At 36.8% G+C, this 71,535-nt stretch overlaps 6 protein-coding genes, 1 long non-coding RNA gene and 1 other non-coding gene across 11 annotated transcripts in view; 4 read left to right on the top strand and 4 right to left on the bottom strand.

Moving 5' to 3' along the window:
* Positions 1-25,670: 25,670 nt before the first annotated feature.
* On the bottom strand, positions 25,671-26,570 carry LOC130981129 (uncharacterized). Its single transcript, XM_057904751.1, has one exon. The coding sequence runs from the start codon at positions 26,568-26,570 to the stop codon at positions 25,671-25,673; it is 900 nt and encodes a 299-aa protein (XP_057760734.1).
* Positions 26,571-31,249: 4,679 nt separating this feature from the next.
* On the top strand, positions 31,250-31,357 carry LOC130984126 (small nucleolar RNA R71). Its single transcript, XR_009088079.1, has one exon. It is a non-coding gene; the product is annotated as a small nucleolar RNA R71 (small nucleolar RNA).
* A 3,186-nt stretch (positions 31,358-34,543) lies between these two features.
* On the bottom strand, positions 34,544-40,229 carry LOC130983072 (uncharacterized). 2 transcript variants are annotated; one of them, XR_009087248.1, is made up of 3 exons: positions 37,637-40,229; positions 37,420-37,548; positions 34,544-35,156 (listed from the first exon to the last, which is right to left on the bottom strand). It is a non-coding gene; the product is annotated as an uncharacterized LOC130983072 (long non-coding RNA). The 2 variants fall into 2 exon arrangements; XR_009087247.1 differs by lacking the exon at positions 34,544-35,156 and adding an exon at positions 35,868-36,016.
* A 455-nt stretch (positions 40,230-40,684) lies between these two features.
* LOC130981128 (uncharacterized) lies at positions 40,685-56,037 on the bottom strand. Its single transcript, XM_057904750.1, has 7 exons — positions 55,907-56,037; positions 55,577-55,761; positions 51,627-51,885; positions 50,316-50,830; positions 50,163-50,243; positions 49,935-50,082; positions 40,685-41,301 (listed from the first exon to the last, which is right to left on the bottom strand). Exons 1-7 carry the CDS (start codon positions 56,035-56,037, stop codon positions 41,298-41,300), a joined length of 1,323 nt encoding a protein of 440 aa, XP_057760733.1. The 3' UTR covers positions 40,685-41,297.
* Positions 56,038-59,301: 3,264 nt separating this feature from the next.
* LOC130981127 (F-box/kelch-repeat protein At3g23880-like) lies at positions 59,302-59,886 on the top strand. The gene has a single exon (XM_057904749.1). The coding sequence runs from the start codon at positions 59,302-59,304 to the stop codon at positions 59,884-59,886; it is 585 nt and encodes a 194-aa protein (XP_057760732.1).
* Positions 59,887-59,934: 48 nt separating this feature from the next.
* Positions 59,935-60,369, top strand: LOC130981126 (uncharacterized). Its single transcript, XM_057904748.1, has one exon. It carries the CDS (start codon positions 59,935-59,937, stop codon positions 60,367-60,369), a length of 435 nt encoding a protein of 144 aa, XP_057760731.1.
* Positions 60,370-61,264: 895 nt separating this feature from the next.
* Positions 61,265-63,164, top strand: LOC130981125 (pentatricopeptide repeat-containing protein At5g39350-like). The gene is made up of 4 exons (XM_057904747.1): positions 61,265-61,575; positions 62,087-62,420; positions 62,478-62,626; positions 63,002-63,164. The coding sequence occupies exons 1-4, from the start codon at positions 61,265-61,267 to the stop codon at positions 63,162-63,164; spliced, it is 957 nt and encodes a 318-aa protein (XP_057760730.1).
* Positions 63,165-68,608: 5,444 nt separating this feature from the next.
* The window catches only part of LOC130979185 (ARM REPEAT PROTEIN INTERACTING WITH ABF2-like), a 4,232-nt gene continuing 1,305 nt past the window's right edge, over positions 68,609-71,535 (bottom strand). Inside the window, exons 3-11 of one of the 3 annotated variants that reach the window (XM_057902556.1) lie at positions 71,315-71,415; positions 70,869-70,991; positions 70,552-70,699; positions 70,122-70,212; positions 69,748-69,790; positions 69,384-69,464; positions 69,152-69,291; positions 68,944-69,015; positions 68,609-68,841 (exon numbers count right to left, since the gene is read on the bottom strand). In XM_057902556.1, coding sequence (XP_057758539.1) covers positions 68,809-68,841; positions 68,944-69,015; positions 69,152-69,291; positions 69,384-69,464; positions 69,748-69,790; positions 70,122-70,212; positions 70,552-70,598 — 507 coding nt within the window. In that variant the 5' untranslated portion in view covers positions 70,599-70,699; positions 70,869-70,991; positions 71,315-71,415 and the 3' untranslated portion in view covers positions 68,609-68,808. Of the gene's footprint in view, positions 69,016-69,151; positions 69,292-69,383; positions 69,603-69,747; positions 69,791-70,121; positions 70,213-70,551; positions 70,700-70,868; positions 70,992-71,314; positions 71,416-71,535 lie in introns of all 3 variants that reach the window. The other 2 variants (XM_057902555.1, XR_009086540.1) reach the window with 2 other exon arrangements.

Below are 71,535 nucleotides of genomic sequence, written 5' to 3'. Positions count from 1 at the left end.
TCATGAAGAAATGATGGAACCAAAAAGCTGTCAAGTCTGACCTCTTCGCACTTAATTGACCATAACTTGAGCTACAGAGGTCCAAATGATGCGGTTCCAGTTGGTTTGGAAAGCTAACATCCGGGGCTTCGAAATGATATAAATTTTGCCATACGTTGCTTCGCGTTCAGGGGCGCGCACGCGCACTTTGCGTGCGCGCGCCGATTCTGTCCGTGGCCCACTTTAATGAAATCGTCCCTAGCGGTTTTAGGAGCCTTGTGGGCCCAATCCAACTCATTTCTAATGTTATTTAAGTCAAGTATTGAAGGGGAATCAATATACTTTAGATACTTTAGATACTTTAGATACTTTTGATCATTAGCTTAGTTTTAGGAGTTAGAGTTAGTTTTAGAGAGAGAAGCTCTCACTTCTCTCTAGGATTAGGAATTAGGGTTAGATTAGGATCTCATAATTCTAGGTTTAATTCAAGTCTCCTTCTACTTCTACCTTCAAGTGGTGATTGCTACACTTTGGTTCTTCTTTCTATCCCTATCCTCTTGTTGTAATTTCTCTTATTTTGTTTCTAGGTTTTGTAATTGAGATATTCTTGTTCTTTTGTTTTCTTTTAATAATGCAATTTGAGATAATTCATGTGATTGTGATGTTGTTGATTGTTGTTTTGTTAATTCTTTGTAATTGTTGGTTGTTGATTCCTTTTATTCTTACAAATAAAAATGCTTTCTTTCATTACCCTCCAAGTGTTTGATGAAATGCTTGAGAGGATGTTAGAGTAGGATTTTATGTTCTTGGCTTGAGAAGGTAACTTAGGATTTCTTGAGTCACTAGTGTCCAATTGATTGCTAGTTGATAGCCATTAACTCTAGCCTTCATTAATCCAATTAGTGGAAAGCTAGGACTTATGGACTAGGATTAATATAACTCACTTGACTTTCCTTTGTTAATTGATTTGAGGATGACTAAGTGGGATTAATCCTTGCAACTACCATACTTGTGGCTAGTGATAATGATGAAGACCCTTGACAACCAAATCTTGCCAAGACCATTTTGTTAATAAAGTTTTCTTACCATTTACTATTCATGTTTCTCATCTAAAACCCCAAAATAACTCACAACCAATAACAAGACACTTTATTGTAAATCCTAGGGAGAACGACCCGAGGTTTAAATACTTCGGTTTATAGATTTTAGGGGTTTGTACTTGTGACAAACAAATTTTTGTATGAGAGGATTATTGTTGGTTTAGAGACTATACTTCGACGAGATTTCATTTGTAAAATTCTAAACCGTCAAAAATCCAATCATCAAAATGGCGCCGTTGCCGGGGATTTGCAATGGTGTTATGTTATTGGTTATTGTACATTTGTGAATATTGTGAATAGGTTTATCTTTTGTTTGCTTCTTAATTTTTGTTAGTTTTATTTTGTTCTCTCACTATGAATTCTCACTTTGGCTTTGAGTTTGGTTCCAATTGTGTTGTAGGAAATGTGAACTTTAATGGCAACATGTACCATGGATGGAACCATCAAAGATGGGAGGAGCCTCAAGGAATTGATCATTCCTATTGGCAACAACCTCCGGATACTTATAGGTATAATTTCCATCCTAATGCATGTCAATTTAACGGCTATGATGATTCCTTTTGTGACACTCAACAAGCACCATCATATGCCTATAAATCTTATCCTCAACATGAACCTCAACCATACTCACAAGCCCTCTCACATCAAGCACCTTCCTATAATCCATATCCATCATATGACCAACCATCCACACCATATTTTATGACCATTATGAGCAAGAACCTTTAGAACCACCACAACCCTATCTAGATTACTACCAAGAGCCACCTCAATACGCACAATCTCCACAACCTTACCAAGAGGAACCACCTTCCTACCATGAACCCTCTCTCCAAAATAATGATCCTTCCTATTCACCCCAAGCCCCACTAGATGATCCTCTCACTTTGTTACTTCAAGGACAAGAAGCTATGAAGCAGGATACACTTGAGTTTGTGACCAACTTGACCAAGGTAGTGTCCACCTTAGCCTACCAATGCTTGAACACTCAAGGTACTTCCATGACCCCATGTGCAAAGTCAAAAGAAGAGCAAAGCATGAAGGAGAAATTGGAAAATTCGGTGGAAAAGGAGGAGTCGGACTTTGTGTTGGAACAATTGGAGGAGCCTATGATCATTGAAGAAAAGGAAGAAGTGGTTGAAGATTTAGGAGATGTTGAAAGTCCATGGGAATATAGCATCATGGAGCATCTTCCCAAGAAGCTTAATATTGATGTTGAGGAGGGTGCGCAACCTCCAAGGCATGTCATAGTTGAAGACTTGGAAGAAGCTTATCAAGAGATGGATTCAATCATGGATGAATTCCTATCTACAATCGAATCCTCTCCCATTGGACATGAAGTTGAAGCTATAGAAGAGTGTGCACAACCTCCCAAGAATAACAAAAATGGCATGGTATATATTGAAATTGAAGAATATGAAGAGGTTGATCAAGAGATGAACTCATTCATCAATGAATTCCTATCCAAAGTTGAATCACCTCCCATTAAACAAGATGAAGCTCTTGAAGACAACACCAAGCCACGTAACAAAGGGGATGAGGTTGAAATCGAAGAAGCTTGTGAAGAGGTGGAAATAACTAAAGAAGAGCCTAAAGAAGTAGACCTTGCATTGTCTAAGTGTGGGGAGGTCTCCCTTCCCAAGTCACCATCCAAAACAACATTCAAGTGGGTAAAATTCTTATCCCTAAGCTTTACTTTCTCACTTGAATATGGTTTAATTGAAAATGATGGTCAACTTAGAGCTCTTTGTGGAGTCAAAAGTATAAGAGAGTTGTGTAGTGGTTGGAAACGTCATTTTAAGCTCATAATGGTTGCAAGTCCAAAATTCAAGAGCAATGGTTGGTATAGAACAAAATTGCATGGGTCTAGGAAGTTGTTTGGAAGCCTCTTTGAGAATTCCAAGGCCACACCACCCGGATGGAATAATGATGATCAAATTAAGGACGGGTGTCAAAACAAAGTGTGGGATCCCGGATCGCACAATGAAAATCAAATTTGGGAGCTCATGGTTTGTGGAGAACTCCATCAAAGCTTGAAGATATTGAAATTGAAGAATGGAGCTTATTGGAGATTCAAGCATTGGTGGAAGTTCCAAGATGAGTACAAGCACAAGCCACCTTGAGAAGAGCTCTCCATAAGTCCAACTTAAGGACTTAAACTAAAAGTGCTAGGTGGGAGACACCCCACCATGGTAAACTCTTTCCATCCTCTTTTAGTTTTGTTTAATAAGTGATTTGAGTTGCCATTGTAGGTAGATTTTCATTTCATATTGATTTGTTGGTAAAGATTGGTTGTTAGTATGTTGTATTCATTAGTAGTAGATGAATAAATCCTAAAATCAAATTGCATTTATGTGAATTGTTTGATATGTGATTGAATAAAGAAGAGTTTTGGACGTTATAGGGAGCTCTTGGGCATTTTTTTCTGCTTTCTGGGCAAAAAAAAATGGCGCAAAAAAATTTCTAAGAGAGAAAAAAAAAAAGAGGCCATCGGCGCGTAAGCACGCTGTGCGCGCGCGCGCACATTGCACTTCTGCAACTTCTGGTACAAAAACCAGAGAGTTGTGCGCGCGTTGTGCCAGCATTGTGCTGGGAGCACAAGCTCATCCACGCGTAAGCGCGCTGTGCGCGCGCGCGCGGATCGTCCCTGCTGCATCCACGCGTGAGCGCGCTGTGCGCGCGCGCGCGGATTGTCCCAACCTCATCCACGTATAAGCGCGCTGCGCGCGCGCGCGCGGATTCGCTCCCTGCTTTTCCCCTTCCTCCTTTCTCCTTCTTTCCTCTTCTCTTCTTCTTTCTTTCTCATTTTTTTCTTCTTCCTCTCTTGAAAGATTTTTTTTCTTTTCTCTTTTAATATAAAAAAAAAAAGAAAAAAATTTTTAATAATAAAAAAAATTAAATAAATAAAAAATATAATAAATAAATAAATAAAATACTAAAAAAAATATAAAAAAATAATAAAAAAAAATTTTAAAAAAAAAATTTTAAAAAAATTTTTTTTTCTCTTCTTCCATTTTTCTTTGTCTATTACATTTGCATACTTTTATTCTTTGCATTTCAATTTTGTTTCTATAATTTGTTCTCATTTTATTTTCTAAATTTCTCATTTTAATAATGGTGTTGAATTCTCTCACTCAATTGTTGAGAATTTCTTGCATTTGTTTTGGTGCTTCATGACTTGTGTTACATTAATTGTAATATTTGTCAATACACAAGGTTAGTGCTTTAGTCCTTCCTAATTCACTATCCTTTGTTTTTGTACTTCTTCATCATTGAATTAGGATAGAATCAAATGCTTTCATGCATATCACTAATCTTGTTTGTATCAATTCTTATTTGATCTTGATGCTCAATATACTCTCCATGCTTTAACTTTACTCTTGCATCAAGTATTAGTTGATATGCCATTTGCTTATATTGTTTCCTCACTCACATGTTGTAGCTACCATGTAGTGGAGAACCATATTCTTATTTGGCATTAGCCCCCGCCTATGTTCTATTTACTTTGATATCTTTGTTGTAGGCTTAATTTTCTTTCTTTTTCTCTCCTTTTAGGTTGGCCACCAAGAAGGGGGAAAGGAAAAGCTTTTAAATGGGGCAACAAACAAGTCATCCGCACAACTTTTTGAGGAACTCATCAATTGTAGCAACCCATCCACCTTGCTCTTCTTCGCATGCACCGAGGACGGTGCAATCTTCAAGTGTGGGGAGGTCGTTCGACCGATCTCCATGGGTAATAATTTCCTTTTTCAACACCAATGTTAGCTAGCTATTGCATTGCATGATAGGTTGCATGTTAAGTTAGAATTTATACATATTTTACCACTTCTCTCCTATTAGGACTACTTGGTTAGGGTGATGATTTCTTTTCCAAGAAACTATTTTAGGGCACCCTACCAATTTGAAAAAGAAAAATTTTTGTTGAACTCGCTTGAAAGAATTTATTTTGGAACATGGTTTTTGAGCTAAGAACACAAGCAAGTGAGATTTGAGCCTAATAGTGTGGTTACATCTTATAACCACTTATTTTTCCTTCTTGTGTGCATTATTCTCTTCCTATGATTGTAATCTTTGATTTGTTTGATTCTTTATGTCCATTATTTTGTGTATTCATGCATTTATATGATTGAGGCCATCATTTCATTAGCTCACTTACCTAAATGGCCCTACCTTTTATCTTCCTTTGTTAGCCAAATTTGAGCCTACAATTAACCCACTTTGTTCTTAATTTAGCACATTACAAGCCTTAAAGCGAAAAACAATAAAAGTCTTTATTTGGATCTTTGATTAGCTTGGGCTAGTGTATGTGAGTATCATTCAAGTGTGGGAACTTTGGGACATTGGTTGGGATAAAAAGGTGTTTGTGTTTTGTATTTTTATATTGGGAAATTGGGTACATACTCATGTATTGATTAAATGTATAGACCTTATGCATTGATGTTCTTATGTATATTTTGAAAGAAAAAAAAATGAAAAGAAAAAGAAATAAAAGTGAAAAAGAAAAAAAAAGAAAAGAAAAAGAAAAGAAAAAAATAGAAAAGAAAGAAAAAGAAAAAAAACAATAAAAAGGGGACAAAATGCCCCAAAGTGAAGCTCAAACAATAAAGAATCAATGCATATGGAATGTGAATCAAAAAAAGAAATGCATGAGTATGTGAAAAAGTGAGGAATGGGTAGTTAGGTTAGTACTTAATTGTATTAGGTCATTATATAGGTTATGTGGGGAAGTCTAAGCCTATCAAAGATTCAAACTTCAAGCTCACTTGACCAAATATGCATCCTACCTTAACCCTAGCCCCATTACAACCTAAAGAAAAGACCTCATGATAATTGTATGCATGCATTGAATAATTGTTGATTGTTAGATGAAAAACAAATCTTGGAAAGCATGATTAGGGGAGAATTGAGTGAATCAATCCCAAACACCGAGCGACTAGAGTGCAAACACTCCCGGTGAGGGTTCGATGCTCAATTCCTTGATTCCCGGCTTTCATGAGCGTTCTTTCTTGCAAGTCTACTTGAACTTCATTTCATACTTAAATTGGTAGGATTAATGAATCGTCATATGACCTTAGCCCTACCCGTTTATACATGCTCTTGGAGGATTGATTTATTTTTTTAACCAAGTAGTTAAAACCATTTTGCATTTAGTTGCATATAGTTTAGGTTTCATATAGCTCATTTACATAGAATAGATGTTAATCCCCTTTGCTTTCTCTTGGCTTAAGCATGAGGACATGCTTGGTTTAAGTGTGGGGAGGTTGACAAACCCCAATTTGACGGTTTATCTTGTATTGAATTTAGGGGATTTTATCACCTTTTACCCACATTTATTCAATGAAATAGCATGGTTTTGTATATTCTCCTTTAATTGTGCTTAAGAGTGAAAACATGCTTTTTAGGTCTTAAAATAGATAAATATAATTTACCTTGATTCCATTAGATGCCTTGATATGTTTGTTAAGTGACTTCAGATTTAGGAGGCAAAGATTGGATCAAGGGAATGAAGAAAAAGCATGTAAAGTTGGAGAACTCATGAAGAAATGATGGAACCAAAAAGCTGTCAAGTCTGACATCTTCGCACTTAATTGACCATAACTTGAGCTACAGAGGTCCAAATGATGCGGTTCCAGTTGGGTTGGAAAGCTAACATCCGGGGCTTCGAAATGATATAAATTTTGCCATACGTTGCTTCGCGTTCAGGGGCGCGCACGCGCACTTTGCGCGCGCGCGCCGATTCTGTCCGTGGCCCACTTTAATGAAATCGTCCCTAGCGGTTTTAGGAGCCTTGTGGGCCCAATCCAACTCATTTCTGATGCTATTTAAGTCAAGTATTGAAGGGGAATCAATATACTTTAGATACTTTAGATACTTTTGATCATTAGCTTAGTTTTAGGAGTTAGAGTTAGTTTTAGAGAGAGAAGCTCTCACTTCTCTCTAGGATTAGGAATTAGGGTTAGATTAGGATCTCATAATTCTAGGTTTAATTCAAGTCTCCTTCTACTTCTACCTTCAAGTGGTGATTGCTACACTTTGGTTCTTCTTTCTATCCCTATCCTCTTGTTGTAATTTCTCTTATTTTGTTTCTAGGTTTTGTAATTGAGATATTCTTGTTCTTTGTTTTCTTTAATAATGCAATTTGAGATAATTCATGTGATTGTGATGTTGTTGATTGTTGTTTTGTTAATTCTTTGTAATTGTTGGTTGTTGATTCCTTTTATTCTTACAAATAAAAATGCTTTCTTTCATTACCCTCCAAGTGTTTGATGAAATGCTTGAGAGGATGTTAGAGTAGGATTTTATGTTCTTGGCTTGAGAAGGTAACTTAGGATTTCTTGAGTCACTAGTGTCCAATTGATTGCTAGTTGATAGCCATTAACTCTAGCCTTCATTAATCCAATTAGTGGAAAGCTAGGACTTATGGACTAGGATTAATATAACTCACTTGACTTTCCTTTGTTAATTGATTTGAGGATGACTAAGTGGGATTAATCCTTGCAACTACCATACTTGTGGCTAGTGATAATGATGAAGACCCTTGACAACCAAATCTTGCCAAGACCATTTTGTTAATAAAATTTTCTTACCATTTACTATTCATGTTTCTCATCTAAAACCCCAAAATAACTCACAACCAATAACAAGACACTTTATTGTAAATCCTAGGGAGAACGACCCGAGGTTTAAATACTTCGGTTTATAGATTTTAGGGGTTTGTACTTGTGACAAACAAATTTTTGTATGAGAGGATTATTGTTGGTTTAGAGACTATACTTCGACGAGATTTCATTTGTAAAATTCTAAACCGTCAAAAATCCAATCATCAATGCTCTGTCACAGCATAGGCTAATCATCTGTCGGTTCTCAATCAGGCGCGGAATAGAATCCAGTGATTCTTTTGCGTCTGTCACTAACGCCCCGCCTTCAGGAGTTTGAAGCACGTCACAGTCATTCAATCATTGAATCCTACTCAGAATACCACAGACAAGGTTAGACCTTCCGGATTCTCTTGAATGCCGCCATCAGTTCTTGCCTATACCACGAAGACTCTAATCTCACGGAATGGCTGGCTTGTTTGTCAGACGAGCACTCGGTTGTCAGGCGATCAACCATGCATCGTGCAATCAGAAATCCAAGAGATATTCACTAAGCCTTGAACACTTGTAGAACAAGAGTGGTTGTCAGTCACCTTGTTCATAAGTGAGAATGATGATGAGTGTCACTGATCATCACATTCATCAAGTTGAAGAACAAGTGATATCTTGGACAAAGAACAAGCGGAATTGAATAGAAGAACAATAGTAATTGCATTAATACTCGAGGTACAGCAGAGCTCCACACCTTAATCTATGGTGTGTAGAAACTCCACCGTTGAAAATACATAAGAACAAGGTCTAGGCATGGCCGAATGGCCAGCCTCCCCCAAAGAGGGTTTAATCATCAAAGCATGATCAAAAGATGAAAATACAATAGTTAAAGGTCCTACTTATAGAAAACTAGTAACCTAGGGTGTACAGAGATGAGTAAATGACATAAAAATCCACTTCCGGGCCCACTTGGTGTGTGCTTGGGCTGAGCAATGAAGCATTTTCGTGTAGAGACTCTTCTTGGAGTTAAACGCCAGCTTTTATGCCAGTTTGGGCGTTTAACTCCCAATTAGGTGCCAGTTCCGGCGTTTAACGCTGGAATTTCTGTAGGTGACTTTGAACGCCGGTTTGGGCCATCAAATCTTGGGCAAAGTATGGACTATCATATATTGCTGAAAAGCCCAGGATGTCTACTTTCCAACGCCGTTGAGAGCGCGCCAATTGGGCTTCTGTAGCTCCAGAAAATCCACTTCGAGTGCAGGGAGGTCAGAATCCAACAGCATCTGCAGTCCTTTTCAGTCTCTGAATCAGATTTTTGCTCAGGTCCCTCAATTTCAGCCAGAAAATACCTGAAATCACAGAAAAACACACAAACTCATAGTAAAGTCCAGAAAAGTGAATTTTAACTAAAAACTAATAAAAATATACTAAGAACTCAACTAAAACTACTAAAAACATACTAAAAACAATGCCAAAAAGCGTACATATTATCCGCTCATCACAACACCAAACTTAAATTGTTGCTTGTCCCCAAGCAACTGAAAATCAAATAAGATAAAAAGAAGAGAATATACTATAGACTCCAAATTATCAATGAAACTAAGCTCCAAATTAGATGAGCGGGACTAGTAGCTTTTTGCCTCCGAACAGTTTTGGCATCTCACTCTATCCTTTGAAATTCAGAATGATTGGCTTCTTTAGGAACTCAGAATCCAGATAGTGTTATTGATTCTCCTAGTTAAGTATGATGATTCTTGAACACAGCTACTTTATGAGTCTTGGCCGTGGCCCAAAGCACTCTGTCTTCCAGTATTACCACCGGATACATACATGCCACAGACACATAATTGGGTGAACCTTTTCAGATTGTGACTCAGCTTTGCTAGAGTCCCCAATTAGAGGTGTCCAGGGTTCTTAAGCACACTCTTATTGCCTTGGATCACAACTTTATTTCTTTCTTTTTCTTTTTCTCCCCTTTTTTTTCGTTTTTTTTTTTACTGCCTTTTCTTGCTTTAAGAATCATTTTTATGATTTTTCAGATCCTCAGTAACATGTCTCCTTTTTCATCATTCTTTCAAGAGCCAACAATTTTAACATTCATGAACCACAAATTCAAAAGACATATGCATTGTTTAAGCATACATTCAGAAAACAAAAAGTATTGTCACCACATCAATCTAATTAAGCTAGTTTTAAAGATGAATTTGAAATCCTGTACTTCTTGTTCTTTTGTGATAAAAACAGTTTTCATTTAAGAAAGGTGATGGATTCATATAACTTTAAGGCATAGACACTAAGACACTAATGATCATAAGACACAAACATAGATAAACATAAGCATGAAAATTTCGAAAAACAGAAGAATAAAGAACAAGGAAATCAAGGAACGGGTCCACCTTAGTGATGGCGGCTCTTCCTTCCTCTTGAAGGTCCTATGGAGTGCTTGAGCTCCTCAATGTCTCTTCCTTGCCTTTGTTGCTCCTCTCTCATGATTCTTTGATCTTCTCTAATTTCATGGAGGAGAATGGAGTGTTCTTGGTGCTCCACCCTTAGTTGTCCCATCTTGGAACTCAATTCTCCTAGGGAGGTGTTGATTTGCTCCCAATAGTCTTGTGGAGGAAAGTGCATCCCTTGAGGTATCTCAGGGATCTCATGATGAGAGGGGTCTCTTGTTTGCTCCATCTTTTTCTTAGTGATGGGCTTGAGGTCATGCCTTCTCAGTTGAACCGGCTTTAGATGCCATAAATGGTTATGGAAAAACAAAAAGCAATGCTTTTACCACACCAAACTTAAAAGGTTTGCTCGTCCTCGAGCAAAAGAAGAAAGAAGAGAGTAGAAGTAGAAGGAATGAGGAAGAAGGGAATGGCTTTGTGTTCGGCCAAAGAGAGGGGGAGAAGTGGTGTTTATGGGGGTGTTGAGGTGATTGGTGAATGGGTGAAGAAGAGAGAGAGTGGTGGGGTTGGTGGGGATCCTGTGGGGTCCACAGATCCTGTGGTGTCAAGGAAAAGTCATCCCTGCACCAAATGGCATTCAAAATCACGTTTTGAGCCATTTCTGGCGTTAAACGCCGGGCTGGTGCCCATTCCTGGCGTTTAACGCCAGGTTCTTGCCCTTTTCTGGCGTTTAACGCCAGTCTGGTGCCCCTTTCTGGCGTTAAACGCCCAGAATGGTGCCAGACTGGGCGTTAAACGCCCAACTGCTACCCTCACTGGCGTTTAAACGCCAGTGAGTTCTTCCTCCAAGGTGTGTTATTTTTCTTCCTGTTTTTCATTCTGTTTTTTGCTTTTTCAATTGATTTTGTGACTTCTTATGATCATCAACCTACAAAAAAACATAAAATAACAAAAGAGAATAGATAAAATATAACATTGGGTTGCCTCCCAACAAGCGCTTCTTTAATGTCAGTAGCTTGACAGAGGGCTCTCATGGAGCCTCACAGATACTCAGAGCAATGTTGGAACCCCCCAACACCAAACTTAGAGTTTGAATGTGGGGGTTCAACACCAAACTTAGAGTTTGGTTGTGGCCTCCCAACACCAAACTTAGAGTTTGACTGTGGGGGCTCTGTTTGACTCTGATTTGAGAGAAGCTCTTCATGCTTCCTCTCCATGGTGATAGAGGGATATCCTTGAGCCTTAAACACATAGGATTCTTCATTCACTTGAATGATCAGTTCACCTCTATCAATCATCAATCACAGCTCTTGCTGTGGCTAGGAAGGGTCTGCCAAGGATGATGTTTTCATCCATGCACTTCCCAGTCTCTAGGACTATGAAATCAGTAGGGATGTAATGGTCTTCAATATTAACCAAAACATTCTCTACAAGTCCATAAGCTTGTTTTCTTGAGTTGTCTGCCATCTCTAGAGAGATTCTTGCAGCTTGTACCTCAAAGATCCCTAGCTTCTCCATCACTGAGAGAGGCATGAGGTTTACACTTGACCCTAAGTCACACAGAGCCTTCTTGAAGGTCATGGTGCCTATGGTACAAGGTATGGAAAACTTCCCAGGATCTTGTCTCTTTTGAGGTAATTTCTGCCTAGACAAGTCATCCAGTTCTTTGGTGAGCAAGGGAGGTTCATTCTCCCAAGTCTTATTTCCAAATAACTTGTCATTTAGCTTCATGATTGCTCCAAGGTATTTAGCAACTTGCTCTTCAGTGACATACTCATCCTCTTCAGAGGAAGAATACTCATCAGAGCTCATGAAAGGCAGAAGTAAGTCCAATGGAATCTCTATGGTCTCATTTTGAGCCTCAGATTCCCATGGTTCCTCATTAGGGAACTCTGTTGAGGCTAGTGCACGCCCATTGAGGCCTTCCTCAGTGGCGTCCACTTCCTCTTCATTCTCTCCAAATTCGGCCATATTGATGGCCTTGCACTCTCCTTTTGGATTTTCTTCTGTATTGCTTGGGAGAGTACTTGGAGGGAGTTCAGTAACTTTCTTGCTCAGCTGTCCCACTTGTGCCTCCAAATTTCTAATGGAGGATCTTGTTTCATTCATGAAACTTTGAGTGGTTTTGATTTGATCAGAGACCATGGTTGCTAAGTCAGAGGGTTTCTGCTTAGAATTCTCTGTCTGTTGCTGAGAAGATGATGGAAAAGGCTTGCCATTGCTAAACCTGTTTCTTCCACCATTATTGTTGTTGAAACCTTGTTGAGGTCTCTCTTGATTCTTCCATGAGAAATTTGGGTGATTTCTCCATGAAGAATTATAGGTGTTTCCATAGGGTTCTCCTAGGTAATTCACCTCTTCTATTGAAGGGTTCTCAGGATCATAAGCTTCTTCCTCAGATGAAGCTTCCTTAGTACTGCTTGGTGCATTTTGCATTCCAGACAGACTTTGAGAAATCATATTGACTTGTTGAGTCAATATTTTGTTCTGAGCCAATATGGCATTTAGAGTATCAATCTCAAGAACTCCTTTTTTCTGACTAGTCCCATTGTTCACAGGATTCCTTTCAGAAGTGTACATGAATTGGTTATTTGCAACCATTTCAATTAGCTCTTGAGCCTCTGTAGGCGTCTTCTTCAGATGAAGAGATCCTCCAGCAGAGCTATCCAAAGACATCTTGGACAGTTCAGAGAGACCATCATAGAAAATACCTATGATGCTCCATTCAGAAAGCATGTCTGAGGGACACTTTCTGATCAATTGTTTGTATCTTTCCCAAGCTTCATAGAGGAATTCTCCATCCTTTTGTCTGAAGGTTTGGACTTCCACTCTAAGCTTACTCAATTTTTGAGGTGGAAAGAACTTTGCCAAGAAGGCATTGACTAGCTTTTCCCAAGAGTCTAGGCTTTCTTTAGGTTGTGAGTCCAACCATGTCCTAGCTCTGTCTCTTACAGCAAAAGGGAATAGCATAAGTCTATAGACTTCAGGGTCTACCCCATTAGTCTTAACAGTGTTACAGATTTGCAAGAATTCAGCTAAGAACTGATGAGGATCTTCCAATGGAAGTCCATGGAACTTGCAATTCTGTTGCATTAGAGAAACTAATTGAGGCTTAAGCTCAAAGTTGTTTGCTCCAATGGCAGGGATAGAGATGCTTCTCCCATAGAAATCGGGAGTAGGTGCAGTAAAGTCACCCAGCACCTTCCTTGCATTGTTGGCATTGTTGTTGTTTTCGGCTGCCATGTCTTCTTCTTCTTTGAAGAATTCGGTCAGGTCCTCTAAAGAGAGTTGTTCTTTGGCTTCTTTTAGCTTTCTCTTCAAGGTTCTTTCGGGTTCAGGGTCAGCTTCAACAAGAATGCCTTTGTCTTTGTTCCTGCTCATATGAAAGAGAAGAAAACAAGAAAATGCGGAATCCTCTATGTCACAGTATAGAGATTCCTTGAGGTGTCAGAGGAAAAGAAAAATGGAAGACAGAGGTAGAAAATTCGAACTTATCAAAGAAGATGGAGTTCGAATTTTGCATTAAGGAATAGTGTTAGTCCATAAATGGAAGGATGTGAGAAGAAGGGAAGTAATTTTCGAAAATTTAAGTAAAAGATTTTGAAAACATTTTGAAAAACACTTAATTGATTTTCGAAAATAAGAGTGGGAAAGAAATCAAGTGATTTTTGAAAAAGATTTTGAAATTAGAAATTAAAAAGATTTGATTGAAAACTTATTTTGAAAAAGGTGTGATTAAAAAGATATGATTTGAAAACAATTTTAAAAGATATGATTTGAAAACAATTTGAAAAGATATGATTTTAAAAATTAATAACTTGCCTAACAAGAAAAGATATGATTCAAACATAAAACCTTCCTCAACAGAAAAGGCAAAAATTGTTCAATCAAATCATTAATTGTTAGTAAGTATCTTTGAAAAAGGAAAGAAATTGATTTTGAAAACATTTGATTGAAAAGATATGATTTGAAAAAGATTTGATTTTGAAAAACTTTGAAAACTTGAAAAAAAATTGATTTTGAAAACAAAATCTTCCCCCTTTGCCATCCTGGCGTTAAACGCCCAGAATGGTGCACATTCTGGCGTTTAACGCCCAAAACTATACCCTTTTGGGCGTTAAACGCCCAGCCAGGCACCCTGGCTGGCGTTTAAACGCCAGTCTGTCTTCTTCACTGGGCATTTTTGAATGCCCAGCTTTTTCTGTGTGATTCCTCTGCAGTATGTTCTGAATCTTCAATTCTCTGTATTTTTGACTTGAAAAGACACAAATTAAAACTATTTTTGGATTTTTAATAATGAGGAATAATCATAATGCAACTAAAATCAAATAACAATGCATGCAAGACACCAAACTTAGCAGTTTGTATACTACTGACACTAACAAGATGAGAATGCATATGAGAAACAACAAAACACTCAAGTCAATAGAATTCAAAGATCAAAACAAGGAAATCATCAAGAACAACTTGAAGATTAATGAAGACACATGCATGGATGCAAAAACCTGCAATTGACACCAAACTTAAGATGAGACTCTAGACTCAAAAAATTTTTTGGATTTCATGATTTTGTAATTTTTTTTTTTCGAAAATTATGTAGAAAAATAAAATAAAGGTATCAAAATTCTTAATGAGAATTCCAGGAATCATGCAATGTTAGTCTAAAGCTTTAGTCTAAAGGAATTAGACATGGCCGGCCAAGCTTCAGCAGGACATTGCATTCAAGAGCTAAATTGATGAGGATCAATCAGCTTTGGTGATGATAAGAACATCACCTTGAAACACTAGAATTCATTCTTAAGAACTCTGAAAAAAAAATACCTAATCTAAGCAACAAGATGAACCGTCAGTTGTCCATACACAAGAACAATCCCCGGCAACGGCGCCAAAAACTTGGTGCACGAAATTGTGATCAATACTTTTCAAAACATAAACAATCCCTAGTAATGGCTCCAAAGACTTGGTGCTCAATACCATGGCATAAACATAACTTCGCACAACTAACCAGCAAGTGCACTGGGTCGTCCAAGTAATAAACCTTACGCGAGTAAGGGTCGATCCCACGGAGATTGGTGGTATGAAGCAAGCTATGGTCACCTTGTAAATCTCAGTCAGGCAGACTCAAATGGGTATAGTGATAAACGAATAAAGCATAAAGATAAAGATAGAGATACTTATGTATATCATTGGTGTGTGAGCTTCAGACAAGCGTATGAAGATGCTTTCCCTTCCGTCTCTCTGCTTTCCTACTGCCTTCATCCAATCCTTCCTACTCCTTTCCATGGCAAGCTCGTGTAGGGTTTCACTGTTGTCAGCAGCTACCTCCTATCCTCTCAGTGAAAATACGTCCCTGATGCTCTGTCACAGCATAGGCTAATCATCTGTCGGTTCTCAATCAGGCGCGGAATAGAATCCAGTGATTCTTTTGCGTCTGTCACTAACGCCCCGCCTTCAGGAGTTTGAAGCACGTCACAGTCATTCAATCATTGAATCCTACTCAGAATACCACAGACAAGGTTAGACCTTCCGGATTCTCTTGAATGCCGCCATCAGTTCTTGCCTATACCACGAAGACTCTAATCTCACGGAATGGCTGGCTCGTTTGTCAGACGAGCACTCGGTTGTCAGGCGATCAACCATGCATCGTGCAATCAGAAATCCAAGAGATATTCACTAAGCCTTGAACGCTTGTAGAACAAGAGTGGTTGTCAGTCACCTTGTTCATAAGTGAGAATGATGATGAGTGTCACTGATCATCACATTCATCAAGTTGAAGAACAAGTGATATCTTGGACAAAGAACAAGCGAAATTGAATAGAAGAACAATAGTAATTGCATTAATACTCGAGGTACAGCAGAGCTCCACACCTTAATCTATGGTGTGTAGAAACTCCACCGTTGAAAATACATAAGAACAAGGTCTAGGCATGGCCGAATGGCCAGCCTCCCCCAAAGAGGGTTTAATCATCAAAGCATGATCAAAAGATGAAAATACAATAGTAAAAGGTCCTACTTATAGAAAACTAGTAACCTAGGGTGTACAGAGATGAGTAAATGACATAAAAATCCACTTCCGGGCCCACTTGGTGTGTGCTTGGGCTGAGCAATGAAGCATTTTCGTGTAGAGACTCTTCTTGGAGTTAAACGCCAGCTTTTATGCCAGTTTGGGCGTTTAACTCCCAATTAGGTGCCAGTTCCGGCGTTTAACGCTGGAATTTCTGTAGGTGACTTTGAACGCCGGTTTGGGCCATCAAATCTTGGGCAAAGTATGGACTATCATATATTGCTGGAAAGCCCAGAATGTTTACTTTCCAACGCCGTTGAGAGCGCGCCAATTGGGCTTCTGTAGCTCCAGAAAATCCACTTCGAGTGCAGGGAGGTCAGAATCCAACAGCATCTGCAGTCCTTTTCAGTCTCTGAATCAGATTTTTGCTCAGGTCCCTCAATTTCAGCCAGAAAATACCTGAAATCACAGAAAAACACACAAACTCATAGTAAAGTCCAGAAAAGTGAATTTTAACTAAAAACTAATAAAAATATACTAAGAACTCAACTAAAACTACTAAAAACATACTAAAAACAATGTCAAAAAGCGTACATATTATCCGCTCATCAAGCATCAACCAAGCTACATGAAGAACTGAAGATTGATGGTTTAGAAGTTATAGTAAACTCTCGTTGTAGGTATAGTTACTAAACCAAGCAATCAACCTTTCTTACAAACGTTTTGGTTGTCACAAGTAACAAACTCTTTTTAAAATTGATAACTGAGTATTCAAACCTCAGATCGTCTTCTCAAGGAATTGCAGGGAGGTATGTTCTTATTATTGGTTATGGGTTTTGTAAATTGGGGTTTTGAAAGTGAGGAACCAGTAAATTAAATGACAAATAAAATAAATAATTAACTATAAAATAAACTCTAGGCAAAATATGAAAATTCGGAAGTCCTATCCTAGTTACTCCTATGAGAATGGAAGTTAATCCCACTTAGTTAACCTTTGCGTAAGCAAGGGAAAGTCAAGTGAACCAATTGGTTAGATTTCCCAAGTCTTAGCCAACTCCTAAGGAAAGACTAGAGTTAGTGGAATTCCAATTAATTAGCCGACATAACAATCAATCATGAATAGTTGATAACTCAAGAGCTTCCAGTTAATCAATTAAAGCCAATAATATAAAAAGCTAAATAAGAACCTTAGATCTGAAATACCTCAAATTGAATTAATAAAAATATCAAAAGTAACATGGGCAGTTGTAGCCAAATAAAGAAGTTGAGTTAAACATAGAAATCCATAAACTAAATTGAGGAAATAAATAAAAGGAACATTGAACCTGATATGAAGATGAAATAATCCTGAAGTGAAAAGAAATCCTAATCCTAAAATAAATTCTAATCCTAATCCTAATCCTAAGAGAGAGGAGAGAACCTCTCTCACTAAAAACTACATCTAAAACCTAAAATTGTGAATTATGAATGCCTCCTCATGAATGGATGCATTCCCCCACATTATTGCCTCTAATATGTGTTCTCTGGGCCAAAAATCGGGTCAGAAACAGCCCAGAAATCACTGATTGTGAAATCTGGTCTGTATAGGTCGCGGCAAGGTGACGCGGAGGCGTCGTCCATGCGTCCACGCGGATTGGAGTTCGCAGATTCGACGCAAGCGCGTCATTCACGCATTCGCGTTGCCTAACTTCGGGGCAGCTATGACAAATTATATATCAAATTGAAGCCCCAGACGTTAGCTTTCCAACGCAACTGAAACCGCATCATTTGGACCTCGTAGCTAAAGTTATAGCCGTTTGAGTGCGAAGAGGTCAGGCTGGACATCTTAGCAATTTCTCCAACTTCTTGTATTCCTTCCACTTTTGCATGCTTCCTTTCCATCCTCTGAGCCATTCTTGCCCTGTAATCTCTGAAATCACTTAGCACACATATAAAGGCATCTAATGGTAATAAGAGAGGATTAAACATAGGAAACTTAAGGCCAAAGAAGCATATTTTCAATCAAAGCACATAATTAGGAAGGCAAATGTAAAACCATGCAAATAGTATGAATAAGTGGGTAAAGAGTTGATAAAAACCACTCAATTGAGCACAAGATAAACCATAAAATAGTGGTTTATCAACCTCCCCACACTTAAATATTAGCATGTCCTCATGCTAAGCTCAAGAGAAGCCATAAAAAAGTGAAGAGGAATGATAGAGAGTATGTAATGCAACCTATCTATCTGAATGCAACTAAATGTGAAATATTTTTACCTACTTGGTTAAAAATGAATAAGTTCTCCAAGATAAACATAAACCAAATTCTACTAATTCAAATCATACAATAAAAAGCAAGTAAACTTTGTAAGAAGATAGCTCATGAAAGCAGGGAACATAAAATCAAGCATTGAACCCTCACTGGTAGTGTATATCACTCTAATCGCTCAAGTGTCTAGGGTCAATCACTCTACTCTTCCCTAGTCATGCTTTCTAAACTTTGTTATTCATCTAACCAATCAACAAATATTTAGCATACCAATGCACACATCATAAGGTCTTTTCAAGGTTGTAATGGGGCCAAGGCAAGGGTAAGGATATATATATATATATATATATATATATATATATATATATATATATATATATATATATATATATATATATATATATATATATATAAGGCTAAGTGAGCTAACAAAGTGAATCCTTGATTAGTCTAAGATCTCACCTAACATATACATACTTTATACAATTTTAAAATACTTTACCTAGCTACCCAAATTTTTTTCACTTTTGTATTACATGCTCATGTATCAAACTTATTTTTGAATTTTGTCCCATGTGCATTGATCCTTTTTTATTTTGCATTCGGGGTAATATTTTTATTTTGTATCCCCTTATTTAATTACTTAATAATATTATTTTTTTGTCAATGCACATGGTAATTTAATTATTTTGATTTCATATGAGCATGCTTCCCAAATTTTCAAATAACTTATTCAATTTAATTTCCTTTTTTTTTCTATCATCCCATGTTCCCATAAAATTCCCCACACTTAAATTATACACAATATCTATCTTAAGCTAACCAAGGATTCAACTTGGGATTTTTAATTTGTTTTTCTGCTTAAGGCTAGTAATGTGGTTATAAAACAAAAGGAGATTAAAAAGCTCAAATTGGCTAACAAGGGTGATTTAAAGGGTAGGTTTATTTGGGATAAGTGAGCAAAAACAAGTAATGGCCTCAATCATATGCAAGCATGTAAATACACTAAATATTGGACACATAGAATGGAACAAAGTAAATATTGCCATCATAGAGAAGAAAACACACAAGAATAAAATATTATGGTTAAATAATGTAACCATGTAAATAAGCTCAAAATCTCACAGGTTGTGTGTTCTTTGGCTCAAAAACCATGTTTCAAATACAACTTCAAACAAATTTAACACAAAATTTTTCAATTTAAATTAGTGAAATACTATAAAAATTTCTTGAAAAAGAAAATATTACTTCAACCAAGTAGTAACTAAATGCATAAAATCAAATAAACATGCAATCAAATATGCAAATGCAGTAATGAACAAATAAAGAAAATAGAATATTGGTGTTGAAAAGAAGGTAACTAACCCCTGGAAGTTGGTATCGACCTCCCCACACTTAATGATTGCACCGTCCTCGGTGCATGCTGAGATGTGCAGGTGGATGGGGGTTGTGGTTCCTCAACTGGTGCTCTTTTCTGTTCCTTTCCTTGCCGGTGGTTTGGGAGTAGCTTTCTCTCTACCCTTCTTGTGGCCATCCTGAAAAAGGGAGAAGAAAGTAACTTTTAAAGCTAAGGGTTAGAGCAAGGAAGAGAGCGGGAAAGGTGGTAATCAGTGCACAATAAAGAAGAATGATGTTTACACATGGTCATGACTACATGTGAAAAGTTCATCAATGGAAATATAGCAGGTGCATGTAATAACAATTAAATGCAAGATGTTTATTGGCATGCTGGCAAAGGCATGAGTAGCATAGATCAAGCATTCAATGTCCAAGTTAGATTACCAAGTCTTCCAAACTAACAATATGTTTGTAATGACAATTATAAATAATTAATAAAATATAAAAAGGATTTTGTGAAAAACAGGCATGAAAGTAGGATAACAGAAAAGTAGTGCGTGATGCCATACGGGCTTTTTCACAAACACATAGCAAGCATGGTAAATAAGTTATTGAAAATGTTAAATTGAACATGCAAGAAACCCTATAAAAATAATATATAATTGTCAAACAGTTCCTTTTAATAATTCACAAGCAAAATGTGGAAAATAATGATCCAAATAAATTTCCAACACCAACATAAAAATGCATGAAAATAAAAAAAAAAGGAAAAAGAAGGAAGAAGAAAGAAGAAAAGATAGAAGAGATTAGGATTAGAGAAGAAAAAATAAGATAATTGGCGCTGATCTGGATAAGTTGTGTGGCCCAGGTGACGCGGACGCGTGGTGCACGCGATCGTGTGGGGTGTGATGAATTCAAGTGACGCGGACGTGTGGGGCACGCGGACATGTGACTCGAATTGTGCTAGTGGCGTGAGAGTAGCCTCGCGCACGCACAACTCTCTATTTAAACGCATTTTTGCCAAAAATTTAGGGTGACGCGGTCGCGTGGTTGACGCGATCGCGTGGATGGCCTAAATTTGAAAACGGCGCGGACGCGTGGGGCACGCGTACGCGTGGCAGGGCATGTGCTTCTAGCACAAGTCCAGCCCAATTCTAGCTCAACTTTCGGCCATACACCCTTTTTACGTCGATTTCAGGGCACGCGTTTGCGTGGGTGACACGGACGCGTGGAAGGCATTCTTCCCACATGACGCGGACGCGTCAGCGACGCGGTCGTGTGGGCCTATGTGTGCCAAAGGCACGTCTCCAGCCGCGCTTTCGCGTGACTCTCTGTTCATATTATTTTCTTCCCAATGCACTTGTGATGCGGACGCGTCGCGTGCGTGTTTTTTTTTTTCTTCTTTTTTTTTATGCAGTATGCAGAATGCAATGCTTAATGTGAATGATATGCATGATTCTAGGTTCAATAAAATAAAATAAAACTCAAAAACAAACAAAACTAAATAAAACTAAAATTGAAAAAGAAACGATCATACCATGGTGGGTTGTCTCCCACCTAGCACTTTTAGTTAAAGTCCTTAAGTTGGACATTTGAGGAGCTTCCTGTTATGGCGGCTTGTGCTTGAACTCATCCAGAAATCTCCACCAATGTTTGGAGTTCCAATAGCCTCCGGGGTCCCAAACTAGGCGTAGAAAGCCTTCAAGTAAGTTAAAGCAAGTGACAAGGCCCCACGAGTGTTGATTGTTTGAATGAATTCCGGGGTCCCAAATCTTGCTTTTGCACCCGTCTTCAAGTTGATTATCAGTGTTTCAACTGGGTGGCAGGCAATCTGAATTCTCACTAAAGCGGCCAAACAACTTCCTAGACCCATTCAGTTGAGCTCTACACCAACCTTTGCGTTTAAACTCAAAGCTTCCAACCATAATGAACCTTGCAGGACAATTCTTACCACTGACCATCTTTTTTTTACTCTTAATGCCACAAAGAGCTCTAGGTTGACCATCCGTCTCCAGTAGCCCATATTCAAGTGGAATTAGAAAGCTAAGGGATATGAATTTCACCCACTTGAATGTTGTGAAGGATGATGGCAACTTAGGGGGAGGTGTTTCTAATGAACGTGCAAGCTCCACTCCCTTGTGCTCTTCTTCGACATCTTCCACCTCTTTGCAATCTTCTTCAATATCAACCTCTTCCTCTTGGTGGATTTCTTCTGATTTAATTTCTTCTTCATTGTTCACCAAGGGCATGGGAGGTTGTGCTTCTTCTTCTTTAATCTCCATGTCAAGTCCAATGGGAGAGGATTCAAATGTAGATAAGAATTCATTAATGATTGAATCCATCTCTTGATCATCTCCTTCAAAGTCTTCAATCATGAGATGCCTTGGAGGTTGTACACCCTCCTCAACATTAAATTCAAACTCCTTAGAAGGGGGCTCTGTGACTTGAGTTTCCCATGGAGGTTCTGCATCTCCTAAGTCTTCAACCACTTCTTCCTCTTCAATGGTAGGCGTAGCTTCTTCCAATTGTTCTAATACCAAATCGTGCTGCTCACTGTCCACCGGAGTGTCTAACTTTTCCTTCCTGCCACCTTCTTCAGTAGATTCTCCACATGAAACCATGGGGTTCCTTGAATGTCCGAACGTTGGGAAGGTAATCGATTTATCGTTTGATCCAGTTGGCGAAGGGTTGCATGAAATTTTTCCACTGTTTCCGTGAGATGATCCCTTGATTCTTGTTGCGCTCGGCTATCATAAGTAGGATCATGGTGCTCTTGGATTGATGGATATGGAGATGGTGTATATTGAGGTGGTGGTCCTTGAGAGTAATTGGGGTGGAATTTGGGTGGTTCTATATATGGTTCATACGGTGCATAGGGTGGTTGGTATGGTGGATTTGGGTTGGGGTCAAATGGAGGTGAATGGCGGAAAGGGGCTTGTGAGTATGGTGGTCCAAAGTCATGTTGAGGATATCTATCATTTTGGTATGCATTGCAGAATGGTCTTCGTCCATGATATCCTGGAAGGTGTTGTTGCCTAAAGGGTTGATCAGATCCTCTTGGCTCCGTCCATCTTTGATTACTTTAACCTTGATGCATATTCCTGTTCTCATTATAGTGTCCATTCCTAACAATAACAATGGAATCAAACTTGAAGCCATCGGGGTGAGAGTTCATAGTAGTAGGAGAAAATAAAAAACAAAAACTAACAAAAAGAAAATATTTTTTTAAATATGATTTTTTTGAAAAAAGATAAGATAGGATTTTGAAAAAGATATAATTTTTGAAAAAAAGGATAAGATAAGATTTTTTTTAAAAAAAGATAAGATAAGATTTGAAAAAGATATAATTTTTTTTTCAAAAAAGATTTGAATTTTAAAAAAATAAGATAAGATAAGATAAAAATTTTAAAATAAAAATCTGATTTTTTTTTTGAAAAATATTTACAATAACCAATAATAAGGCACATGTTTGCAATTCCCCGGCAACGGCGCCATTTTGAAGAACTGAAGATTGATGGTTTAGAAGTTATAGTAAACTCTCGTTGTAGGTATAGTTACTAAACCAAGCAATCAACCTTTCTTACAAACGTTTTGGTTGTCACAAGTAACAAACTCTTTTTAAAATTGATAACCGAGTATAAAAACCTCGGGTCGTCTTCTCAAGGAATTGCAGGGAGGTATGTTCTTATTATTGGTTATGGGTTTTGTAAATTGGGGTTTTGAAAGTGAGGAACCAGTAAATTAAATGACAAATAAAATAAATAATTAACTATAAAATAAACTCTAGGCAAAATATGAAAATTCGGAAGTCCTATCCTAGTTACTCCTATGAGAATGGAAGTTAATCCCACTTAGTTAACCTTTGCGTAAGCAAGGAAAAGTCAAGTGAACCAATTGGTTAGATTTCCCAAGTCCTAGCCAACTACTAAGGAAAGACTAGAGTTAGTGAAATTCCAATTAATTAGCTGACATAACAATCAATCATGAATAGTTGATAACTCAAGAGCTTCCAGTTAATCAATTAAAGCCAATAATATAAAAAGCTAAATAAGAACCTTAGATCTGAAATACCTCAAATTGAATTAATAAAAATATCAAAAGTAACATGGGCAGTTGTAGCCAAATAAAGAAGTTGAGTTAAACATAGAAATCCATAAACTAAATTGAGAAAATAAATAAAAGGAACATTGAACCTGATATGAAGATGAAATAATCCTGAAGTGAAAAGAAATCCTAATCCTAAAATAAATTCTAATCCTAATCCTAATCCTAAGAGAGAGGAGAGAACCTCTCTCACTAAAAACTACATCTAAAACCTAAAATTGTGAATTATGAATGCCTCCTCATGAATGGATGCATTCCCCCACTTTATAGCCTCTAATCTGTGTTCTCTGAGCCGAAAACTGGGTCAGAAATAGCCCAGATATCGCTGATTGTGAAATCTGGTCCGTACAGGTCGCGGCAAGGTGACGCGGAGGCGTCGTCCATGCGTCCGCGCGGATTGGAGTTCGCAGATGCGACGTGGGCGCGTCATCCACGCGTTTGCGTCGCCTAACTTTAGAGCAGCTATGACAAATTATATATTAAATCGAAGCCCCAGACGTTATCTTTCTAACGCAACTGAAACCGCGTCATTTGGACCTCTGTAGCTAAAGTTATAGCCGTTTGAGTGCGAAGAGGTCAGGCTGGACAGCTTAGCAATTTCTCCAACTTCTTGTATTCCTTCCACTTTTGCATGCTTCCTTTCCATCCTCTGAGCCATTCCTGCCCTGTAATCTCTGAAATCACTCAGCACACATATCAAGGCATCTAATGGTAATTAGAGAGGATTAAACATAGGGAACTTAAGGCCAAAGAAGCATGTTTTCAATCAAAGCACATAATTAGGAAGGCAAATGTAAAACCATGCAAATAGTATGAATAAGTGGGTAAAGAGTTGATAAAAACCACTCAATTGAGCACAAGATAAACCATAAAATAGTGGTTTATCACTGCATATAAATATTTTCGACTCAAGACGTCCGCCACAACGTTCGCTTTTCCTGGATGATAATTTAATTCAAAATCATAATCTTTCAGAAGCTCCATCCATCTCCTCTGACGCATATTCAACTCTTTCTGCTAAAAAAGATACTTCAAACTCTTATGGTCTGAGAAAACATGAAACTTAACACCATAGAGATAGTGCCTCCAAATCTTTAAAGCAAACACAACAGCAGCAAGTTCCAAATCATGTGTCGGATAGTTCATTTCATGCGGCCTTAATTGTCGTGAGGCGTATGCTACAACATTCTGGTGCTGCTTCAGAACGTACCCCAAACCTTTCAGAGATGCATCACAATACATTTCAAATGGTTCACTTGGTTCAGGTAATACCAATACAGGTGCAGTAGTCAATCTGTGCTTCAATGCTTGGAAACTCTCTTCACATTCCGGAGTCCAGATAAAAGGCGTCTCCTTCCTAGTCAATTTAGTTAAAGGTAAGGCGAGCTGTGAAAATCCCTTAATGAATCTGCGATAATACCCCACCAAACCTAAGAAACTCCTGATCTCTGTCACTGAAGTTGGTCGCTCCCAATTCATCACTGCTTCCACCTTAGCAGGATCCACAGCTATTCCCTGTTTACTCACCACGTGGCCGAGACACTTCACCTCACTCTTCCAGAACTCGCATTTAGATAACTTAGCGTACAACTTCCTGTCTCTCAGAATTTGCAGCACAGTTCGCAAGTGATCAGCATGCTCCTCTTCAGTCTTAGAGTAAACAAGAATGTCATCAATGAAGACAATAACAAACTTGTCCAGATACGGTCGGAAAATCCTGTTCATATAATCCATAAATACTGCCGGGGCATTAGTTAACCCGAAAGACATCACTATATACTCATAATGACCATGACGGCTTCTGAAAGCAGTTTTCAGAATATCCTCGTCTCTAACCCTTATCTGATGATATCCGGATCGCAGATCAATCTTAGAAAATACACCGGCACCCTGTAACTGATCCATTAGATCATCGATTCAAGGAAACGGATATTTATTCTTCACAGTGATCTTATTCAATTGCCGATAGTCGACACACAGCCGCATACTCCCATCCTTCTTCTTTACCAGTAACACTGGCGCTCCCCACGGAGAAACACTTAGTCGGATAAAATGCTTACCCAACAGATCTTCCAGCTGAGCCTTCAGTTCAGCCATTTCTAAAGGTGACATCCTATAAGGAGTAATTGAAATTGGACCGGATCCAGGTACCAACTCAATTGCAAATTCAACCTCTCGGTTAGGTGGAAATTCATTAATATCATCCGGAAACACAACTGGAAATTCACATACAACCAAAATCTGCTCTAAACTCTGATCATCACCTGATACTCCCGCAGTTAATAACATAATACCCAGACATTCAGTTCCTGAACAGTTTACTATCATAGAATTCAAATAGTAACTATTCACCACAACCGGTGCTTCTGACTCTTCCGGCATAAACTGTACTGACTTCTCAGAACAATCAAGCAAAACATGATTCTTGGATAACCAATTCGATCCCAAAATGAGATCAAGACCAGTCATAGGCAAACAAATCAAATCATGCACAAATTCACGCTGTTGTACTCGAAAGGGAACTTGTGGACATCCTATCCTAGTCACCGTAGCTTCATGAGTAGCATTATATACTTTCAAATCATAACCTAAAACCACCATTCTCAATTCTAATTCATGGGCCTTTTCAAATGCAATAAATGAATGACTTGCTCCTGAATCAAATAAAGCATTTAAGATTTTACCAGCCATTTCACAATTACCTCTAATCAGTGTCTCAGATCCCTCAGCACCTATGGTAGAAGTGGTGTATACTCTCCCTGGCTGCTGCACCCTACCAGTCTCATACTTCTTCTTCTCCTGGCAATTAGTGGCCATATGTCTGGGCTATCCACAGGAATAGCATACTCCAAGTCCTACTCTGCACGGAACTCCAGGATGATACCTTCCACACCTTTGACAATTCAGATCCTGCTGTGGCTTCTTCCCAAACCTTCTTCCCTGATTAACATTGGTATTCAGCCATCTGTAATTACCTTGACCCTGAGTCTGCTGTGGAATAGAGCCTCCACGCTTGAAAGTCCTACCTCTCGGAGCAAAGTTCCTTCCTGAAGGTCTTTGAAAAAGCACCCTTAAACTCCATTTCTCTGCTGCCGCCTTTTTCACACAATCTTCAGCTACTCTACTCTTATTCACCAGTTCAGAAAACACCCTGATCTCCATTGGGGCAACAAAGCTCAGAATATCACTCCGAACACTTCCCTCATACTTAATACACTTCCATTCGTAAAAATCTTCTGGTGCCCATTGACAGATACGAGAAAAGCGACATAACTCCTCAAACTTACTAGTATACTTAGAAACAGTCATATGTCCCTGTTTTAACTGCATTAATTCCAGGGTTCTTAAGCACACTCTTATTTGCCTTGGATCACAACTCTTATTATATTTTTTTTTTTTTCGTTTTCTTTTTTTTTCTCTTTTTTTTTCGGTTTTTTTTTTTTTTTTGAATAGCAATGCTTTTTCTTGCTTCAAGAATCATTTTATTGATTTTTCAGATCCTCAATAACATGTCTCCTTTTTCATCATTCTTTCAAGAGCCAACATTCATGAACCACAAATTCAAGATACATATGCACTGTTTAAGCATACATTCAGAGAACAAAAATATTGCCACCACATCAAAATAATTAAACTATTATAAAATTCAAAATTCATGCAATTCTTCCTTTTTCAATTAAGCACATTTTTATTCAAGAAAGGTGATGGATTCATAGGACATTCATAACTTTAAGGCATAGACACTAAGACACTAATGATCATAAGACACAAGCATGGATAACATAAAGCACTAAAATTCGAAAAACAAAGGAATAAAGAACAAGGAAATCAAGGAATGGGTCCACCTCAGTGATGGCGGCTCTTCCTTGCTTTTGAAGGTCCTATGGAGTGCTTGAGCTCCTCAATGTCTCTTCCTTGCCTTTGTTGCTCCTCTCTCATGATTCTTTGTTCTTCTCTAATTTCATGGAGGAGAATGGAGTGTTCTTGGTGCTCCACCCTTAGTTGTCCCATATTGGAACTCAACTCTCCTAGGGAGGTGTTTAGTTGCCCCCAATAGTCTTGTGGAGGAAAATTCATCCCTTGAGGAATCTCAGGGATCTCATGATGAGTGGGATCTCTTGTGTACTCCATCTTTTTCTTAGTGATGGGCTTGTCCTCATCAATGGTGATGTCTCCCTCTATGTCAACTCCCACTGAATAACAGAGGTGACAAATGAGGTGAGAAAAGGCTAACCTTGCCAAGGTAGAGGTCTTGTCCGCCACCCTATAGAGTTCTTGGGCTATAACCTCATGAACCTCTATTTCTTCTCCAATCATGATGCTATGGATCATGATAGCCCGGTCTATGGTAACTTCGGACCGGTTGCTAGTGGGAATGATTGAGCGTTGTATGAACTCTAACCATCCTCTAGCCACGGGTTTGAGGTCATGCCTTCTCAATTGGACCGGCTTTCCTCTTGAATCTTGCTTCCATTGTGCGCCCTCTTCACATATGACTGTGAGGACTTGGTCCAACCTTTGATCAAAGTTGACCCTTCTAGTGTAAGGATGCTCATCTCCTTGCATCATAGGCAAGTTGAACGCCACCCTCACACTTTCCGGACTAAAATCCAAGTATTTCCCCCGAACCATAGTAAGATAATTCTTTGGATCCGGGTTCACACTTTGGTCATGGTTCTTGGTGATCCATGCATTGGCATAGAACTCTTGAACCATCAAGATTCCGACTTGTTGAATGGGGTTGGTAAGTACTTCCCAACCTCTTCTTCGGATCTCATGGCGGATCTCCGGATATTCATCCTTTTTGAGTGAAAAGGGGACTTCGGGGATCACCTTCTTCAAGGCCACAACTTCATAGAAGTGGTCTTGATGCACCCTTGAGAGGAATCTATCCATCTCCCATGACTCGGAGGTGGAAGCCTTTGCCTTCCCTTTCCTCTTTCTAGAGGTTTCTCCGGCCTTGGATGCCATAAATGGTTATGGAAAAACGAAAAAGCAACGCTTTCACCACACCAAACTTAAAATGTTTGCTCGTCCTCGAGCAAAAGAAGAAAGAAGAGAGTAGAAGAAGAAGAAATGAGGAGGAGGGAGATGGTGGTGTATTCGGCCAAGGAGGGGGAGAAGTGGTGTTTAGGTAGTGGAAAAATGAAGGGGTAAAGAGGGGTTTATATAGGAAAGAGGGGGATGAGGGTTCGGCCATTTGAGGGTGGGTTTGGGAGGGAAAGTGGTTTGAATTTGAAGGGTGAGGTTGGTGGGGTTTTATGAAGGATGGATGTGAGTGGTGAAGAGAAAGATGGGATTTGATAGGTGAGGGGTTTTTGGGGAAGAGGTGTTGAGGTGATTGGTGAATGGGGGAAGAAGAGAGAGAGTGATGGTAGGGTCCTGTGGGGTCCACAGATCCTGTAGTGTCAAGGAAAAGGCATCCTTGCACCAAATGGCATCAAAATCCACGTTTTGAGCCTTTTCTGGCGTTAAACGCCGGGCTGGTGCCCATTCCTGGCGTTTAACGCCAGGTTTTTGCCCTTTACTGGCGTTTAACGCCAGTCTGGTGCCCCTTTCTGGCGTTAAACGCCCAGAAGGGTGCCAGACTGGGCGTTAAACGCCCAACTGCTAGGCTGACTGGCGTTTGAACGCCAGCAGCATCTTCCTCCAGGGTGTGCTGTTTTTCTTCCTGTTTTTCATTTTGTTTTTTCTTTTTTCATTGTTTTTGTGACTTCTTATGATCATCAACCTACAAAAAAGATAAAATAACAAAAGAAAATAATTAATTATAAAACATTGGGTTGCCTCCCAACAAGCGCTTCTTTACTGTCATTAGCTTGACAGAGGACTCTCATGGAGCCTCAGAGATGCTCAGAACCGTGTTGGAACTTCCCAACACCAAACTTAGAGTTTGATTGTGGCCTCCCAACACCAAACTTAGAGTCTGACTGTGGGGGCTCTGTTTGGCTCTGTTTTGAGAGAAGCTCGTCATGCTTCTTCTCCATGATGACAGAGGGATATCCTTGGGCCTTAAACACCAAGGATTCTTCATTCACTTGAATGATCAACTCTCCTCTATCAACATCAATCACAGCCTTTGCTGTGGCTAGGAAGGGTCTGCCAAGGATGATTAATTCATCCATGCACTTCCCAGTCTCTAGGACTATGAAGTCAGTAGGGATGTAATGGTCTTCAACCTTAACCAGAACATCCTCTACAAGTCCATAGGCTTGTTTTCTTGAGTTGTCTGCCATCTCTAGTGAGATTTTTGCAGCTTGCACCTCAAAGATCCCTAATTTCTCCATTACAGAGAGGGGCATGAGGTTTATACTTGACCCCAAGTCACACAAGGCCTTCTTGAAGGTCATGGTGCCTATGGTACAAGGTATAGAAAACTTCCCAGGATCCTGCCTCTTTTGAGGCAATTGCTGCCTATACAAGTTATCCAGTTCTTTGGTGAGCAAAGGGGGTTCATCCTCCCAAGTCTCATTTCCAAATAACTTGTCATTCAGCTTCATGATTGCTCCAAGGTATTTAGCAACTTGCTCCTCAGTGACATACTCCTCCTCTTCAGAGGAAGAATACTCATCAGAGCTCATGAAAGGCAGTAGTAAGTCCAAGGGAATCTCTATGGTCTCAGTTTGAGCCTCAGATTCCCAAGGTTCCTCTTTGGGGAACTCATTGGAGGCCAGTGGACGTCCAGTGAGGCCTTCCTCAGTGGCGTTCACTGCCTCTTCTTCCTCCCAGAATTCGGCCATATTTATGGCTTTGCACTCTCCTTTTGGATTTTCTTCAGTGTTACTTGGGAGAGTGCTTGGGGGAAGTTCAGTAATTTTCTTGCTCAGCTGACCCACTTGTCCTTCCAAATTCCTAATGGAGGATCTAGTTTCAGTCATGAAACTTTGAGTGGTTTTGATTAGATCAGAGACCATGGTTGCTAAGTCAGAGGTATTCTGCTTAGAGCTCTCTGTCTGTTGCTGAGAAGATGATGGAAAAGGTTTACCATTGTTAAACCTGTTTCTTCCACCATTATTATTGAAACCTTGTTGAGGTCTCTCTTGATTCTTCCATGAGAGATTTGGGTGATTTCTCCATGAAGAATTATAGGTGTTACCATAGGGTTCTCCCAGGTAATTTACCTCTTCCACTGAAGGGTTCTCAGGATCGTAAGCTTCTTCCTCAGATGAAGCATCCTTAGTACTGTTTGGTGCATTTTGCATTCCAGACAGACTTTGAGAAATCAGATTGACTTGTTGAGTCAATATTTTATTCTGAGCCAAAATGGCATTCAGAGTGTCAATTTCAAGAACTCCTTTCTTCTGACTAGTCCCATTGTTCACAGGATTCCTTTCAGAAGTGTACATGAATTGGTTATTTGCAACCATTTCAATCAGTTCTTGAGCCTCAGTAGGCGTCTTCTTCAGATGAAGAGATCCTCCAGCAGAGCTATCCAAAGACATCTTGGATAGTTCAGAGAGACCATCATAGAAAATACCTATGATGCTTCATTCAGAAAGCATGTCTGAAGGACATCTTCTGATTAATTGTTTGTATCTTTCCCAAGCTTCATAGAGGGATTCTCCATCCTTCTGTCTGAAGGTTTGGACTTCCACTCTAAGCTTACTCCATCTTTGTGGTGGAAAGAACTTTGCCAAGAAGGCATTGACTAGCTTTTCCCAAGAGTCCAGGCTTTCTTTAGGTTGGGAGTCCAACCATATTCTAGCTCTGTCTCTCACAGCAAAAGGGAATAGCATCAGTCTATAGACCTCAGGGTTAACCCCATTAGTCTTGACTGTGTCACAGATTTGCAAGAACTCAGCTAAAAACTGATGAGGATCTTCCATTGGAAGTCCATGAAACTTGCAATTCTGTTGCATTAGAGAAACTAATTGAGGCTTAAGCTCAAAGTTGTTTGCTCCAATGGCAGGGATAGAGATGCTTCTCCCATAGAAATCAGGAGTAGGTGCAGTAAAGTCACCAAGCACCTTCCTTGCATTGTTGGCATTGTTGTTGTTTTCGGCTGCCATTTGTTCTTCTTCCTTGAAGAATTCGGTCAGGTGCTCTAAAGAGAGTTGTGCTTTGGCTTCTCTTAGCTTTCTCTTCAAGGTCCTTTCAGGTTCAGGATCAGCTTCAACAAGAATGCCTTTGTCTTTGCTCCTGCTCATAAGAAAGAGAAGGGAACAAGAAAATGTGGAATCCTCTATGTCACAGTATAGAGATTCCTTTAGGTGTCAGAGGAAAAGAAAAATAGAAGAAAGAAGAAGGAGAATTCGAACTTGATCAGATATAGTTCGAATTGTGCATTAAGAAGGAGTGATACTCCATAAATAGAAGGATGTGAAGAAGAAGGGGGGGATAATTTTCGAAAATTAATTATAAAATTTTGAAAACATTTTTGAAGAACACTAATTGATTTTCGAAAACAAAAGTGGGAAAGAAGTTAAGTGATTTTCGAAAAAAAAGATTTTGAAATTAGACATCAAAAAGATTTGATTGAAAACTATTTTGAAAAAGATGTGGTTAAGAAGATATGATTGAAAAGTTATGGTCAAAGAGATGTGATTGAGAAGATATGATTTGAAAACAATTTGAAAAGATATGATTTTAAAAATTAATGACTTGCCTAACAAGAAAAGATATGATTCAAACATAAAACCTTTCTCAACAGAAAAGGCAACAATTTTGAGATGCTCAATCAAATCATTAATTGTTAGTAAGTATCTTTTAAAAAGGAAAGAAATTGATTTTGAAAACATTTGATTGAAAAGATTTGATTTGAAAAAGATTTGATTTTGAAAAACTAAAAAAATTGATTTGAAAACAAAATCTTCCCCCTAGCACCATCCTGGCGTTAAACGCCCAGAATGGTATACATTCTGGCGTTTAACGCCCAAAATGCTACCTCTTTGGGCGTTGAACGCCCAACCAGGTGCCCTGGCTGGCGTTTAAACGCCAGTCTGCCTTCTTCACTGGGCATTTTTGAATGCTCAGCTTTTTCTGTGTAATTCCTCTGCAGTATGTTCTGAATCTTCAATTCTTTGTATCATTGACTTGAAAAGACACAAATTAAAAATATTTTTGGATTTTTAATAATCAAAATGCAAAAGGAATCAATTAACAATGCATGCAAGACACCAAACTTAGCAGTTTGTATACTACTGACACTATATGAGACACACAAAATACTTCAAGTCAATAGAATTCAAAGATCAAAACAAAGAAATATATGCATGGATTCGAAAATTATAACAAAAACATGCATTTGACACCAAACTTAGGATGAGACACTAAACTTAAGCAAGAAACATCAAATATTTTTGGTCTTTTTATGATTTTGTAAATTTTTTTTTTTGTGTTTTTCGAAAATTAAATGGGAAAAGGTATCAAAATTCTTAATGAGAATTCTAGGAATCAGTGCAATGCTAGTCTAAGACTCCGGTCCAGGAATTAGACATGGCTTCACAGCCAGCCAAGCTTTCAAAGAAAGCTTCGGTCCAAAACACTAGACATGGCCAGAGGCCAGCCAAGCCTTAGCAAATCACTGCTCCAAAAGCAAGATTGATAAGAAATCAACAAGTTCTTGTGGTGATAAGTTGAAACCTCGGTCCAATGAGATTAGACATGGCTTCTCAGCCAGCCAGATTTCAACAAATCATCATGAAACTCTAGAATTCATCTTCAAGAATTTCGAAAAAAAATAATACCTAATCTAAGCAACAAGATGAACCGTCAGTTGTCCAGCCTAAACAATCCCGGGCAATAACACCAAAAACTTGATGTTGTTGCCGGATCTTGGCACTGATGTTACCAAAAGCTTGCTCAAAACTTTGAACAATCCCCGGCAACGGCGCCAAAAACTTGGTGCGCGAAATTGTGAACAATACTTTTTCACAACTCAAATAATCCCCGGTAATGGCTCCAAGAACTTGGTGGCTCAATACCATGGCATTACACAACTTCGCACAACTAACCAGCAAGTGCACTGGGTCGTCCAAGTAATAAACCTTACGTGAGTAAGGGTCGATCCCACGGAGATTGTTAGCATTGAAGCAAGCTATGGTCATCTTGTAAATCTTAGTCAGGCAAACTCAGATGTATATCGTGATGAACGAAAATAACATAAAAGATAAGGATAGAGATACTTATGTAATTCATTGGTGCAAGAGCTTCAGACAAGCGTATGAAGATGCCTTCCCTTCCGTCTCTCTGCTTTCCTACTGCCTTCATCCAGCCCTTCTTACTCCTTTCCATGGCAAGCTCGTGTAAGGTTTCACTGTTGTCAGCAGCTACCTCCCATCCGCGCAGTGAAAGCTAATGCACACACTCTGTCACAGTGCTGCCAATCACCGGTTTGGTTCCCTCCCCTACCGGAATAGAATAACTCTTTTGCGTCTGTCACTAACGCCCAGTAGGTTACAGGTTTGAAGCACGTCACAGTCATTCAATCATTGAATCCTACTCAGAATACCACAGACGAGGTTAGACCTTCCGGGTTCTCTTGAATGCTGCCATCAGTTCTTGCCTATACCACGAAGACTCTGATCTCACGGAATGGCTGGCTCGTTTGTCAGGCGAGCACTCGGTTGTCAGGCGATCAACCATGCATCGTGCAATCAGAAATCCAAGAGATATTCACTAAGCCTCAGATGCTTGTAGAACAAGAATGGTTGTCAGTCACCTTGTTCATGGGTGAGAATGGTGATGGGCGTCAATCATCACCTTCATCAAGTTGAAGAACAAGTGATATCTTGGATAAAGAACAAGCGGAATTGAATGAAAGATCAATAGTAATTGCATTAATACTCGAGGTACAGCAGAGCTCCACACCTTAATCTATGGTGTGTAGAAACTCCACCGTTGAAAATACATAAGCATAAGGTCTAGGCATGGCCGAATGGCCAGCCTCCCAATGATCTAAGATAGCATAAAGCTCAAAGATAGCTACCAAGATCTCCCTAATACTAAAATAGTAAAAGGTCCTACTTATAGAAAACTAGTACATAGATGAGTAAATGACATAAAAATCCACTTCCGGGCCCACTTGGTGTGTGTTTGGACTGAGCAATGAAGAAATTTCGTGTAGAGACTCTCCTTGGAGTTAAACGCCAGCTTTAGTGCCAGTTTGGGCGTTTAACTCCCAATTAGGTGCCAGTTCCGGCGTTTAACGCTGGAATTTCTTGAGGTGACTTTGAACGCCGGTTTGGGCCATCAAATCTTGGGCAAAGTATGGACTATCATATATTGCTGGAAAGCCCAGGATGTCTACTTTCCAACGCCGTTGAGAGCGCGCCAATTGGGCTTCTGTAGCTCCAGAAAATCCGCTTCGAGTGCAGGGAGGTCAGAATCCAACAGCATCTGCAGTCCTTTTTGGTCTCTGGATCAGATTTTTGCTCAGGTCCCTCAATTTCAGCCAGAAAATACCTGAAATCACAGAAAAACACACAAACTCATAGTAAAGTCCAGAAAAGTGAATTTTAACTAAAAACTAATAAAAATATACTAAAAACTAACTAGATCATATCAAAAACATACTAAAAACAATGCCAAAAAGTATACAAATCATCCGCTCATCAGCAGGTCTAATGCTTTAAGTTCCAAATGCATGCTCACAAACGTTTATGCCATCTATATCAGTCAGATATCCTAATAGCACATAAACACATATACAAAGAATGCACAGAAGTACAATCAGTCCGTCTTTCAGGCTCTATAGGAACGAAGTGCTCTGATACCATAATGTAACACCCTACCATATTAAGCTTTACGCTTAAGTCGTAAAATAGAGGTGGTGTGGTATTACGACCTCTAAAATAAAATGAGTACACATAATAGCAGAAGAATTATAATATGCTAGGAGCCTTGAAGAACAGAGGAAATAAAAATTACAAAATAAAAGCGCAACGCTCAAGGAACGAGTTAACTTGCGGGCTAAGAAAACCATAACTATTAAACATAAGATAACAGAAGTAGGAATAGAGTGCCAAAGATACAAAATAACAAGCTCCCGACTCAGCCTGCGAAGCCAAGACTGACCGGAGAATATACAAACATATATGTGTGTATATATATATATATATATATATATATATATATATATCCAAAATCCAGATGTACATAAACAAAATCCTGCCTCTCCATACACCTCTAGGAGGATCAAAAAGAATAAGTTATGTGGAGAGAAAGCTAAGTACATATATATACATCATAGCATAACAAAATAACCCAGTAACCACTCTGCTTCAAGAGTCCAGACGCCTAACGAGATGCCTCTCGACCTGCATCTGAAAAATAACAACATAGTATGGAATGAGAACCAGAGGTTCTCAGTATGGTAAAGGTGCCACACACATAATATATAAGGTCCTGGGAATGCCAGAGGCAATCCTAGAACGCCGACACTCAGATTTTAGAGCTTAAAGTATTAAACAGAAGGCATAAAAGGTGGTTTTCTAAGAGTATCTAAAATTGACTTAACTTAACCTTAAGTCTAAACCCCATATTGTCGTTCCTCCATACCTCCACTTCCTTCAGTATTTCACAGACAGTTAAACAGATATAAGCAAGCACAAGAAAGTTACAAATACAGCAGGTAACAATTACACATTTAACATGGCAAATACAGTTAGGCACACCCAACTAATACACAAGCAAGTAATTCGAGTAATATGCAGATGATGCATGCCTGTCCTACGGCTGATGAGGCTCATCTGTCGGTTATCCAGCCAACCCGACAAGTCTGAATTGAACTTAGACTGTCCCCTGACGTGCATCCCCATGAGTCTATGCATAGCTTTATCTCAAATAATCAATATTGCTCAATGGGGGTAACATTCCCAGGAATTTATATAGTGCCCGGTCACACTAACGTTATAGGGTCAACAGAGTATCGAGTTTTCTACCTGGTACACGTGGTGGCAAGCCACGACACTTAATCCAGGGAATCTCGTATCTCAGATCATTCAAATTCATAAGCCATATAAATAATTCAATTATAATTCATCAACATCCACATAATTCTCAATTGCATCTCATTCATCGTCATACATTAAACATATTCAATCCTTATCCTTCATTATCACACCTCTCATTCTGTCCATCAATAGTTCCAATTCAAAACATAATTCATTCTTTTCTAAGAATCAAACTTCAAACTTAAAACATACTCATTTTCTTAATAACTCAACATCAAACCATATAACCTTCAAATCTAAATCTCTTTTAAATAATCATCTAAACAAAATCTCTAATTTTTATAAAATTTCGACAGCATCTCCTCTAAAACTCGGACTTTACCACCCTTTTCGGGTCCAAACCTGCATTCTTTTCAACTCAACATACCCTTCCTCATCATCATAACAATCACCACAATAAATCTACCTCAGATCAACAATTATACTTACACAGTATTCAAATCCAACAACCAAAATTTAACTAAGAATCATAGTTCACAAATCCTAGACTCTTAACACAAAATGCCTCATTATCACAACAACCTCCACAATAATTATATATCAAATCAATAATTCACTAAATCACCAGTTAATCAACAAGCACCAAAACAACCATGTTCATCAACAGGATACTAAGTATTAAATATACACATGCAATCTAACTTATCCTATGGTCATCTAGCCTAAGTTTTCACAGAATATTATATATTAAATGCAAGAAACCTAAACCATACCTTAGCCAATTCCCAAGTATTATTCCAAGACAATTTTCCTAAAAGAACACAGCCCTCGAAACCTCAACTAATCCGCTTCCTCCAAGTTCCAGTATTCACAATTTCAAGCTCCAATTATTTATTTTCAACCTAATACACATTTATAACACATATATACCCAATTTAATACTCAAAGCTCAAATTCAAATAAAATAAAATAGAATTATCGTATCCTCACCTTACCCAAGCTTCACATAAGCAAGAGTGAACATTTTCCTCAAGCTAATTGGATCCTAAAACATCAGAAATCAAAGAAATTCAACATTTTCACTTAAAATTCGAAAATTGGAGAAAGAGAAGGCTGAGAGTAATTAAACAAGTTACCTATGAAATTGTTCTGATAGAAACGTAGAGCTCTACGCGGTAAACGCGTGACCACAAACGGTGCGGCGATTGGAGCTCGGACGGAAAAGTTACGGGAGTTGGAAATTTACGTGAGGGTTACGGGAATGTTTCATTCTTCTTTTCCCTGGGAAGCTTTCAGCTTCGTTTACGTTGAAATGAGGGGGACGAAGGCTTGGGTTCAATTAAAAGGGCTGGTCCGGTTGGACCGACAGCTCGGTTCGGGTCCAGTTCAACCGGTTCGGTTCGTTCGGTCCAATTTTGGACCGTTTTTTTCGAAATTAGTGTCAAAATTCTCGTTTCGATGAGCTCTATCCTAATTTGATATAATATTCACATTTCTAATCCTCATTATTAAAAACTAATTTATTGACTAATTATTTACTAATTTAATCGGGGTTTACACTAAGCCTATCTCCATGAATAGTACGGTGCTGCTGATCTACAAATGTTGGCTGGTTCATTGCATCAAGGTCCAAAGTGAAAAAGTGTCAAGGATACTACTGTGTCTGTCTGCTTGCATGGGTTTGTACTCCCCCGGCATATGTGGTGTCTTCCTCGCCATCGCTTTCATCACCAATAATTGGTGGCTCTGAATTTTACCCATCATCGCCTATAGCCTCCGCAAATGGATCACTCTCTCTTGTCTCCATGAATTCCGGTGCACCGTCTACTATGGTGCTGCTCCCATTGCAACTGCAAGCTATTCGAAGCTACGCACATCACCCAAGTCATCTGCCGGAATGGGCAAATCAGCCACAAATGATGGGGATAAAACAAAGGGAGTCACCGGTTGACCAGCTGGAATTGCGGTGGAACTCCCTTCTATGATTCCAGTTGGCGGGTTCAGAGCATATCCACCAGAGGTACTCTTTACGTCAACCATTCTGGCAAACAACTCCGTAGCGCCCAAGTCGAAAAATCTTGCTTGATCGTAGAATATAACTCGCATGTCGTCATAGCCCAGCATCTTGTGCTTTTCAAGCCTAACATAACATTGCCTCAGTGATATAGGAATGCGAAAAAATAATTGCTTCACACATTTTTTGCCACACTTTCATGCCTTCTGTAATATACTACTATGTAATTCCATCAAAGTCGTTGACAGATTTACAAACACACCTATCTGCTTTTTACTAGAGAACACAACACCTTCACTTGTATTTTCATCAATCTTCCCTCGATGATGAACTAACAAAAATATACTCTCAGCCATCTTTCCCTATACTCACAAAACTTCAAGTGTGATTTGTTTACGCCACACTCGTTTATTTATAGAGTTTTTATAGCCATAAATTGTTCTAGGCTCCTCAGGGTTACTACATCACATGTGAATCATGGCATGCCTATTAGATTCAGTAAAGATAACGTAAATCGCGCCAGGATTTTTAGGGTTATAGAAGCACATTAATCGTGGCAAGCCTTTGTGCTTTAACCCAAAATCACGTAAATCCTACCAGGATGGCACAATTTATACACAAGTTGTAACCATGGGCACCCTGGCACGATTTATGGCTATTTTTAATTAGGAAAATAAATCATCCTAAGGTGCTATGTTTAATATATTTGATAACCCTTATCACCCTAGGACGATTTACATAATATTAGGAAGAGGGAAAATGTAACACCCTTACTTTTAACACCTCATGATCGTACTAAAAGTTCAGATGTTACTTACCTATAATCATTTAATTTTTATACTATATTTATTTAATATTGAGCCTTCACGAATATGAATTGAATTTTTAATACAAAAGCGAAAAGTCTTTACTTTAAAATCACACAGTCATATATCATATTCACGTAATAATAAATATATAGACTTATCCAAAACTTCTTAATATATAAGTCGTGCCCCTCTTAATTCTCAAAATGACAAATGAAGAGGGGTAAAATAAGATCTAAGGCTAAATCATATACAGAAAATGAAAACATATATACACGTAAAGCTCTGTAGTTCAAATCGTGGCTTCGTGCCAAAGCTTCCTGAACCTGTCACTGGAAAAGAATTTCTGTAGGGGAGTGATAACATCTTCCTCGAAAGGATTCTTAGTAGAGGGTTTAAGAATTGTTATAAGAGGATATTTAAAAGAAAACTGTTTTTCGATTGCATTGATTATCGCTCATTGGTGCGCAAAATTGAACTCCACACAACTTAACCGACAAGTGCACCGGGTCGTCCAAGTAATGCCTTAGGTGAGTAAGGGTCAATCCTATGAGAATTGTTAGATTGAACAATCTGTAGTTATCCTGCAGATCTCAGTCAGGCGAATAGAAGATAGTTGTTAGTTATTGTAGGTGCATGAACAAGCAATAACAAAAGCGGTAAATGATTGATGTCGACACAGTAATAGTGAATCAGTTAAAGCTTCGGAGATGCTTCTTCTTCTGGATTAACACGTCATACTCACTACTCCAACAATGAGTGATACATTCTATGGCAAGGCTATAAGTGATTAAGCCAGTGGAAGTGGTCATTCAACTCCTTAGGTCCAGACCAAGCATCCTAACGTACTAGATCAATCTGGGAGAGGGTGAGGTGCGCGCAATTCAATCTCTTGGAGACCCTACTCAAAACGCCAAAGACAAGGTCGGATCTTCCGGATCAGAGATTGATGCTCTTATGGTTCTAGCCCTTAGAGCCACAGGAACCTTAATTAGCCCTGACTAACGGAATTTTATGTCATATAACCCAATTAGTCCAGATAATTCTATTGGAACCCGTGATACCTCTCAAGCTGTAGCTCAATACTATCCAGGGCAGGACTCGTGAAGAACTCATGTAGAATCGAGATTCATAGGAATAAAGAACGACAATGTATCATAGAATAGAATCAAACATTCATTGGAATAGGAAAGTAATTGTATTAATCCATAGGAATCAACAGAGCTCCTAACCTTAACCTAGGAGGTTTAGTTGCTCATACTGTATAGAAAATAGTATGTAATTTGAATGTGGGGGAAGAAGATCCTAAACATGGGTAATCTTCTCCTATATATACTAACCTAATGACTAGGAAGTATAAAAATAGGATAAACTAGACTATAGGTGTGAAGATCCACTCATGGGCCCACTTTGGTTGAGTGCTTGGGCTGAGCTTGGCGACCAACTTGAGGAATGGGCGTTGAACGCCCATTAGGGGGTAATCCACACTATCTTGTGCTTCCTTGGTGGCGTTGAATGCCAGGAAGTGGGTGATTTGGGTGTTCAACGCTGGCTTGCCTCCTCTTGGGGCGTTGAACGCCAGAAAGGGGGTGACTTAGGCGTTCAATGCCCAATATGGGCAGTCCCCTCTATAGAAAAGTATAGACCATTATATATTGCTGGAAAGTTTTGAAAGTTAGCTTTTCAACTCCATTGAAAACCTATCATTTGAACCTCTATAACTCCAGAAATGCTTGTTTGAATTCATGAAGTTCAGGATCTGATGGCATCTACACTCCTTTCTTAGCCTCTGAATCAGACTTTGCCAAAACTAGCCAATTTTAGCCAGAAATTACCTGAAATCATAAAAAAACACAAAAATTCAAAGTAGAATCCAAAAATGTGAATTTTTTACTAAAACCTACTAAATTAAATAAAAGCTTACTAAAAAGTACTGAAAACCCTAAGAAAATAGTAAAAAAGCGGATAAAATATCCTCTCATCAGAACACCAAACTTAAACTGTTGCTTGTCCTCAAGCAACCAAAAACACAGTAGGACTAAAAAGAACAGAAAGATACATTAAGTCTCAAGGTTTCTAATGAAGCTCAGTTCCAATTGATGAGCGGGGCTAATAGTTATTTACTTCTGAATAGTTTTGCCATCTCACTTTCCTTTGAAACAAAGAAATATTGGCATCCTTAGGAACTTAGAATCCATATGATATTATTGATTCTCCTGGTTTAGCTTTTCTTGATTCTTGAACACAGCTTTTGGTGCTTTGCACCTTTTTTACTCTAGCCGTGACTTTAAGCGCTTTGTTTTCCCGTATTACTACCGGATACATAAATGCCACAGGCACTTAACTGGGAAAACCCATTGGATTCAACTTTAGCTATGCTTAAAGTCCCAGTCAGTGGTTCCCAGGGTTCTTAAGCGTACTCTTTTGCTTTGGGATCACGACTTTAACTGCTCAGTCTCAAGCTTTTCACTTGACACCTTCACACCACAAGTAATTAATTAGGGGAAGCAGCTTATTTGAAATTTTTAGGCCAATTTGTGGCCCTCCTAACCATTGATGCTCAAAGCCTTGGATCCTTGCTCATTTGATTTTTCTTTTATGAGCTTTCTTTTTCTTTTCTTTTTATTATTTTTTCTCCTTTTTTTTCGCTACTTTTTCTTGCTTCGAGAATCAATATTTTTTTATTTTTCAGAGAATTAATAATACTTCTCTAAACTCATAATTCTTCAAGAGCCAACATTCTCAATTTTAATATCAATTATGCACTGTTAACTCATACATTCAGAAGATAAATTACAAGGCCACCACATCAAAATAATTGGAATTAACTCAAGATATACTTAAAACTCATGCATTTCACTATTCTTTTTCAAATAAATTTTTCTTCTAAGCATGGTGAGGATACGTTGGATATCTTATAGCCAAAACAAAACAAGCAAATAAAACTAAGTGAAATACTAGATATGATCATGAACTTAGAAAAGAAAACAAACAAGAAATTAAAATACAATGAAAACAGAAATTAACATAAGCAAGGGAATAATGAAACGTGACCACCTTAGTGACGGCGGCTACTGCTCCCTCTAGTGAGTCCAATGGAGCATTTGAGCTCCTTTATATCTCGTCCTTGTCTCTGCTGCTCCTCCCTTATGAGCCTCTAATCTTCTCTCATCTCATGGAGGACACTGGCTGATAAACCCCGTTTTCACGGTTTATCTTGTATTGATTTTAAGAGATTTTATGACCTTTTACCCACATTTATTCATTGAAATAGCATGGTTTTGTATATTCTCCTTTAATTGTGCTTAAGAGTGGAAACATGCTTTTTAGGTCTTAAAATAAATAAATCTAATTCTCCTTGATTCCATTAGATGCCTTGATATGTTTGTTAAGTGATTTAATGTTTTGGAGGCAAAGATTGGATCAAGGGAATGAAGAAAGAAGCATGAAAAGTTGGAGAACTCATGAAGAAATAAAAGAACCGGAAAGTTGTCAAGCCGACCTCTTCGCACTTAAACGACTATAACTTGAGCTACAGAGGTCCAAATGATGCGGTTCCAGTTGGGTTAGAAAGCTAACATCCGGGGCTTCGAAACGATATAAGATTTGCCATAGTTACTACAAGTATGGTGGCGCGCACGCGCATAGTACGCGTACGTGCCGTTGGTGCACGTGGTTCACTTAAAGCAAAACGTGGCCAGCGATTTTAGAAGCCTTGTGGGCCCAATCCAACTCATTTCTGATGCTATTTAAGCCAAGGATTGAAGGGAGAATGAACATACTTTCATGCTTTAGAAGTTAGTTACCATTAGTTCATTTCCACACATTAGGATTAGTTTTAGAAGTAGTTTCTAGAGAGAGAAGCTCTCACTTCTCTCTAGGATTAGGATTAGGATTAGGTTTAGTTCTTAGATCTAGATTTTAATACATCTTCTTCTACTTCTATCTTCTCAATTCCTTGTTGTTACATTCATTCTCCTTCCATTCTTTTGTTGTAATTTCCTTTATGTTGTTCTTGTGTTTTGTTGTAGATCTACTTTTGTTTCTTCTACTCTCTTTCAATTCAATCAAGGTAATTCATAATAAATGTGTTTCTTTTGATTGTTATTGTTAATTCATTTCAATAATTGTTGTTAGATTCTATTCTTGTTATCAATTTACTATGCTTTCCTTTTATGCCTTCCAAGTGTTTGATGAAATGCTTGGTTGGATTTTAGAGTAGAGTTTTATGTTCTTGGCTTGGAAAGGTAACCTAGGAACTCTTGAGTTACTAATGTCCAAGTAATTGATGATTGGGATCCATTGACTCTAGTTCTCACTAATTGAATTAGTGGAGAGTTAGGACTTATGGACTAGGATTGATATAGCTCATTTAACTTTCCTTTACTACTAGTTAGAGGATGATTTAATGAGATTAATCCTTGCCAATTCTCATATTGTGGTTAGTGATTAGGATAGAGATCATTGACCACCAACCCTTGCCAAGACCTTTTTAGGCCTTAGTTTACTTTCTTGCCATTTATCTTTCATACTTCTTATCAAAACCCCAAAATAATTCACAACCAATAACAAGACACTTTATTGTAATTCCTAGGGAGAACGACCCGAGGTTTAAATACTTCGGTTTATAGATTTTAGGGGTTTGTACTTGTGACAAACAAATTTTTGTATGAGAGGATTAGTGATTGGTTTAGAGACTATACTTCAACGAGATTTCATTAGTGAAATTCTAAACCGTCAAAAATCCAATCATCACTGGCTCCTTATGTTCCACCTTCAGTTGCTCTACACTTGAGCTTAACTCTCCAATTAAAGTATTCAATTGGTCCCAATAATCTTGGGGAGGAAAGTACATCCCCTTGAGGCATCTCAGGGATTTCTGATGGAGTTGGCTGCACAAGATCTTGTTGTGGTGCATGTGTAGGCTCTATAATACGCTTCATCCTCTTCTTCGTGATGGGCTTGTCCTCCTCAATGGAGGTGTCTCCTTCTATGACAATTCCGCCCGAATTGCATAGATGACATATAAGGTGAGGAAATGCTAACCTTGCTTGGGTGGAGGGCTTGTCTGCCACCTTGTACAGTTCTTGAGGTATCATCTCATGTACCTCCACCTCATTTCCAAGCATAATGCAATAGATCATTATTGCCCGATCTATGGTAACCTCAGATCGGTTACTTGTTGGGATGACAGAGTATTGGATAAGCTCCAACCATTCTCTTGCCACAGGCTTGAGGTCAAGCCTACCTAGTTGGTAGGGCTTGCCTTGTGCATCCCTTCTCCATTGTGCTCCTTCTACACAGATGTCCGCAAGCACTTGGTCCAACCTTTGGTCGATGTTAACCTTTCTAGTGTAAGAGTGTGGGTCTCCTAGCATTTATGGCAATTTGAGCGCCAACCTTACACTTTTTAGGCTAAAATCTAAGAGTCTCCCTCTCACCATGATGCGCCAGTTCTTGGGTTGTGGGTTCACACTAGTGTCATGCTTTTTGGTGACCCAAACATTAGCGTAAAATTCTTGCACCATTAAGATTCCAACTTCCGGGATATGGTTGGTTAGAACTTCCCAATCCCTTCTCCAGATTTTTTGTTGAATCTCTGGGTTTTAATCCTTTTTTAGTCTAAAGGGGACTTCGGGGATCACCTTTTTGTGCTTTACCACCTCATAGAAGTGGTCTTGATGAGCCTTAGTGATGAATCTCTCCATTTTCCAAGGTTCGGAGGCAGAAGCGGTGGCTTTGCGTTTCCTCTTTCTAGAGGATTCTCCGACCTTTGGTGCCATGAAGGTGTGAATGGAAAGCAAAAAAGCAAAGCTTTACCAACACAAACTTAAGAGCTTTGCTCGTCCTCGAGCACGAACAATAAAAGAATAAGAGAAAGGTAGAAGAGGGAAGAAATAGAGAGAGAAGAGAGAGGGATGAGACTTCAGCCTTGTAGGGGAAAATAGGGAAGAAGGATGGTGATGAAAGTGGAGAATGTGAGAGAAAGGTTGTGTGTGAATAAAGGGGTGAATGAGATGGTGGTTATAGGGGTTGGGTGGGTAGGGTTCGGCTATGAGGGGGAAATTGGTGGGGAAGGTTTGAATTTGAATTGGGTGGATTGGTGGGATGTATGATGGGATATATGATGGGGTTTTGGGAAGAGAAAAAGGTAATGTGGTTTATGATGGGTATGGAAGAGTGTGGATTGGGAAGAGGGAAAGTAGGGTGTGGGTTTCAATGGTTTAGAAAGGTAAGAGAGAGAAGAGAAGGTGGGCTAGGTAGAGATTCTATGGGTCCCACTAGCCCAAAAGCTTTGAAGTTTCGAATTCCTTGCCCTCTATCTGGCGTTCAATGCCAGGAATGGGCGTTGAACACCCACAGGGGGTGCAGAATTTAGTATAGCTGCTCCATATGGGCCATTGAACGCCCAGGGTGGTCCCTGGCAGGCGTTCAGCGCCTGCTTCCTCTCCCCTTGAGGTATTGAATGCCTAGAATGGCCTCTAGCTGGCGTTCAACGCCAGTACTTGCTCCCTCTAGGGCATTGAACGCCTGGAATGCTCCTATTCTGGCGTTCAACGCCAACTCCTTGCTCCTCTATGGGCATTCTTGAACGCCCATGTTCCTCTTTGTCTGGCGTTCAACACCTGCATGGGATTCTAGCCAGAGTGTTCTGTTTTCGGCAAGGTTGCGAGAACCTGACCGGTCATTGAACCGATCAAGTGACTGAATTTAATGGTTCAATAGTTCAACCGGAATCGACTCGTGATTAAACTGGTTTAATTAAATATAAAGTAAAATTATAAAAAAAATCAATATATGATTTTAAATATTTAAATTCAACCATTTCCAAACTAATTAAATTCAAAATTTGATAATTTCACGCAATATGTTAACCATAATTCATCATTAAAAATTCATAAACAACTTCAAATATCAAAATTAATAACTAAAGAAAATCAAAACGCATGTAAATAATAAAAAAAATGTTTTACAACTTCAGGCAAATCTACTTCAACTTCCATGTCTCTTCCATCTAATAAAATAAAAAAAAACTCAATAAAAAATCAATATTAAGGACATATATTTTTATAGAATGAAACAAAATTTTCTCAAGAACAAATGCAGCAGGATTAAGTGCTTCATTTTATACCAATTTTACCCAAAAAGTTTCAACTCTTCAATAAGATAAACTACATTACCCTTCTTTTATCTACATTATGCGATTGTCACGAGAAAGCTTTCTCTTCCCTAACCATCGAAAAAACTCAAGGGACATGTCTTTATTGGCTGGATTGACATCAATTACAATAGAATCATCGACATAAGGCGTCACTCTAGCACCATAGCATGTTTTAACCAAAGCTCTCAATCCAGATTGAAAATCAGATACGAATCAGATACGTAAAAGTCCACCACATGCCTCTGCATTGAATAAAAGGCAAGGTAATAATATTAATGACTTTATCACAATCATTGAAAATTAGATGGGAAAAAAGTTGAAAAGAAATAACCATTTAATATGTATAACAAACCAAAGATCTTCACGGGAGATTATAAGAAAAATTATGATCAAAATTTGCAAACTAAATTAGCAAACTCCATAGCATAACTAAATCAGCAAACTCAGCAAACAAAATTAGCAAACTTAGCAAATTCCACAATAAAATTAAATCAGCAAAATATAAAAAATAATTCAGAGAAAGGGAACACCAGACACAGAGGAGAGTAACGAATTAACTCAGCAAACTACACAGAGGGGAGTGACCAATTAACTCAGAAAATCAAAAATAAAAAATAACCTCAGAAAATCATGAACAAATAAATAACCTCAAAATTAAAAATCATGAATCCAAAATAACCTCAGAAAATCATGAATTCAGCAACCAAAATCGTGAAGTCCAGCAAACAAATAAATGATAAACCATGAACAAATAACCTCAGAAAATCAAAAATCAAAATCATGAATCTAGCAAATAAATAAATCATAAACAAATAACACATAAATCAAAATCATGAATCCAGCAAACAAATAAATCAAAAGATCATGAACAGAAAATCAGAAGGTGGCGAGGAGGAATAACAGAGGAGGCGAGCTCAATATACATGTATTACTTACCAGCGGTGAGCAACCGCGACGACAGAGGAGGCGAGCTCGGCGATGACAACGACGCCGTGAAGGCTGGGTGGTCAAACTCGTAGCTGCTGTGGCTGCGGGACGCGGTGGCTGCGGGACGCGGTGGCTGCGGAACGCGGTTGCTGCGGGATGCGGTGGCGGTGGGCTGCTCGAATGGTGGTGGTAGCTCTATGGTTCTCAGAGAAGAGAGGAGAGATGAGTTGCTACTGAGAAGATGGGTTGGGATTTTGGAAGAGTTAGGGTTCACCGTTCAGCACTTTAGCCTTTCTTTTTTTTTAATTATAGACAAAACGACGACGTTTACAGGGTTTATTTTCGAACCGGAAACTCTAAAAAACTGGACGGTTCTACTAGTTCACCGATTAACTGCCAGTTTGACCGATTTTTTATCGGTTTTTTGCCAGGCGATTTATTGGCTTACCCGGACCAGCTAGGTGACTAGTTCTCAGTTAACCCGGTTGAACCGACCAGTTCGGTTCGATTTTTAGAACAATGGTTTTTGGTTCTGAATATCTCTGTCACCATTCTAAGTGCTGCACATGATCACAAACTAAGAAGCAAGGGAAAAATTCAAATAGATAACTTAAAATAAACAGAAAGGAAATGAAAACATTAAGCTAATAGTTGGGTTGCCTCCCAACAAGCGCTTCTTTACCGTCACTAGCTTGACGGATAGCAACTTTACGGAGATAGGTAAGGGCTCAAAATTTTCACCCCTTACAGTGAACTTTCTGCCTGTGCTCTCATGAATGAGCTCCACATAGGCAAACCAAGTACAACATGCACACCCAAACAATGTCACATAGATGCATATGGTGAATGTCTGTCCTACTGGCCATGAGCTCATGCGTCGGTTATGTTGCCAAACCCGACTCGGATAAGCGGGATTAGACTACCATCCTTATCTGTAGTCTCCATAGACAAGTGGGATTAACCCACCATCCTTGTCCGGAACACGCAAGCATGATTAAATCACCATCCTTGCCTCGACAGTAAGCAGGATTAAACCACCATCCTTACTGGGCACATAAATCAATATGCAATCGAGATCACACCACCGTCCTTCCTAAACAATTCATCAATACGTGAGCGGGATAAAACCACCGTCCTCACTGCAGGCGGGATAAAACCATCTTCCCTGCACAATGGTTTACGCACTGAGCAAGCAGAACTATACCACCATCCTTGCCAGGCCAGAAACCCTCCTCATATTTTCAATAATATCCATATTCAATCAGGCTTGAAATCTTATTTCAAAAAAAAAAATAAATCATTCTCGGCCATTTTACTTTCAATAACAAACATATTCAAGGACCACTTTTCCTAATTCAATTTCCTTTCAAAACAAAGCCACATTAAAATTCTCTTCTGAAAACTCAAAATCATTCATTCTAAATTAGAATTTGATCATAAAATTTCTCAACAGAGTCTCAAGACTTTAGGAGAAAAAACAACCAACCTCATTTCCATATATTCAGTAAAGATTCTTAAAAATCATTGTTTCCTTAAATTGTTATTCAAAGGAAGTTTGTAAACCAAATCATGTAATTCCAAAACATGTTTAAAATCCAAAACCAATCTCAATTTCATTCTTAGAAACCAATTCTTTCAACCTTTTCCAAAAACATCACAAAACGACATCATTCCATTAAAGTCCATTTTCTTGTAAAGTCATTAAAGCTCCTCTGAACGAATTCCTCAAGTCAAATTCAAAACATAAACTCTTTTTATATATAAAATCGACCTTAGGACAATACTTTTCTTAAGTGATTTAAAATTGTAAAGTAATTCTTTTTCTGAATAAATTGGACTCAAAATATGTTTTTTTCAATTAAATTAAATTCAAAACAAAATATTTTCTTAATAAATCTAATATTACGATTTCCCAAATTCAAACTTTCTAAATAATATTTCAAACAAAGTTTCAGATTTTATAGAAAATTTGGCAGTACCTCCCTTAAATCTTGGACTTTGCCACCCTTTCCAGGTCCCAACCAAACCATTCCACAACCCTCTTTAACGGGTTCAAAACCAAATCAGTTCAAAATCAAGCTGAATCCAAAAGTGCATACTATTTTCATATTTCAAGAAAACCAACTCAATCTCAAATCAATCTCCAACGGATTAAACTTGATTTCAAAACTTTAGAAGAATTAACTTCAAAGAAACACTTTAAAACGGTTCATTTCACAAAACCAAACAATACTCCAATCAAACTAGCATTCCCATCCATCCAAGACAATTAAACAATACATAAGACTTATACAATCACCAAAGATACATTTTTTCACATCAATATCCATATATAATAATTCCAATTTATAAAGTATAGCTTTCTAAAAAGGCCCCTACCTCGACACGTTGAAACCATAACCCAAGTGCCTCACAAAATTCCTTCCGTCTCGACCTGAACTCAACGGCAACCAAAACCTCAGCTCCGCTTGCTTTCTCAATAGTAGAAACAACCTCAAACGCCATATGCAAACTCGGTTTCTAATTCCTAAGACCATTAAAATCGCAAATACTTTAATACACGAAACAGAACACTAACGTGGGGGTTATCGGAACATAAATACTTACTGTAAAAGAAAACAGAGCAGTGGCAGCCCCTGAACTGATCTAGCGGCAGCCCCGACAGCCACCTCAAGCGGCAGCGGCGACCTGAACAACATGCAGCGACAATGAAGTTCCTGAAAACTCAATGGAAAGGAAAAACCAACTTAAAACCCTTACCCGCAGTGGATCTCAGCGACGGCAGCGGCGGATCTGGCGTCGCTGAACAGGTCGCGGTCCCCCCTTCCTCGCGGATCTCTCTCCTCTGCTTCACCCATGGATGACGGCGATGCCGGCTCCCTTCGGCGAGGACGACGGCGCGGACAGCTACAACAATGGCGACGGGAACCTGTGAAGACGACGACAGATGCGACGCAGCAGTGGTTTGCGAGGCTGGCGCAGCTCCTTCCTCCTCCACCAGCGCTATACTCTCTCGGATCTCCTCTCTTCTTCTGTCAACAGCGGCAGCGGCAGTGACACCCACCGTGCCGCCTCCCTCTTCTTCTTCCCCCTCTTCCCACGGCCCCCTTTCTTCTTTCCATTTCTTTCTTTCTTTTCCTTTCAGCTGAAGTTGCGTGTGTGTTGTGTTGTTCTTTTGTTTGTTTGCTGATGAGAAAAGAAGAGTAATAGCTGAAGTTGCGTGTGTGTTGTGTTGTTCTTTTGTTTGTTTGCTGATGAGAAAAGAAGAGTAATAGCTAGGGTTTCATTTGGGGTAAAGGGAAAAATTGTGGTTTAATTAAGATTAAGGTTTCTGTATGGAATTGGAGATTTTGGAGTTTAATTTGAAACTAATTAAATCCTTAAAATTATTGTGTTGTTCTTTTGTTTGTTTGCTGATGAGAAAAGAAGAGTAATAGCTAGGGTTTCATTTGGGGTAAAGGGAAAAATTGTGGTTTAATTAAGATTAAGGTTTCTGTATGGAATTGGAGATTTTGGAGTTTAATTTGAAACTAATTAAATCCTTAAAATTATTTTAAAATATTATTTGTTGTATCAAAATACTATTTGATTCGGAATCAAATACTCTATTTGTTTGTTTCTTGCTGAGTTTTTGGATCAAGAGTATTACTTAAGCTTGGTTCACTGCTGGGAGGTATAGGGAACGAAGGAGCTGTATTTGATTCTTCAAGAGTATTGTGGGGCTGGTACTTGGGTATGTGCTGTAGTAGATTCTTCAGAGTTTGGGTTAGGGTGAGAGAAGGATTTAGTGGGCTGGGAATGAGGTTCAGTGGGCTGAGATACACATAGATTGGCATCGGATAAAGATTTTTGGTTCACTGTAACTTGGGCCACCTTCTTAACTTCTCCACTCTTGTCAATTGCCCCTTCTTTGCTGTTCATCTCCTCTGTAGTATTCTTTCTAACCTCCACCACAATAACATCATCTTCACTTGAATGCTCTTCATCGTCTTCAGCTAGGACAGGAAGGCTAATTGGATGCTTCGTAAAAACACATTCATTCGCCTATGATGACTGATGACAGCTTCATACATCTCAATTATGTCATTGTTAGTCCTCAGTAACTTTAACCCATCTTTAAGCTCCTTACCAGGTTTCAGCCAATAACACTCGTTCACAAGCGTATACCCAATATCCGTTAGGAGACCCTTGATGAAGAAGTTGTTTAGCGAATCAACATTAACCCTTCTAAATTCGTTAAGATCACCTCCAACATATTCAATATTTCCATCACTATATCTCACAAATCTTCCACCGTGGTGTATGAACAGAGTTATGTGACTTGTTGTTGCTATCAACACAAACATGACACAATAATGAATCTTAAACCAAATATTCAATTCAAAGAAACTAAAATGGCATAATTAACATGAAGATTTATCCCAAGGAAAGAATTTGAACAAAATCTTAAATGGCACAAAATCAAGAGGTCTGAGCTTCATCAGTTTTAGAGAAGACACTGAATGAGCATGAACAGAGCACAACTACAATAAGAAATAAATTGAGATAATACCATACAATAATATTGATATCCATGTCTTTAAATTTTGATTATATATACAACGTGCAAACAAGATTAACAAATGCAACAATTAACAGTTAACAATTAAGAGCAAACAAAAATGACTAAAATTACTCAATTAGCAATAAACAGAAATTAACAATTAACAGCAAACAAAAATTAGAAATTCAATTAGCAACTAACAAACTAATTAGTTAAATTTTTGTAAAATGTTTAACCCTGATCATTAGTAAATCAGAAATTCTCCAACAGTAGGTTTTGCCTAAACCAAAGAATGGGAAAATGAGAAGTAGTGACTGCACTAACCTTTAAGAGAGCCACCGATGGTGATGACAGAAGGCAAGAACAACTACTTCGAGGGCACGGGGTTGCAGATGATGAAATCGACGAATGACACGGCGAAGTGAAGAGGATGGATACATGAGAGAGAGGGCCGCTGCAGAGTGAGGAACGACAAACACAAATGATGAACGCCGGTGAAGAGTGAGGAAGTCCGTTGGGTTAGAGAAGAATGGCAATGGCCATTGATAGAGATGTTTCTTCTCTGCTCGCGAACCCTTTTGTGTTTCAGCTTTGGAACCCAAGAGTATCACTGAGGACAAAAGTGAATTATTATTTTATTTTTAAATTAAAATAGTATATTAACACATTGGATTAGTAAATGCCATCTGGGAAGTCAAACTAACTACGCATCTTACAAATTGACGTTTGGTTATAAATGTCAAAAAAGTAAATTTTTCATGATTATAAAGTATATTTAAATTAGTCATAGTCAGTATTATTAGTGCCTCAATTTTTCATGGTCAGAAAAGATTATTTATTCTTTTTATATGCATTAGATAATTAGATTAGTGTAGTACTCTTTGAGTTGCATATTGTCAAGAAAAAATAAGATATAGATACATTTCAAAAGTGATTTTTTTATTCAGTAAATTATCCTATTTTTTCTTTGTCAAATACTCAAATACAACAACATTGTAGGCAGTAGCTAATATTCATTTCTCTCTTTTAATATAATCCAATTTTGCTTTTTTCAAATGTTAGCAGGCAGAGAACTAAATACAAGGGACTCTAGCATGGATGAATTGGATATTGAATTACTAAATAACACAAATGCAACAACAAAAGGCACATGATTATTGAATCAGATGATGAAGACATTGATTTCAATTTCAAACATGTGAAACATGTTCTTGAGTATCTAGACATGGGAAATGAGGAGAACATTGTTCAACCGTGGCACACATTAAACCAGCAACTAATTAAGCCATTCTTGCTCATAGATTTTGATACATCTTGGTTCCATGAAATTGAATCCAATGGAGAAGATGATATCAGATCCAATCATCATCATTACACCTTCTTTCTAAGGAAGTAAAAGAGGTGTTGCTCCAAATACATGAGATGTCATCAACTTACTTTCGTCAAGGTATATTTTTGTTTCTGGTGTCAAAGATTTCAGAACTATCTTCTTTTTTCCTCAAAAAAAGAGGAAGGGGGAATTAAAAAAGAAAAAAAAAATGAATTTGGTAGTTTTAGAACCAATATGAAAATGGATTAAAATGAAAATTATGGGATGTATCTTGGCATTTATACATATATTTATTTTCTCCAATCTTGGTTCATGTAATTATGACATGATACCTAAAAGATGAGAACTCTCTATCAATCTACACATTTATTCTTATGTTTTTTAATATCACAAATGGTATTGTAGGGTCAACAAACAAAATAGTGAAATTTTGGGATTTAAAATCCTTTAAACTGATTGGATATACTAGACAAGAGGTATCTAATTTTGTTAAATATTTTTCTTTTTAGGAATAGGTCACTACAAACCAATATATATGTCATTAAAATGCATATCTAGCACTTTTCAGTTGAAATCTGTGACAACATTTCTATCAGTTTTATACTTATACGATTACAAACTTTATGGAAACTGTTTTATAACTTGTGTAGTGAATCACCAATCTTGATCCTTATAAACAATTTTTCAAAACACATTACTAGTTGTGAATGTTTAGCCCTTTTTCCATTCTATGTTTTCCAAGTTTAAATATGTACTTAAACTTGAAAATGTTAGTATATCATCATAGAAAATATGGGAGCAAGTAGCCAAGTAGTACTAAAATTTGTGAAAAGATGATAGTTTGCTTCAGTTTCTTTTTGGTAATCGAAAGTTTTCTAGATTGCTTTGCTGCTTTAGGATAGATGCAATATGCTAAAAAATTGGTAGAGAGATGTTTGCATATTAGTGTCTTTTGTACTCCCTTGAGATTCATAAATTTAAAAATAGAATCTAAAAATTTTGTTCTTTGCGAATAATATTTTTTTCCTATCATCACCCTTTAGGATCATTTCTATATAGTAACACTTGGCCCTTCCCTTTCAACTACCTCAATTTGTTGCTCGTCATTGCTATTTTGTTTCTAGTCATTGCTATTTTCTGGTCTATTTCTATATTCACTAATATCCAGTTAAGGCCTCCTTCATCATCTACAAACCCATCTCTCCCTACTGTGGTCCCAGAGACAATGCAAGGTACTAGTATTGGCACAAGAAGAAAATTCATGCAGTTCATGCCTAATCCGAACATGGGAGGAACATCAACTGGAGTAAGAGGGCCAGTTCCTGGTTTTAAAGCCCCAACACCTAACTCAATCAACGTATTCTCCAGTGGCAGTAGCAATTCTACCCTAACTTGATGATGCTTGTGATTTCTAGTATTATACTTTGCTTCTTTTTTTTTGGGTGATTTATAGATGTAATTGAACACTCCTATCTTTTTTTGCTACTTAAACCAGTGGCGGAGCCACATTGGAACAAAGAGGGGCAATGTTCCTCCCTAATTTTAAATGTTTACATGTAAATTATGTAAATTTTTGTTTAGCTTTCCTTAAAGATTTTATTTTAATCTTATTTTATTGTGTAAATATTTTTGTCCCTCTAATATTTTATATAACTCCGCAGCTGACTTAAACAATGGTCATTAGACCTTGAAAAAGACTTTTGATACTTGTTACTTTAATTTTAGTGTTGGTTTCGATTATGTAATTATTTTGGATTATGACACAGCATAGTTGTGTTACTAGGTAATGTGAATAATGGATTTAGTATTGTTAAAATAGTCTTCTTAAATGTTAGCTACATGTTATTGCAAGTGTTACTTTTGATATCTGATTGACTGATTCATCCTTTCTGTTTAAATATGTCATTTTTTTAATTAAAAATGGTTACATGTATCATATTTTAAGTAAAAAATGGTCACATATGCCAAATTTTAAAACAAACGTGACTATAATTGTCAAAGTTTTCATTCTCATTTCATACAAATATCAACAACTACATGACTCAAAGAGAAGACAGATTCAACCCTAAATCATTATCATCTTCTAACAGAGCCCTTACTTCACCCTAAGCACTAACAAAATGTTCATGATGAAACACATTAACAAACCCAGAGAAAGCATAACAAGCCACACTTTCATATATTGAATTTCCGCTTTAAGCTTCCCCATCTTCGTCACAATCTTCTTCTTTGCCTCATTATTATCGTTTCCTCTGAATTCTCTCAGTTGAGTAGTAGTTTCAATGTCATCTTTCTTTTGTCCCATTAGTGTTCTGGCCAAACCCACCAACCACCTTCAATATCATCAACCCAGACAAAATATTGACAGTCCTTTGTGTGCAAATACATAAATTTCTTCAATGTAACTCACAGAAACTCAAAATCCATTTAAAAAATTTAGACCTAATGCATATCGCCCATAGAGGACAACAGATGAACCATCTCCCAAGATTGTTCATAGTGTCAGATTCCAACAACATCACATTGAGTCCACAATTACATTTGCCATCAACTTTCATCACATCTTTCCTTCTGAAATTGGAAGCTCCAGAATCACTACTACTCTCCATGAAACTAACATGGTTCAATCATTGCGTTGCCATACCTTGTATTCTCTTTTCTACTCCAGGTTAGGTGTTTAATTTGTTAAGATGAATGTTACGGTGCCTATCATTTTGTAGTTAAATTACTAAAAAAATAAATAAATAATATTTAATAAATTTTATATAATTTACTTTTTGTTTTAAATATTTTATTTTTTATTTTAAAAAAGAAGTTAGGTAATTTAAGTACTATAACAAAACCATTGTAAAACTCACCATTTGTTAAATAGGATTTTTCAATCTGCTTGCTGAACAAGATGATATAACAGCAACACATTTGGGGATTTAGGATTTATTTTATTTTTAATTTTTTAAAATTGTTTAATCTATTTATTTAATAGAATTGTCATGTCAGAGTGTCATCTTGGACACTAACGAGACAACTAGGATGGATCACTAACGCCGTTATCCAACCATGGACATTTGGTTAGATTCGACTAACGGAAGTTATCTTTTGTGAATACAAGTTACTTTTAAATCTTTTATGGTCAGTTTTATTAATGTCTCAATTTTTTGTGGTCAAATTTAATACTTTAGTCGAATACTTTCTTTTGTTTTTTTAAGTGTGTACGTAATGTATAATACTGTCCAAGTTAATAATTACTAAACATAATTTACCATTTTACCTTAATTAAATTAGGAAAAACATATTGTAATGATTGGATGAAAATGTATTCCAGAGATTGAACCAGGTGATCGATTTTATATCATAGAGAGCATTACAGATGCCATAAAAGAGGAAATAGCTAGGTTTTACTCCAGGGATTAAGTGCAACATGGATTCTGAACATAATAGCTGGCTCTACCAAGTTTACATGTGCATCAATACTTCTGGTTTATATCTTATTTAGTGTCCTATACTTCCAAAAAGCAAATAAATGTGGTTCACAAATTCAATTATCAAACTTTAAAGAAATTTAGTTATTGAGCAACTAGATAGCACCTGCTTTAATTTAATTTGTTTGTTGTATTTGTAACTTAATTCTTTACATTATTTTCAGCTTTCTTCTTTCCTTTGCATGAACTATTTCTAGAAATAAAAGTATAATAAGGGTTTCCCTTATCTTCCAGTGAAAATTCTAGATGAGTGCTTAGGTTGCTATTACATGTTCAACGAGGACTTTAATGCTAATTTTCTTTATTTTAGATTTTAATTTGAACATACAATTTTAAATAAAAGATATTTCTAAAATAAGCTCAACTAACTCTATATGCATCAGATATGCTACTCTTTTGATTCATTGGATTTCATAATATAAATGAAAATAAAAAAAAAGCAGAAGAGTGTTGAGAAATTTTAATAAATATAGAAGATATTAGAATATAAATATTTTTTTAATATAGAGCACTTTAAAATAAAAAATGCAACATTTTATTTTTTTAAAATAAATATAAAACATATAAATACATAAAAATATAATTTTTTTATTCATTAAAATTAATTATTATGTTATAAATTTTATAATAGTAAAAATTCATATTAAAATGTTATTTTTAATTATAATATATTAAATATAAAATAATTAAATTTTATTTTACATTACTTGACAAATACAATTTTAAATATTGAATAGTAAAAAAATTTGGGTAGTGCATGCTCATATATTGTATTATGGTAGTTAACTATTTAATTTTATTCATATATCATCAATTTAATCAGTTATACATGACAAAAAGTTATACCATGCAATATATTTATTTATTATGAATTTCTTTTCATGCTCGTATAAAACAGAGATCCATACACTAGTATTTAAAAAAAAAATTTCTAATCATTTAATACGTAATTTATTCCCTATGACATGTTAATTTTTTTATTTAGTCACTAACTACACTATTAATTTGGATTTTTCAAATTTAACCAAAATTAATATTTAGGATCACTTTATAATTAAGTTATTCTTTAAACATATACTCTTATTGTATAATTAAGTTTATTTTTAAAACTTTTTTTTTCGCCTCATTTTTTTGTCAATGTTAGAAGTGAGATTCGAATATTTCGAGATCTCTAGATAAGGAGGGGAGATTATGCCATTAGACTATAGTTCAAATGCATAATCTTCTCTCTTTTTCGCCTCTCTTATCCGTCCACTTTCTGCATTTTTGATTCAATAATTTTCTGCATCTTTAAAAATTGGATAATGATATATCTTTCTACATCTAATTTTTTTAATTATTTTATCATTAAATTATTGTTAAGGTTGCATGTGTGAGGAGTATAAGGAATTAGTCCTGCGTAGACAAAAATATGAATAAGTGAAGAGTATATAAGATGAGAGACCTATTAACTTAATGATTAAAGTTTTAAGTTGGATGTGACATTTTCTCATCTTGTATTCTCTCATTTTGATTCCTCTCTGAAAACGCAACACTAAGCACAAAATGATAAAAATTTACTTTTATATTTATTTATTATTCTAAATGATGAAACTATTAATGAATGCTAAATAAAACAAGTTTGAGTTGATTTTTTATTATCTTTCTAACATTACTATTTTTTCGAATAATATCATTTTGATTTAACCTCCAAAATTCTTTTTTATTTTGTTTGCTAAACAACGTAGCACAAATAATAAGAAATTGAGATCTCTTTTAAGATTCATTTACTTTACTATTTTGTACAGGCAAAATATTAATGACATGGAATTATTTTTAGCTCTAATTTTTTATTATCTTCCTAATTTTACTGTTTTTTCAATTATATCATATTGATTTAACCTCCAAAATTCTTTTTTATTTTATTTGCCCAACAACATAGCACAAACAATAATAACTTGAGATCTATTTTAATATTTATTTACTTTACTATTTTGTACAGGCAAAATAATAATAATAAGTAATTATTTTTAACTTAGGTTGTTTATTTTTTTTAAACTAGTAGAATTTAGTATTGTTTAAGAATAAACTAAACTTAATGAGTAATAATTATACATTTATATTTGTAATTGCAAATGCAATTCAAGTGCTCACAATTTAGATGGCTTTTCTTTTATTCTATTTAGGTTTGTGATATATATTCCCAATCAATTAACTTGATTGGTTTGATGTTTAGTCCTATATATTAGAGATCTTAATTAGGAGAGAAATAAATAGAACGACAAAAATGTAATATCATTAAAATTTTTCTAAATCTGTATGTTGGAATCTAATTTATTTTTCATTATATTTTACGAGGCACATCACAAGCGCAAGACTCTATCTTCTATTGTTCCATCTTCATCTTTAGCGCAAATGGCAACCTATAGCAATAAGATTCCTAAGGATCTTGTATTGGAAATTCTAGCAAAATTACCTGTTAAGTCTTTGAAGCGATTTAGTTGCGTACATAAGTCTTGGCTAAATTTACTTGAGAATTCTGATTTCAAGAATATATACTACGAGAATTTAAAATCTAAAACTTCTTATTCATCGTCTCTCCTTCTATGGAGATATTTTCGTGACGAAAAAAGTGATGGAGACGTCTATGAAAATGATGTGCATTTGCTTTCTGGAAAAAGGTATGAAAACATGGTTACGTTAGTTTTGCCAAGTCTGTTTGAAGAAATTGGTTTTTATAGAGTTATAGACTGTGTTAATGGTATCATATGTTACTATAAAGAAGAGGTTCTTAATGTAAAAATAGGACTTTGGAACTCCAAAACTGACGAACGTAAATTTATTCCGCCGGGTATTACTGATGATGAGCCCGACTTTGATCGGCGTGTAAGTGTTCATGGATTTGGTTATGATAATGTGAATGATGATTATAAAGTGATTCAATGTGTATATTATATTCATGGTCAAACTTTTGTAGAAGAGCCTGTTCTAACAATTTGAAAAATTTATAGTCTAAAAAGTAATTGTTGGAAGAAACTTGATTTTGAAATGACTAAGAAGGAATATATACATGATGCTTCTGTAGCGTACTTGAATGGAGTATGCCACTGGTGGGGTAGCGAATATACCACTAATGGACTTGAAGAAGAACAAGTACTTGTGTCATTTAACCTCAGCACCGAAACATTTCAAACCACATCAATTGTTTGGCTACAAGAAAATGATGATAGTCCTATCAGAACTTTGGCGGTGCTCAATGAGTCTGTTACTCTGATTTCCTCTTTTGCTAAGAATAATCGCATTGAAATATCCATTTTGGGTGAAGTTGGTGTGAAGAAATCTTGGATGAAGCTTTTTACATTTGAAACCCTTTCATTACAACTTTGTCATCCAATGACAATGGGCAACAAATGTGATCTAATATTTTTTATAGGAAACCACAACAGTGAATTGGCTTCCTTTGATGTCTCACGGGCAAAGTAATTCACAATATTAATATCAAAACAAACATGTTTGGCACATGGACTTATAAGAAAAGCCTCCTCTCTTTCATCAAAGAAATTAATTGACTAGTAAATATACAAATTTAAATGTAAGATGTACTTAAATCGAGTATGAAAAAAATATGTAAACTTTTTAAGATTAAAACTAATTTTAATATTCATGTTAGTAGTTAAAATTGATTTGATAAGTCAACTTGTATTACATTCTAATATTTTAAAATGGTCAATTATGTTTCATATTTTAAAAAATATTACTCTTGGTGTTAGAAAATAATAAATTTTGGATATCTAAAGTATTTATGAAAACAAATCGGATAATTGTCCATTATTCAAATGGTAGTGCGTTCTGCATCACTTAGCAGCTTCAAAAAGCTCCTTTACCTATGGAACTTGATGATTCGAGATTCTACCAATAACGGCATGGGAACACCTTCACTTACGCTTTGCTTCTAAAGGCCTATGCCAACCTTGGTTCCATGATTCATGGGACTATAATTCCTGGCCATATTTTGAGACTTGGCTTCTAAGATGACTTATTTGTTTAAACTGCACTTGTTGGCATGTATGCTAAATACACTTATGTTGAGTGTGCACGCCACGTGGTTGATGAGATGGCGCACAGAAGCGTCGTGTCCTAGAACTCCATGATTTCGGCTTATTCTTGTGGGTTTTTGATGGATGCGGCATTCGGCCTCTTGAAAGATATGTGGGCTCTTGGCTTTGAGCTAAGTTCGCCTACGTTTGTTTCAATTTTGTCAGATTGTTCGGATTCAGATTCAGATTCCTTTAGCTTTTGGTGGCAAGGGATGTCGATACATTTTTGCTTGATCAATCTTGGACTTGTGTATTCCCAAGTTACTTTGGCCAATGCGTTAATGGGAATGTATGTTCACTTTAGCCAAATGAAGGAAGCGAGGAAGGTTTTTGATTTGATGGATGAAAAATCAATAATTTCTTGGACAACTATTATGGGAGGTTATATGAAAGTTGGCCATGTTACGAAAGCATTTAATTTATTCAATCAAATGCAGCATCAAAGTACTGGCATAGATTTCATTGTATTTCTAAATCTTATATCTGGTTGTGTACAAGTAGGAGATCTCTTATTAGCTTCATCCGTTCAAGCTTTTGTATTCAAATGTGGATGCGATAAAGAGGAGTCCATTGAAAATTTGCTAATAACTATGTATGCAAAATGCAATGACCTTGCATCTGCTTGAAGGATATTTGATTTGATTATCAGAAAGAGAATTTTCTCATGGACATCAATGATTGCAGGATATGCCCATTCGAATCACCCATTGGAGGCATTGCATTTGTTTAGAAGGCCTGTAAGGACAGATTTTAGACTAGATGGAGCAACCGTTGCCACTGTTATATTAGCTTGTGCTGATATAGGATCAATTAACATAGCACAAGAGATGGAAGATTATGTTTCTCTAAATGGATAGGAATTTGATCTACAAGTCCAAACATCTCTCATACACTTGTACTCCAAGTGTGGAAGCATCAAGAAAGCCCAAGAAGTATTTAAAAAAGTGGCAGATAAAGATTTAACTGTTTGGTCTTCCATGATAAATAGCTATGATATTCATGGGATGGGGAAAGAAGCGATTGACCTATTTCGCAAAATGACAACTATAGAAGGGATAATTTCAAATGTTGTTGTTTTACACCAGTGTTTTGCTGGCTTGTAGCCATGCAGGGTTAGTAGAAGATGGATTGAAGTACTTCATATGTATGCAAAAAGATTTTGGAATAACTCTTAAGATAGAACACTACACTTGCTTGGTAGATCTTCTTGGTCGAGTTGGCCGGCTTGACTTAGCTTTAGGTACGATTCAGGGGATACCCTTGGAAGCACAAGTGCAAGCTTGGGCTCCCTTGCTCAGTGCTTGTAGGATCCATGGTAATGTTGAGCTCGGGGAGATTGCTACTGTCAAGTTACTAGAGCTTAGTCCTAGTAGCTCTGGAAATTATGTATTGATGGCTAATCTGTACACCTCATTCGGCAAGTGGAAAGAGGCGCATGTAATGAGAAAATTGATAGATGGTAAAGAACTGGTTAAAGAATGTGGGTGGAGCTAGGTTGAGATCGGTGGTAGATTTCATACATTTGCAGCAGGAAATCAGTCACGTGTTCAGTTGGCCAATATCTATAAGATGCTAGAAGATCTAAATTTTACTCTTCAAGAAGGTAGCTATGCAGGACAAGCTGTAACAATGAATAATGACCCGTAAAAAAGAACCACCTTTGAAGACATGAGGTTATACAACAAAAACTTTTTCTTCTGGTCATGTCAATTTGTAATCTTGCATTTATAAGATTATGCCAATTTCAAGTGATTCTTACCCTACTACAGGATTTGTCTCTCTCTCCTAGCACAGATGTTATTTCATTTTCTCCAAATGAAGAGACCAAGGAAGCACTGATAATAGTATGAGACTTCACCATCAATAATAATGATGCTTTAGTGTTCTTGGATGCTCAACATTGCTGCATCATGAAAACCAGCTTAGATTATCTCTCCAGTTTGTCTGCTAATAATGGTTTATCAGGAGCAATGAGAGCATTGATATTCTGAAACTTCAACTGTGTTTGCACATTGTAGTAGTAGCTACATTGAAGCAAATATGAAAATTGAGTTCACTGCTTCAGAACTGACGAGAGCTGATAACTTAAAATCTGACCTTGAAAATAACAAGAATCAGTTCAATGATATGGTGGCGTCAGAAAAGAGCTGCGACAAAAGTTGGCACGTTTGGAGGAAATGAGAAAGGAGCTAGAAAAGCAAATCAGAAGTACTAATGCTAACATCATGGCTTCTCGAAAAGAACTGAACACGACTCGAAAGAGAAAGAGAAGTGTTTATGTGGAAGGAAAGGCACTCAAAGCTCAAATGGATGTGATGAAGGAGAAAGTACCACGTTTGTAACATGAGTATGACTTGGCAAAGGAAAACCAGGAAAATACCAAAACTGAAGAATGGTCAGAATTTAGAGAAAAAATTAAAAAGATTGTTGTAAAGTCAGCTGTACAAGATTAGCGAGAGGAGTTTGGTTATTATGTTCAAAACACAATTCTTTTATTATTAACATTGTGATTGAGTATCTATTTTGTTTTGCTCAACTTGGAGTTGAAATTGTCACAGTTCTCATTAGTCCAGTTTCATACTGATTACTCTCCAAGCCTGCAAAATGTGTTGAGAAGACCTCCTCTCGCTTCATCCCAAGTATAAACTTTAACTTTTATATCGTGACTATTGTTTTTATGTGAGATTATATGCGTGTTATATCTCTGACTTGCACATATTTGTAAAATCAGGCATTGTTGGCAAAGGTAGTCATTGATGCACATTCTATACGAAATTTTGGGAGGCCTTTGCTTCTAATATAGCCACTTAATATGTCTATTTCCAAATTGAAGCTCGGTCTTCAAGAAACTCATCCCCCAAGAGTAACCAATGAAAATGTTTAGAAGGCTGTAAGTGCTTGTCTTTTTATTAAGTGTGTTTATTGCTCATTGTGTTTAATTTAATATTTGTATAAATCATTATGCTTGTACTCATTGCTCCCATTGTTTTTCTCTCAAGTTGTTGCCTTGAAGGGTTCTAAGGTTGCTTGCACTAGAAGAACCAACTCAATTTTCTGTTTCAGGTGTTGATTCTTTGTTTGTTATATTAACAAAAGGGTGCTTTTATAACACCTTCAAATGTATAATTTTATATAGACTATTAAATGATAATTAATAAAACAAGTCTATACTTAATAGTTAATACTCTAATTTACCCTATTTCTTATACTAAAAAAAATATTTTTCGCACAAAAAGTAGCATGTTGGTAAATTGAACGGACAATAAATTATTATTAAAAGTAGCATAAGTTGCTAACTTTTCAGAATATGGAGAAAATTGGAGCAAATTAAACCATACTTGGTAATATAAGATTAAGTTTGATGCATTAGGTCCATTCGAATATTTGAAAAATCATTCAAAATGATTTCTAATTCGTCATTGATTTCATTAATTTTGTAAGTATTTTAGAGTTTGACCATGATAGAAGTGTAAAGTTTGTGTGTTATCATTATGATGATAACAATATATGGCTTTTAAAGTTAATAATAATTACAAAAATCAAATTGTGTTAATAGTGCGATAATATTTTATTGATAACTATATGAAAATATATATTTATAATTAAACCAATAAAAACTACATATGTTAAACTTAAAATCTTTTTAATTGTATATAACTATTAAATTTTATTGAGAAGGAAAAAGTAAAAACTTTATACCATTTTTAAAAACTAATTCAGCAATATTTAGCATTTATAAACTTTAACTAATTTGACTTGAGTGAAGTTGACTTATTTATAAGTAAAATTCTCAATATTTGATCCTAAAATTTAATGCTCCTAATTGATAACTAACCACATACCCAAACATCATTTTTATGGTCCTGACTTTTAACCTCCAAGAAATCTTCATCACTTACAACTGAAATGATTTAAAGGAGAAGAGACTAAAACCAGAGACTTACATTGAATCTACACCAAGGATGAAAAAAGTGATGTATCTCCACTGCACCCATCATGTTCTATGTGATATTACTGCGTGTTAGGTATAATGTTTTCACATTTGGAGGTCACTATTCCTTCAACCCCTTCCTCCTGCTTTTGTGGTACTAACATAATTCGAATTTTACATCTTTATTTGAATTTTCTCTCACATTTTCTATAAAAGTGACTCGAGAGGCCTAATTAGTAATTACAAATTCTCCAATGAGTAAAAATTACAGAAAGAACAAAGAAGTAAATTAGCTACTTGAATCTATTGATTCTCCAGAGAGGAGAAATGTGAACTCAGAAAGAAGAATGATATCACTGAAAGCAGTGCCTGTTTTTCAGAACCAAATCAATTACCTGTTTAGGGTTTAGGGTTTTTCACTCCATAATAATAATAATAACAACAATAATAATAATTGGGTACAAGCATATTTATTTTTGAAAATTCAACAATTAATTCATATTTCTTACACAATAATAATAATAACAATACACCATAACAATAATAATAACAACAACAACAATAATAATAATAATTGAGTACAAACAAATATCACACGGGTATTTTAATAGAATTTCTTCGGCATAAATTAGCATTGTAGCCGAAATTACTAAGACATGAGATATATCTAACTCCCATTGCATTTAGACACACGCGAACCTCAAGCAATAACACATCATTCTGAGGCATTACGCATGATAGTTGAGGTTCAACCGGACCAATTTTAACTTTTATCGCGTCAACAATATCAACATAATTATAAGTTTGAGTTTCACTAGGGCTTATTCTTGCATTTTTTAGCATGCTTAGGATGTTCAACCTATTTTTAATATTAATGGCTAATCTAAAATATGCAAATTGAGTAAAGGTAGGAAGACTACAAGTTCCATGTTTATTCCATTGAGCTCTCCAAAATCGGTTATTGAGTGCTTCGCCATATAGATTTGGCCAATCAATTGCTAACTGAGGCCTCAATATCTTTATCTATTAGAATAAACCACAAAAATATTAACAATTAATTTATTAAATAACAAGATAAATAAAAATAGATAAAATCTAATTAATTAACTCACTCGGGATGCCACATAATCGTTTGGAGAACAATTATCTGGCCAAGGGGGAGAGGTAGTTTGTGGCCATAAACCGTGTATTGTGAAATTCTTCTGGGTTGTCAGTACTCCATATAGAAGCTGAAAGGATGGTGGCCATTGTAGGGCTAGTTTGAAGAATTGATAAGCACCATAACTAGGACGAAATGAAAATGCAATTAGTATAATATAGAAAACAATGAAAACTGACTTCATTATATAAGTTTAGAGGATTGGAGAGATTGATGGTTCTATCAGGTTAGAGGGTTGGAGAGAGTGATGATTCTCTTCCCCTATAAATAGAGGATTAGAATTCATCTAAAGAATTGATTTAAGCAAACACAATTTTTTATTCATAAATTAATGATATATACAAAAAAAGAAAAGATTTAATTGTAACATGCATCGAAACAAACAGGTTGGAGTATGGATCTCTTGGGAGTATGGGTCACAGGGTAAACTAAACTGCAAAGCAATAGTTGTAACATGACATGTTGCAAAACAAACTAAACTGCAATTCATAGATGTCAGAACCGAACCATTAATCAAACCGATTGGTGGATTATTGGAGAATTTGTTGAAACTCACCAAATTGAGACCAGCTTCTGGTTGCGCGAAAGAAGCCGACGGGGAGGAAGCTGATGGCGAGACTCCAAGCAAAAAGACGACCATGACAATCAGCACTCGGCGACGACGAGCGCAAGGAAGAGTGCGAGACGGTGAGGAGACAGAGAACGACGACGACCAGTCCGGGACCTGCTGCTTCTGCCGCCGGCGAGGACGAGCACAAGCAAGGCGCGCGATACAGAGGCGAGCATGCGGTGGCGCCGTGGCGGTGAACTGAGGAGAGAGAGAGAGAGAGAGAGAGAGAGAGATGGGGGGGGGTGGCTCTCATTTTGGAAGGCGAGGTGAGAGTGAGAGAGCTGGGGGTGGGTAAATGGGTTCAGGAAGGACTAAGCTAGGGTTTTGAAAAAAAAAAAAACGTCAACCGGTGTCATTTTGGGGTTGGTTTTGTTCTTAAAAAAAATTTCAAATCGGTCCGGGTTTCTTTTACTGAGCTTGAAATGATAAGAAAAAAGATGTATTTAGTTTCTGCAGCATAGTTAAATAGGGTATGCTATTAATGGAGTATGGGAGAATAATAAAGTTTCTGTAGCATTATTAAATAGGTTATGATAATAATAGAGTATGGGAGGTGTATGTAAACTTTCTGATGAAAACTGATTTTAATAATTAATATTTATATGTAAGATAATAATATTTATTTTGGTAGTTAAAATTCGTTTGATAAATCGATTTGTATTACATTCTAATATTTTGAAATGGTCAATTAAGTTTTTTATTTTAAAATATACGACTTGGTGTTAGAAAATAATAAATTAATAAATATCAATTATGTCACACAAATTAATTTTCGGATATTTGAAGTATTAATGAAAACAATTAAGAACAAAATCAGGTAATTATCCATTATTCAAATGGCAGTCACTTAGCAGCTTCAGAAAGCTCTTTTACCAATGGAACTTGATGATTCAAGATTCTACTAATAATGGGTTCTTTACTGAAACCTTAAAACATATACACTTCCATGGATGAGAACGCCTTCACTTACCCTTTGCTCCTAAAGGCCTGTGCCAACCTTGGGTTCATTATTCATGGGACTATGATTCATGGCCATATTGTGAGACTTGGCTTCCAAGATGACTTATTTGTTCAAACTGCACTCGTTAACATATATGCTGGGTGCACTTATGTTGAGTGTGTACGCCACGTGTTTGATGAAATGGCGCAGAGAAGTACCGTGTCCTGGAACGCCATGATTTCGGCTTATTCTCGTGGGTCTTTGATGGATGCCACATTGAGCCTCTTGATAGATATCGTCCACATTTGTTTCAATTTTGTCAGGATGAAAAATCAATAATTTCTTGGACAACTATTATGGGAGGTTATGTGAAAGTTGGCCATGGCAGCGTTTAATTTATTCAATCAAATGCAGCATCAAAGTACTGACAAATTTTATTGTATTTTTAAATCTTCATAATCTAATTACTGCAATTCTCACAAGTGCTTTAAAACACTTTATAAACTAGTATGATTTTCTACAATAATTACTCTTATATCAATACCATTTGGTTATGGTGCATAGAATAGTAGTTTATACGTTATATCCGTTAGACAGATCAACATGCTATGAATTGTGACACAAGTTTTGTTTCATTATTATACTCTTTCATCATCATTTCATGGGATATGATGGGGATAGATAGATAGTTCAGCTTCTTGACTGAATTGATTTTTTCGTGATTTAACACTATCTTAGATGGCCATGTTGCACATAATTACAATAGCAATAAGGCAGCAATAATTACAATAGCAATAAGGCAGCATTGCTAATGCTAATGAGGGTAAGCAACAAATATAAATAAAAAATACATATGTTCACCATAAAGGTAATCTTTGTAATAGTTTCTATATATTTTTTCATAAAGCGGTATATCCAATTTAGAAGTAAACCCAAAGAGATGGCAAGTGACTGTTTAATGTTTATACACATGACAAAATAATAATTAGTCAATTAGACATAACAATCTTATAGACAACAAAATTTAAACTCCCAATTGATAAAGAAAGGAGCTTAATCACAGTTAATCTGCACTTCATACATAATTAAAATGAAAAAGAAAATAACTTATAAAAATTTTTCAAGGATACTCAAGGCCTACCCTGTAACCACCATAAAACCTTGCTCAAAATATATCTGACTTGACTAAACAAACTCGATGAGCATAGAATTCTTTTTCTGTAGAAGAAAAACAGGGCAAACCAGCACATAAACAAAAATCAACTATAAATTTTAAAAATAAAAAATAAATAAAAAAGAATTTAGCAGCAACATATCCACCTTCAACCAAGAATGTGACATCAGAGAGCTTTGAATTGTTGAATTGTTAACACAGTGCTTGCCTAAGCACTCCTACATAAATATAAATAGATATTAATGCAAAGTTGTGGGCAAAAGGTTTTAAGTAATCACTTTACCGTTATTTTTCATTGATGTATAAACCCAAAAAACCTAAAATTAAATAAAATAAAAAGAATAGCAAAAGTACATGGGGAGTTGACGATGAAGGTGCAACATCAATAAGAGGGACAGAAATGGCTCTGGTAGCCAACTTGTGAAGTGCCAGCGAAGCACCGCCTGCCAGTTTAAGGTTTGTAGATCCAAGAAGCTCCAACAACAATTCTAATCCTGCAAGATATAGCAGCAAGTTGATTGGAAATACTTCAAAGCACTACTAGGTGAAAAAATTATTAAAATGAGCAGATAAAAGCTTATTGTACCATTGTTGCCAATGAAGATAGTTCTACAATCATCAATAGGACATAAATGAGCAAGAGCAACATGCCGTTGAATGCCCTTTTCTGCAAAGCACATAAGATAAGAATCATATTCAATAAAACACTCATCATCACAGGAATCAATAATTGCAAGAAAATAACTTTTCCCTGGATCTTCTCCTCAAATCTTGTTAAGATTTTTGTTACACACACTCTAGTTGACTACAAGTCAAACAAAAATCAGTTAAACTTATGAATTATAGAGAGATAGAACTATAGAAATTCTACTTAAGGACATAAACAATTTTATTATCATCAAAGACAAATAAATAACATCCAGAAGAGAGACAATTAGAATTACGTAGACCTTCATTTTGTGTAGCACTGCCACAGCTTGAAGTGACCATTTCCTGCCGCAATTTAAAACTGCATCAGAGCCCCTTATCTATAAACTGGAATTTTCTAACTATTGATGTGTTATATGTACAGAAAGAGAAACATAAGAACCTCAACAAGTAAAATAGTTCAAGGAGCCAAAACATATTAGATTACAAAGTAGCAAAAATGTAATGATGTTAATATGGCCCCAAAAATAGAGTATCATTGCACTCCAAGAATTTCTTAATTGTTCAATATGTCAAGAGGAACTGCCCTTTCCCACTGATCACAGAATGCTGCTTCGAAAAACCATGAAACAGAAGTATGAGTGTATTCATTTGATAGCACACACTAAGGTCTAACCTTCACTTTCTTGAGGAGTTCAGGATCAATATCAATATTATGTTCATCAACCATGTAATCTATCATCTTCGCTGACATTTTCTCATGGGACCTGAAAGTAATGTTAATTCAAAAGGATGAATTCTCAACCAACACATAGTTGCAGGTTCTAGAAAGTCAATTTAACTCCTTAAATAGAAATAAATAAATCCAGAAAATATGTATAAGTTACTAAGTCATAATGACAGAATCCGTTATATCTCTCTTCAGTTTAATGGATAATGTGAAGCAAGTCCCACAAACATTGCTATGTTTCTTTGTTCTTGTTATAGACAATATAATTTTTAGGAATGTTGTTGGAAGAAGCAGGAAACATGTGCTATTAATCATGTGAAGAAACTTCAATGTACAGAGAGAAATCAGAAAATCTGAGTTAACATCATAGAATTACCATTTGTCACCATTAAAGACCCGGGGAAAGAACTTGCCCTCAAACATGTGGCTGAAGGGACCATGGCCAACATCATGCAGTAATCCTATTTGACTACTTCATTCACATGTAGTAAGTTGACTCATCTAGCTGCTTGAAATCACGAAGTCTGCATAAATTTAAAACAAGAAAAAAAAAAGTTTCAGAAATAGTGTGAAGATGTCAAGTTTCTGCAGAAATTTGAACCTTTTAATCTTCATATTGTAGGCTCAATCGTAAGTTCAACTAGTCATTCAAACTTTTAATTAGCATATTTAAATATAAGGTATAGGACTTACTTGGAGAGTGTCACCAGAAGGATCATACATGCAGCGGGGTTCATTAATCAATTCCCACCCAAAAATGGTGGAGTCATTTCGATATTCAACTTTGGTGATAGTATTTTTCCTTGTCAAAATCATCTGCAGAAAAATTGAGACAAAAGTATTAATTGAAATAAAACCAGCCTCATGTAAACATGCAGCTAAAATTGAAAAGTCAGCAAAGCAAATAGAGAACACTGTCATCATGCAATTTAAATTTCAAAGAGAATTACAGATAATCATCTTTTTTGGAAGGGCAAGAGATGCAAGCTTCATATTCATAAATAAGGGAGAAAAAAGAAAGCAACGAGCACAACAAATCAATAACGAAATATGACAGAAATTAACTTAAAATATTAAACAAGTATTTATAATATAAAATCAGTGAGGAAAAAAAAATCAGCAGCTTAAGATTGACATGCCTTTAGGAGACTTGAAGTAACTAGGGTATGACAGATCCATCCAGTCACATTGGTAGGGAACTGCAACAACATGTAGTTCAAGTAATCATCTGAAACAGATCCTGCACTATGACCAAGTTATGTAAGCAAAAAGTTTCCCTCCAACTTCACTTAATCACTGGAGTAAAATATCAACAAGCTTCTACTAAAGTTTATAACATCAGCTTTCTACCCTTATGCAA

The sequence above is a fragment of the Arachis stenosperma genome, chromosome 5, assembly GCF_014773155.1.
Source record: "Arachis stenosperma cultivar V10309 chromosome 5, arast.V10309.gnm1.PFL2, whole genome shotgun sequence".
NCBI classification, from domain to species: Eukaryota; Viridiplantae; Streptophyta; class Magnoliopsida; order Fabales; family Fabaceae; genus Arachis; species Arachis stenosperma.
Note: the sequence above shows the minus strand (reverse complement) of the source record. Positions and strands in the feature narration are given on the sequence as shown.

Coding starts and splice junctions, on each gene's coding strand:
- LOC130981129 (XM_057904751.1), bottom strand. CDS start 26,570: ATGGCCACTAATTGCCAGGAGAAGAAGAAGTATGAGACTGGTAGGGTG.
- LOC130981128 (XM_057904750.1), bottom strand. CDS start 56,037: ATGGAGAGTAGTAGTGATTCTGGAGCTTCCAATTTCAGAAGGAAAGAT. Junction 50,244..50,315: donor GTCGCTGAGATCCACTGCGG/GTAAGGGTTTTA, acceptor CATGTTGTTCAG/GTCGCCGCTGCCGCTTGAGG. Junction 50,083..50,162: donor CTGCTCTGTTTTCTTTTACA/GTAAGTATTTAT, acceptor TAATGGTCTTAG/GAATTAGAAACCGAGTTTGC.
- LOC130981127 (XM_057904749.1), top strand. CDS start 59,302: ATGGCAACCTATAGCAATAAGATTCCTAAGGATCTTGTATTGGAAATT.
- LOC130981126 (XM_057904748.1), top strand. CDS start 59,935: ATGACTAAGAAGGAATATATACATGATGCTTCTGTAGCGTACTTGAAT.
- LOC130981125 (XM_057904747.1), top strand. CDS start 61,265: ATGGGAATGTATGTTCACTTTAGCCAAATGAAGGAAGCGAGGAAGGTT. Junction 62,421..62,477: donor GCAAGTGGAAAGAGGCGCAT/GTAATGAGAAAA, acceptor GGGTGGAGCTAG/GTTGAGATCGGTGGTAGATT. Junction 62,627..63,001: donor GTAACAATGAATAATGACCC/GTAAAAAAGAAC, acceptor TGCACATTGTAG/TAGTAGCTACATTGAAGCAA.